Source organism: Neophocaena asiaeorientalis, unplaced genomic scaffold, assembly GCF_003031525.2.
Source record: "Neophocaena asiaeorientalis asiaeorientalis breed wild unplaced genomic scaffold, Neophocaena_asiaeorientalis_V1.1 scaffold62, whole genome shotgun sequence".
Lineage (NCBI taxonomy): Eukaryota > Metazoa > Chordata > Mammalia > Artiodactyla > Phocoenidae > Neophocaena > Neophocaena asiaeorientalis.
In genome coordinates this window covers 3976036-4048124 of record NW_020175191.1, presented here as the reverse complement: position 1 = coordinate 4048124, position 72089 = coordinate 3976036, and the positions used below count along the sequence as shown (strand labels likewise).

The 72089-nt window shown below is 42.3% G+C and overlaps 1 protein-coding gene across 1 annotated transcript; it reads left to right on the top strand.

The window, feature by feature from the left end:
• The first annotated feature begins 36419 nt into the window (after positions 1-36419).
• On the top strand, positions 36420-39506 carry NHLH2 (nescient helix-loop-helix 2). The gene is made up of 2 exons (XM_024764942.1): positions 36420-37270; positions 39036-39506. The coding sequence occupies exon 2, from the start codon at positions 39044-39046 to the stop codon at positions 39449-39451; it is 408 nt and encodes a 135-aa protein (XP_024620710.1). The 5' UTR covers positions 36420-37270; positions 39036-39043; the 3' UTR covers positions 39452-39506.
• Positions 39507-72089: the final 32583 nt, after the last annotated feature.

The following is a 72089-nucleotide window of genomic DNA, read 5'->3' as shown; positions in this document are numbered from 1 at the left end:
TAATTAATTTAAAAAAATTAAAGAAAAAACTGTATGGAGCCATGTGTTTACATATTACACTATGAATTACCTGAGGGCAAGTAAGTGTTTAAGTCATAACTCTCCTTTTTTTCGATCTTTAGCATTCTTTAAATAAATTAATTCTTATGTTTATCAAATTTCTGTTATGTTGCAAGTACTGCCATTATGGAAACAGTGAACTATAATTCCTGCCTTCAAGAAGCTAAGTTAGCCGGGGGAGAGTTCTGTTTCTGGTTAGCATGTGAAAGATTGTAGTAGAACTTCATTCCCACAGTAGCACCAAGAAAAATTTGGTTTAAGAATCATATGAAATTTATCCAGATTCTGGCCACACTAGAATTTAATTATAAACCAGAAGATCTCTAGAAAATATTAAAATCTTGGGAAATTAAGTAATACAGTTCTAAAGAGAAAATCTCGGGGAAAATTAGATAATGTTTTAAAATAAATGGCAATAAAAGCACACAATATTGGGGGTTCCCTGGTGGCTCAGTGGTTGGTTGAGAGTATGCCTGCTGATGCAGGGGAGGCGGGTTCGTGCCCCGGTCCGGGAGGATCCTACATGCCGTGGAGCGGCTGGGCCCGTGAGCCATGGCCGCTGAGCCTGCACTTCCGGAGCCTGTGCTCCGCAACGGGAAAGGCCACAACAATGAAAGGCCCGCGTACCGCAAAAAAGAAAAAAAAAAATAATAAAAGCACACAATATCTAAATTTCTGGGATGCAACTAAAATGATACTAAGAATAAAATTTAGAGTTTTAAATGCTTATATTAGAAAATGAGAAAGGGCTAAAATCAATGATCCTAGCTTCTACCTTAAGAAGCTAGTAAAAGAACAGTAAACAAAGTAAACAGAAAGAAGGAATAATAAAGAGTGGAAATAAATGAAATAGGAAACAAACAAACAATAGAGAAAATAAACACAGCCCCATAAATGATTTTTTGAAAAGACCAATAAAATTGATAAGCCCTTAGTTAGACTGAACAAGGAAAAAAATAAAGAGAAAATGCAAGTGATGAATATGAAGAATGAAAGAAAGGATATTCCCACAAATCCTACACACATTAAAGGAATAATAAGGGGATATTTTAAACAACTTTATGCCAAAAGGTTGGCAATGTAAACGAAATGGATAAATCCCTTGAAAAGCAGAATTTTTCAAAAATGACACCAGAAGAAATAAATGACCTGAGTATCTGTTAAAGAAATTTAATTCATAATTAAATGTTTTCCACAAAGAACACTTCTGGCCCAGATAGTGCTAATGGTGAATTCTGTCAAACACTTAACAAATCATACCAGTCTTAGTCCCTTACAGAAACAGAGGAGGAAGGGCCACGTCTCAACACTTTCTAGGAAGCCAATTTGTCCATAATACCAAAACCTGACAAAAACACCACAAGAAAAGAATATTGCAAACCAATATTCGTCATGAACAGAGATGCAAAAATCCTTAACAAAACATTAGCAAATCAAATCCATCAATATATGAAAAGAATAATGTATCATTACCAAGTGGGGTTTATCACAGATAAATACAAGCTTAGTTAAAATATAAGAAAAACAATAATGTAATCCACCTCATTAAAGGAATAAAGGAAAAAAAATCATATTAACATCAGAGTAAATCCAGGAAAATAACTGACAAACTACAGCATCATTCTGGGATAAAACCTGTAGCAAACCAGGAATAAAACAGAACTTTCTCCATCTGATAAAAGGCATCTATAGAAAACCCTACATGTGACATCATAATTAGTGATGGAACACTTTCCCTCAGGTCAGAAACAAGGTTAGGATGTCTACTCTCCTTGCTTCTATTCAACATTTTATGTGAGGTCTTTGCAGTAGACAGAAAAAGAAATAGAAATTGTAAACACTAGGAAAGAAGAAGTAAAGTTATTTTCATTTATAATGGCATGATTTTATATACAGAAAATTCAAAGGAATCTACTCTTCACATCCTACTAAATCTAAGAAGTATATTCAGCAAGGTTCAAAGATACAAGTTAATTATGGAAAACTTATATGTCTACACACTATCAACAAACAATTAGAAAAGGAAATTAAAAGTCAATACCATTTATAACAGAATCAATATTATAAAATACCTACAAATAATTTTTAAGAGATGTACAAGACCTCTACATTTAAAAATATAAAATCTTGCTGAGGGAAATTAAGAAAATCTAATAAGTGGAGAGAGATAGGCCATCTTTACAAAATTGTAAAGATGTTGATTCTCACGAAATGGATCTATAGATTCAATGCAAGTCCAATCAAATTTCCAGCCAGTTTTATGTAGAAATTGATGAGCTGGTAAAATAAAATTGTTGGAGAATTTACACAACTTGATTTTAAGTCTCCCTATAAAGTTTTTAGTAGTTTTTAAATGACTGTTTTAGTCTTTTACATTTCCATGTAAATGTTAGTATTAACTTGTCAATTTCTAAGACAGTATGGTATTGGTGTAAAGATAGACAAATAGATCAATAGAACAGAAAAAACAAACCCATGATTACAACCTAATGACCTTCCCCAAAGGTGCTAAGGCAAATCAATGGGGAAGGGACAGGCTTTTCAACAAATGGTGTCGGAATCCACTCAGCCACAAAAAGAAATGTACTACACATACTTGAGCCAACATGGAGGAATCTCTGAAATATTGTGTATTAGACTGAAAGGAGCCAGACACGCAGGAATACATGCTTAAAAATTCAATTCATATAGAACCCAAGAGCAGGCAAAACTAGTCTGTGGAGACAGAAATCAGAATAGTGGTTGCTTCAGGATGGAGGAGGGTGATAGCTAGGATGGGATACAGAGGAATTCTCTAGTAAAATGGCAATGTTTTATGTCTTGTTGGTGTGTTAAGTGGGTTTTTACATTTATCAAAACTCATTGAAAAGTCTATGTACTTTACTGGGTGTTATTTTACTTCCATAAGCAAATATCACACACACAAACTAGGAGTAGGATAAAGGGGAAGAAAAAGACACATGAAGATAAATTATAATAGGATGTTGTAAGTGTAATGGTAGAGACATGCGGAATTTAATGGGAGAACATGGAAGAAGGACAAACAGCTTGATTGTCCACAAGCATTCAGCCTAGATCTATGAGAGGTATATTTCTCTACCCATTCTGGGATCCCTTGTCAACTTACTTTCAGGAGCATCTCACTTTCCAGAGGTTGATGGAGGTCTTAACATCATGAACCAGTTCTGGTCTGCCCCTACTCCTGCTTACTAGAACCTAGGACAGTTCATTGTGGTAAAGGGAGATCCCTCACTTGTGGAGGAAGAGAAAAAGAGGGACGACCCAGAATCCACTCAGTTGCTGATAGATACTTATTTTATCTGACAATTTTCCCAGTGCTTACTGAAAAATCCATCAGGGTTCTGAACACCCCAGCTTTATGTATCCCTCCAGCACCAAATCCTCTCATTGCCCTTTTGTTTTGTTTTGCTTTGTTTCGTGTGTGTGTGTGTGTGTGTGTGTTTGGTCCTATTTAACATCAAGATTCAGTCCATCCAAATCTGTTGAAAAATCTGGCTATTTGCAAACAAGGAAGACAATGTATTGCCTCACAAACCATATATCCAAATAAATCCAGATGGACAAAAGAGAAAATTTTCAGTGAAACCAAATTTTGAGAATATCAAGATGAATATTTGTCAGTGCTCTGGGTGGAAAAGGATTTTCAGAGGCAGTCAGAAAAGAGCAATAGATTCCTCAATGAAGATATAAAACTGACATATGTTAAGAAGTCATTACAATATTTAAAACTTTACAACGATCTGACAGAAAGCATTTGCTACAAATATTTCTGAAAAAGAATTTATATCCTTAATAACTAAAACAGTAAAGAGGAACCCTATGACTACAACTTTTTTAAGTAAGCAAAGGACAATATAAATGACTAACAAAGTTGAAAAAAAAAGTCACCCTCAGAAGTATTCAAACAAATAACCTTGAGATGTCATTTTAAAACCTATCAAAATAACAGAGTTTGAAAAATGGCAACACTCAAAATCTGGTAAGGTCAGCTTTTTTTTTCCCCCAGTGTGGAAGGAGTAGAAAGTGTTGCAGTCTTTCTGGAAGGCAGTTAGGCAATTTTGTATCAAAAATCTTTAAAATGTTCTTAACCTTCTATTAAGAATTCCATGTGTGTGAGTCTATCCTGAAACATAGACTTTATGCCCAAAGATGTTTAACAAAAAAGGAAAACTACCTAAGTGACTAATTAATGATGTGTAATTTATTGAATAAATTGCTGTATATCAAAATGATGGAATATTTTGCATGCTTTAGAAGTTCGTTTTTGAAAAAGGTTTGAAGACCTCAAAGACACCCAAAACATGTTAATTAAAAAGGATACACACCTTTACACTCTATAATTTCATAATGTAATAAGACAAAATATACACGTATACCTAGAAAAATACTGGTAGAAAATACACATATTTACTGAATCTTGACTAAAGAGAAAGATGGATTTCCTGATTTAGGACTCTAGGCCGTCTGGGAAGCTGGTTCTATCCTGCCATGGGTTTATGTAGAAGGGAAGACAGTTTCTCACTGTGGAGTATGAAAGGTAGAAAAATGGGGGAAAGGGGAGTCCTCCACTCACATATCCAAAAAGCACTTAGGATCACTCAGGGACACCAAGTGCTCTTCCTGACTTCTCCCTAGGGACAGAGGGTCCTAAAGACATTCCTACATAAGACTCTCCTCTTTCAACATACAGTGAAAAGAGCTCTGCTATTGGAGAAGAGCCAGGTTTAATTCTGCCTCTTTAGAGCTGTTAAGTTCAAGTAATGCCTATTAAGTAAGAATCTGAATTTACATTGAGCAAAAAAAGGATTCTGATGGTTACAGGACTCTGATGTTTGGGGCTGTCTCACTTGCTCCCTGCTTCTCTGCTTTAGTAGGATATTAACCCTCTTTTAGAGCAGAAAAACTGAGAAGGGGTCACAAGGGAGTGTCTTTCCCTGGGGGCTTTGGAAAGCAGAACCCCAAGGGGAGGACTTGTGGAGAGGTGAAGAGAACACCAGACTGGAAACCAGTCCCCATAAGTCTAGTTGCAGCTTTTGTTTCTCTACACTGTGACCTGGGAGAATTACTTCCTCAGAGCCTCACCTTCCTCATGTACAAACTGGGCATAGTGACACCTACCCAGCTTACTTCTCGAGTTGGGGAAGATTAAATTAGCTGGATATGCACTGTGAAATTGTTTTGCAATGCAAATCTAAGAAATGATTATGTATCTAGTATACACTGCCTTGTTATGTAAGAATTTAGACCTTGTGTGTCCTTATATTTCCTCTGCTTTGGGGTATAGGGCATATCATTATCACAAATGAAAGCACTTCTTTGCTCATCACGAACCTGGCTGAATGGTGTGTGCCACGCTTAACACATGATCAGTAGAGCTACATAAAAATAAACAAAGGAGAACAACCCTCTCTCTCTGAGAAAAATCAGAATCTGAGAGTCACAGCCTTCTCCTTAACCTTTCTTGAACCATGGGATATTCATTATAACAGGGACAGATACAGTAGGTAGAGGGTGTAGCCAGTAAAGAATGTAATGACAGATCTATTAAACAGAAACTGGCAATCATACTCTTGCAGAATAAGTTTGTCACATCTTCTGTAGATGGTCAATATAAACAACATTAAGATACCATCTGTATATGGATATCCTAACTGGGAAAGCAGGAAATGCAGCAAAGTGATAGAGTGGTTGATATTTGTTTGTAATTGTTGTTGTTTCCCCTTAAAACTCAGGGGATGGCCATAACTGGTATAATAGTTAAAGAGTGTATGCTTTAGAGTCAGAATAATTTGAAATTGAACCCTAGTTACTCAATTGTCTTGCTGTGTGACTTTGAATAAGTACTTTAATCTCCCTACACCTTGGTTTTTGAATCTGTTAGAGTTATTTTCAAACTCATAGGTCTGCATTGAGAATAAAAGAGGAAAATGTATGTAAGCACTTAGCATCATGGCCAGCACAGAGTATGTGCTCAGCAAATGATAACAATTACCATTCAGTATTTTTAGCTATCGTGATCATTATTTTCAGGGTGTTTTTCCTAATACAGAAGTCAATTGCATTCTTACAATATGGTATGATTACTTAATACCTAAATACAGTAACAGTTAAAAACTAGAAAATGTAAGCTAAAAAAAGATACCATTTACAACAATAGCAACACACACGTACACACACACTTTATTTGACTAGCAATAAATTGAACAAAATATCTGCAATACCTCCCTGAGAAAAATTACAAAATGTTACTAAGATACAGAAGGAACACCTAAATAAATGAAGAGATATATCACCCTTGTAGGTTAGAAGCCTCAATAATGCGAAGATGTATTTTCTCACAAAATAAGTCTATTGATTCAAGACAATTCTAATTAAAGTCTCAACATATTTCATGGAATTTGAAAAGCTGATTTTAAAAGTTATGTGGAACTTCATTGAAAACACCACAGTGCATAAGAGAGCTATGATTTATGAAATGTCAACATATATGTCAGTCAGTGAAAATAAATTTACAATAAACTTACACTGACAACAAAAAAATTTTTTTAAATAAATGTTATGTGGAAGAAGAAAGGGATCAAGATTAGCCAAGATGTTTCAAAGAATAAAGAAGAGAAACTTCACTACCAAATATCAGGACTTACAAGTAGCTGTATTAAGATGCTATGTTTCCAGGGTAGACAAACTGTCCAGTGAAATGGAATAGAGATTCCAGAAATAGACTCTTGAATAGATTGAATTTTATATCTGAGAGAGAGGCATGGAAGGTCAGTAGGGGAAAAAAGGCTATTTAATAAATTAACCTGGTCAGGGGGTATACCGATATGGGAGGAAAAAAAGTGAAATTATTTCTTAAAATAACTCAAAGGCTTAAATGACAAAAGAAAACGTCTATTTTTTTTAGGATAAAATATAGGTGAATATCTATACTACAAAACTACAGTAATCAAAACAGTATGGTACTGGAACAAAAACAAACACATAAGTCAAAGGAACAGGATAGAAAGCCCAGAAATAAATCCATGCACTTCTAGTCAGTTAATCTACAACAAAGGAGGCAAGAATATACAAGGGAGAAAAGATAGTCTCTTCAATAAGTGGTGCTGGGAAAACTGGACAGCTACGTGTAAAAGAATGAAATTAGAACATTCTCTAACACCATATACAAAAATAAACTCAAAATGGATTAAAGATCTAAACGTAAGACCATGCACCATAAAACTCCTAGAGGAAAACATAGGCAGAACACTCTGACATAAATCACAACAATATTATTTTGGATCCGTCTCCTAAAGTAAAGGAAATAAAAGCAAAAATAAACAAATGGGACCTAATTAAACTTAAAAGCTTTTGCACAGCAAAGGAAACTATTGACGAAATGAAAAGACAACCTACTGAATGGGATAACATATTTGCAAATGATATGATGGATAGGGGTTAATATCCAACATATATACAAATCAACATCAAAAAAACAAACGACTGTATTGAAAAAAGGGCATAAGAATGGAATAGACATTTTTCCAAAGAGGAAATGCCGATGGCCAATAAGCACATGAATAGATGCTCAACATTGCTAATCATCAGGGGAATGTAAATCAAAACCACAATGAGATATCACCTCATACCTATCAGAATGGATATCATCAAAAAGAACACAAATAACATATGTTGGTGAGGATGTGGAGAAAAGGGAACTCTTGTACACTATTGGTAGGAATGTAAATTGGTGTGGCCACTGTGGAAAACATTATGGAGATTTCTCAAAAAACTAAAAATAGAGCTACCATATGATCCAGCAATTCCACTTTTTGGTATATATCTGAAAAAACAAAAACACTAATTCAAAAATATACATTCACCCCAATGTTCATAGCAGCATTATTTACAATAGCCAAGATATGGAAGCAACACAAGCATCCATCAACAGATGAATGGATAAAGAAGATGTGGTATATATATGCAATAGGATACTACACAGCCATAAAAAGAAAGAGATTTTGCCATTTGCAGCAAAATGGATAGACTTGGAGGACATTATGCTAAGTGAAGTAAGTCAGACAGAGAAAGACAAATACTGTGTGATATCACTTGTATATGGAATCTAAAAAATACAATAAATTAGTGAATACAACAAAAAAGAACAGACCCACAGATGTAGAGAACAGACTAGGGGTTACCAGTGGGGAGGGGCAGAGGGGCAGTATAAGAGTGGGAGAGTGGGAGGTACAAACTATTGGTTGTAAAATAGGCTCAAGGATGTATTGTATAACAAGGGGAATATAGCTAATATCTTGTAATAACTGTTAATGGAAAATAACCTTTAAAAATACATAAACATTTTTACAAATTAAAAAAAAATAAGAGGATACTGGCTGGAAGGGAAATTTTTGCTCATGTGGTCTTAGAACACAGAGACAGCTATTCAATTGTTTATAATTTCAGGTTTTTATATTATCTTTGAAAATTAAAAATACTTCCATATAAATAGTGGCAGGTCTGTGTGAGTATGTTTGTAAGGTGGAGGTGGTAACTTAGCATTTCAAGTATTATTGTAATCAGGCGTTCACATTGTAGAAAAAAATATAGGTGAATATCTTTCTAATCTTGGGGTAGGGAGAAATTTTTAAACAAAAATGTTAACCATGCAATTTTAAATTAATACATTTTTATATTAAAATTAAGAACTTCTGTTCATCAACAGACACCTTAAAGAATGTGAAAGACAACTTACAAATGGATTGGGAAGAGAAAATTTCAATACATGTAACTGACTGTGGATTAACATCAGGAGCATATAAAGAACTTCTATAATTGAGTCAGAAAAGAACAAACATTCTCCCCTCTTGCCCCCTGCAAAAAATGACAAAGACATAAATAGGCAGTTCACAGAAGAGGAAATAAATATAAAAAGATGTTCAGCCTGAGGAAATTGCCAATAAAGTTCACAATGAGATATGTTTTATAGCCATTTAACTGGCAAAAATTAAGAATCCCAACTGTACTAAGTATTGGAAGATATGAATCCACAAGATCTTCTATACTTTGCAGGTAGGAATGTAAATGTATGCAAATTCTTTACAAAGCAATTCGACATTATCTTAAATGTTAGTCATGCACCTATCCTATGAGCCAGCAATTTCATTTCTAGATAAATATCCAAGACAAATTACTGAACATATACAGGGATGTTAATAGCAGCATTCTTGATAATGGTAAAATCTGGAAACAATGGGAATATGCAGTCATGAATATACCACAATGTATTTATTCACTATTCACTTATCATTGGACATCATACTCATATAATTGAACTCACATAATTGAATAGTCAAAACAATGACTTTTCAGTTATATACCACAGTGTGAATATTTTGTCTGACCAGGTCCTCTGAGTAGAAGATGCCAAGGTCGGATTCAATGTGGGAAGGTTTTCTTAGGAGAAATGCTTATGAAAGAAAATGTAAAGGAAGCCTGGGAAGGCTGGGAGAGCCATCAGACCGTGATACAAGTCCCACCGAGTAAAGAAAGAAGAAGAAAGGATGGTTGGATTGACGTGAACTAGACGGCTGATAGGTCTAAGGGAGATTTGGCAAGGTCACCTAGGGATCCTCCAGCCAAGTCAGCTGTCAGGGGAGCCCTGTGTCTCTCAGGAATGAGGCTGCCATGGTGTCCCTGCCACATGCAGTCACTGGCTGGGAGCAGCGTCCCAGGGAGCAGCAGAAAGTGTGGCCTTGGTGCAACTCAGCAATGGGTGACAAGCACAGGAGCTGGGCCCTTGGTCAAGTATACTCGCATTCTCATGACTACCACAGATGCTTTAGCAATATAATATGGATTGGGGGAGAAATAATAAGACTGCATTCAGGATAATACCCTTTCTATAAAATTAAAAATAGCTAAAACAAAAATTTAAAAATGAAAACATCAAACGTCTTTTAGGAATATATATAATAAAAGTACATGTTAAAAAAGCAAGGAAATGATATACACAGGAATCAGGAGAGTGGGTGGGAGTGGCAAAATGACAGGGTACAAGAGGAGTATGTAAGTGGATGGAAGATATTGTCAATATTTTAGTTCTCATATTGGTAAAGGACTCCTGTTTTAATTATGTTATTCAAGAAAAATGGGTCAATAAATATGCACAAGCATACATTTATATAAATAAAGAAGGCTACGCATTGACCAAAAGTGAGAATATTTCATGAAAAAAGAATTATGATTGATCTAAGTCTATGACCGTAAGACCAAAAATATTGTCCCATTTTCTCTACCATTCTGCACAATAGTACAATAGTGATTGATCTATTAATGGATGAAAAAATGTCTACATATCACAGATTAAATTATAGGTGTCTTAGGGTCTGCCCCAGTCTCTTTGTGCCTCGGTTTCCACATCTGTAGGATGGGGATAATATTTTCTCTCTAGTGTGGTTATAAAAATTAAATAAGCTTATGTTCACACAAAAATCTGTACACAAATGTTTATAACAGCATTATTCATAATTTCCAAAAACTAGAAACAACCAAATTAACTTCAATGGTTGAATGGATAAACAAACTGTGATCCATCCACACAATGGAATACTGCTCAGCAATAAAAATGAGTGACATAGGTGAATTCAAATGCGCTATGTTAAGAGAAAGATTTCAGTATCAAAAGATAACATACTATATGATTCCATTTTTATGACATTCTGGAAAAGGCAAACATGTTGGAAGAGAGTACAGATCAGAGGTTTCCGGGGGTTATGAGAGGAGAGAGGATCTAACTAAAAAGAGGTAGCAGGAGGGAATTCTTTAGGAAATTCATATTGTGCTATATTCTGGTTGTAATACTGGTTATAAGAGCTGACACACATGTAAAAATGTATAGACTTGTACACCAAAATGTGTATTTTACTCTACATAATTTTTAGAATTAAAGTTTGCAGAATTTCTACTGTGTACTATATTCTGTAACAGTAGGAGGATGATTTAACCTTTTTAAAGGGAAATTAAACTGCATAACATGAAAATGTAACTTCTGAGATTTCCATGAGTCTAGTTTTTGTTCCCAAATCACCTTGCATTCTAATCAATTTCATGTATTCTGGACTTTCTATATCTGCTGGCCTATAGTGGGCAAGGGGAAAGAAGGCTGCCACTGGTGATGGTAATGGAATTAAGAAAAGGTCTTTGATTAGAACATTTAAAAATTTCTCTTTTCAATCATGGTTGGTGTAGACAAGTAACTCGAAACCACTGAGCAGATGCTGTGACTGGGAACAGCCAGGGTCCAAGCACTGTCTTGCCCAGAGCAATAGGGGCAGAGTTTCAGCTAATCCTGTGGTTGCTTAACCCTCCCTGTGTGTAGTTCCAGCTGGCCTTTTATTTGGGGGGTGGGAGACGGAGGGGGGATGGTGGGAATAAAAATTTATATTCAAATATGTCAAGTAAAAACAATATAGGTTCTTAGTGTCTAAAATGACCAAAGGGGGAAAATGGGTGGTATTGACCAGCTGTAAGACAATAAGACAATGGATGTAAAAGAACTGAGTAATAACCTCATTATTGAATTTAATACCCTAGTATATGTATCTGTCTCTCAAATGTGCTCAAAGTCCAGGTTAGAGTTCCTTGAAGCATGGGGTTTACTGCATAGAAATCCAGGTGGGTATAGGCTGTAAACAGAATAAGTTTTGCTTTCACTTGCAATGATACCGACTCATTCACCAAGAAAAATTAGCTTGAAAAGTACAGGTGTGCTGGGTCTTTTAAGACTGGGCATATACCTTGAGAAAACCATAATTCAAAAAGAGTCATGGGGCTTCCCTGATGGCGCAGTGGTTGAGAATCTGCCTGCCAATGCAGGGGACACGGGTTCAAGCCCTGGTCTGGGAAGATCCCACATGCCGCGGAGCAACTAGGCCCGTGAGCCACAACTACTGAGCCTGCGCATCTGGAGCCTGTGCTCCGCAACAAGAGAGGCCGCGATAGTGAGAGGCCCGCGCACCGCGATGAAGAGTGGCCCCCGCTTGCCACAACTAGAGAAAGCCCTCGCACAGAAACGAAGACCCAACACAGCCAAAAGTAAATAAAATTAAAAAGTGACTGTACCATTTCAAAAAAAAGGAATCTTTAAAAAAAAAAAAAAAAGAGTCATGTACCAAAATGTTCATTGCAGCTCTATTTACAATAGCCCGGAGATGGAAACAACCTAAGTGTCCATCATTGGATGAATGGATAAAGAAGATGTGGCATATATATACAACAGAATATTACTCAGCCATAAAAAGAAACGAAATTGAGCTATTTGCAATGAGGTGGATAGACCTAGAGTCTGTCATACAGAGTGAAGTAAGTCAGAAAGAGAAAGACAAATACCGTATGCTAACACATATATATGGAATTTAAGAAAAAAAAATGTCATGAAGAACCTAGGGGTAAGACAGGAATAAAGACACAGACCTACTAGAGAATGGACTTGAGGATATGGGGAGGGGGAAGGGTAAGCTGTGACAAAGCGAGAGAGAGGCATGGACATATATACACTACCAAACATAAAATAGATAGCTAATGGGAAGCAGCCGCATAGCACAGGGAGATCAGCTTTGTGCTTTGTGACTGCCTGGAGGGGTGGGATAGGGAGGGTGGGAGGGAAGGAGTTGCAAGAAGGAAGAGATATGGAACATATGTATATGTATAACTGATTCACTTTGTTATAAAGCAGAAACTAACACACCATTGTAAGGCAATTATACTCCAATAAGGATGTAAAAAAAAAAAAAAGTACAGGTGTGCTTCCCCAAACAACGTTCAAACAGCCCCCTCCCTCCCACAGTTAGAGGAAGCAAAATCCCACACAACCAAAGAGATTAACACTGCTGCGATTATTTTCATTTCAAAAAGGGTCCACTTAAAATATTTACTCTGGTAGTTCCTTCAAGTATGGACCGCCTTTGGGGCATTTAGATTTCTTTCATAAATCATTAACCACCGAGCTGAGGTCACGCAGTGAGGGAGAGTTCAGACTCCTTGCCAATTGAAGATCAATACAGGTGCATCATCTCTGAAATGAGGCTGCGAGTCAATGGGAGAGATGTGATTATGATTTACACCAATGAAAATGGAAATATGTCTATGGGATGAAGGGAGTGGTCTCCATAATGTGGAGGTGGGAAACTGCTCTTCCCAAAGTTGGCTGCAGGGTGCCACAAGAGAAACAGCCCTGTCCTGTCACCTCTGCCATTTGTCCTCTCTCCGCTCAAAGGCCCATGAATGCAAGTGACAGGTATTGGTGAAGCTCAATCCATTCTGCCTCTGGGCCTCACTTGCTCATTATAGAAGGCTGCAATTTCATTTCAGATTGGCAGTGTAAAACCTGTTGTCATATTTTATGTGATGATGTTAACTCTGCTATGAGAGAATACCCCAGAGCCAGCTCAGTACATAGAAATAGCCATTTATCAGATGCAACCCGTAATCGTCCCGCTGCCGTGACCCATTCTGTAATTTTCCCTTAGATGACAAGCTACAAATGAAGAGTGTACTTAGATTTCGGTTATGAGGTTTAAAATATGGATATGGATATAAAAAGCTAAGCCCTTCAAGAAGAAACCGGGGAATTTTCCCATTAAATTCTAAGGGCTTTTGTCTATCTGCTCTATAATAGTACAAGACTCTTGTGATCCCTTCACTGACCTCACACACAATTTCTTACCCACTGACTCTATTTCACCTCTGTCACCTCCCTCCCTCAGCCATCACCCATTTATGTGCCCATTCTCCCTCCCACCCACCAGCAAATGCTGCACTTTTCTCATACAAGCTTATAGAATGTCTCTAAGATGAGAACCTCATCATGTGTGGACATACTGATGGCAACTTTAACCACTGAGTTATTTTCTTTTTCCATAAAACCAACATTTCATGAAGTATTACTGGGTGACAAACACTATATACTAGACGCCTTATACCTATGGTCTCCTTTTATATAGAAGAAACTGAGTTCAGAACAAATTATGTCTGAGACTACACAGAATTAATAGTTGAAGCCAGAAACCAAGACCAACAGACGCTGTATTTGTTTCCTGGGGCTGCAGTAACAAGTTATCACAACCTTGGTGGCTTAAATAATAAATATTTGTTCTCTTACAGTTCTGGAGGCCGGAAGTTTGAGGTCGAGGTGTCAGCGGGCTGCACTCTTTCTGGAGTCTCTAGGGGAGAGTCCGTTCCTTGCTTTTCAGCTTCTAGGGGCTGTCAGTGTTCCTCGGCTTGTGGCCGCATCTCTCCCTGCTTCATCTTCATATCATCTTCTCTGTGTGTCTCTTAAAGCTCCCTCTGGGGGCTTCCTTCCCTGGTGGCACAGTGGTTAAGAATCCGCCTGCCAATGCAGGGGACGTGGGTTTGAGCCCTGGTCTGGGAAGATCCCACATGCCGCGGAGCAACTGAGCCTGTGCACCGCAACTACTGAGCCTGCGCTCTAGAGCCCGCGAGTCACAACTACTGAGCCCACACGCCACAACTACTGAAGCCCATGCACCACAACTACTGAAACCCGTGTGCCTAGATCCCCTGCTCCGCAACAAAAGAAGCCACTGCAATGAGAAGCCTGCGCACCAAAACGAAGAGTAGCCCCCCCTCACTGCAACTAGAGAAAGCCCATGCGCAGCAACGAAGAGCCAACACAGCCAAAAATAAATAAATAAATAAAATAAAAATTTTAAAAAATGCTCCCTCTGTCTTGCTCTTAAAAGGATACATGGGATTGCATTTAAGCCCTATCTGGGTATACCAGGATGAGCCCCTTAACTTAATCAAAATGCTTAATCACATCTTTTGCCATTTAAAGTAACATTCACATGTTCCAGGGATTGGATGTGGATATCTCTTGCGGGGTAGGGGTGGGGCTATTTTTCAGCCTACTACAGACCCCAAAGCCATCAAAGTCCTACGGACTGAGGTTCCATCACTAATCATACATAGGAAATCCTTGAGCTGGAGGGAACTGGAGGGAGGAGCTGCCCAGCCCATGAAGTGCAAGTCTCTCCTTGGTCAGCCTCCACTGACTTGAATTTCCAAGGACCTGAAATTGACAAACTCCTTTAGATTCAAACATGAAACACAATACCTGGGAAGAGTCATGAGGCATTACCAGCCACAATCACCTTAACATAGATCAGTTTATCAGATTAACCCTAGTCACTCACAGCCCTGCAGAAATGGAACACAAACCAGGTCAGGTCTGATAGCTAAGATGGGATGTTGGTGCTTTCTTCAGGTACAACACTGTGTTGACATGAACAATGGCTTTGAAATGCCCCTTGAGTCATTTTTCTTTGAGTCCTCATCTGCTGGACACCAGAATATCTAGATGAAAAATAATTGCAGTATTTAATTAATTATGTGTAAGATTTATCTACATAACTTTTATATGCTTGATTATTCACAGAAATTAGCTATCTGGCCATCTCCTTATTGGTTTGTTTGTCAAATTGGCATTTTTTGATCCATTTATTTGTTGTTCCCATGCCCCTAGGCTGGAAACTCTCCACAGTATTGTTTTTGCTCCTGGAAAAGACTTTTTTTGTAACCTTGTAAGAAATGCTTATTTTTCAAAGAATTTTATATCAACATTAAAGAACGTTTTTGAAAGGATTTTAAAAAATCACCCATAATCCCAACAACCTAGCAAACAAGAGTCTTCATGAGAGAGGAGGACATGCAAACATTACTGACCATCACTGTACTGCTCCAGCAAGAACTTGAAACTGGATGCAAAAGAGAAACAGGAAAATATTTGCCTCTCAGTTGTGAGACATAAACCTATTTTAAGAATCAATTAAGGCACTTAGGAACCCCGGCAACATTCTTATGAGAAAATAGGTCCTTATCATGCCCTGGCACCTGAAAATGCTTACAGATTGGATAAAATAAGTGGGCAAGAGCCTGGTAAGTCCCAGATGCTATACATTTTCAGCGTGATTCGTTGGAGGGTCAGTGATCAAACTTTTGTCATAAGAAATCCGAGTCCTTGTGGAGATTGGGATTTTCCAGTGCAAAATGCTCTGTTGGTGTCTCACCAACATTCAAGCTGCCTCTTTCCACTCTCTGTTGAGTTCAAGGAAGGTACTCTTACCTTCAGGATACCAGGAAATACTAGAGGAACAGTCCTTTTTTTTTTTTTTTCCTGAGGGAAAATGCTAACATGTAGATTATAGCTTAAATCCAATGGATTGTCATGGAATATGATGAAGATAATTATGAGTTAACTGCAGGGGAAAATCATCAGGTTGGTGAGATGGGCTTTGCTGACCCTGCTGTTTCACCCTTTCTGCTCCCTGAAATGCAGCCCCCAACCACTCGTGCTGCTCTCTTGGCACACCTGCTGTCACAAAGAAGAGGTGACTTATGGCCCCTCATTCAATCTAAGTTATGAAGGTTTCAACGTGGAACCCCTCCTAGGAGTCTGTGGATAGCATCTATAGAGCCAGCTGTTCATTTCTCCTCTCCTCCTGTCTCTTCCAAAATCACAAACCTGGACTGGAAGAAGAAATGGGAAAACCTGATTTACCTTGTGAGATCTGGGTGGGTTTTTCCATCAGCTTCAGGAAGGAGTGACCATCTTCTAGTCCTTTGCCTGATGTTCAAATCAGGATTTCTCAACACTTCAGGTCTGGGAGTTCTCTTGATTATTTTTAAGGGCACAAGATGCTGCTTTTCCATCAGATCTCTATTCATCCTGAGCAGGAAGGTCTTCAGAGCTCGGGGAAGAGAGCTCCAGGGATGGAAAGTTTCTGTTCTTTCTTTCTCCTTCAAACTTTACGCTTGCCAGAATTCCCCTCTGTCTTCTCAGAAATGTCCGCCCATTTTTAATGCATTCTGTATTATTTCTTCCACCCAGTCTAAGAACACTTTGTCCTCTATGGTAAGACTTTTCTCACAGCTTTTCACCTTCTCAAGGGAGACTAGAGGCATTTATAGTGAGAGAGAGAGAGACTGTGGGGGGCGGGCGGTGAGAGAGAGAGACAGACAGAGAGAGACAGAGAGAGAGAGGGACCAAGTAAGCAGACTGAAATAGTTCATTTGATGTTCCTACCACCTAAGAGTCAAGTTGAAAAACAACCTCCTATAAATTTCTGCTCCCGTTTGCTTCCGAGTTCCTGGTCTCTTGGGGATTCTTGGTAACAGTGCCATTAAGTTGACATGGCTGTTTTCCTCCCCCTCTCACCTAACCTCTGATAATCTGCAAGCTATTGGTAATTAGCAGTAAATTGCACTAGCTATGAATCAAGCCCAGTTCCTCTCAGTAAACACGGTGAGGCAGAGATACTGCCCTCCATCCACACGGACCCACGATGGAGATACTTCACGCCGATCTTCCTACCTCTTGCCATGTACACTGTTTTGCTGCTGGACTCCACATTGTAACTGTAGATCATATTATGGCTATGTTAAGACTTCCCTTCTCAATCTAATAGTAAGCTTAACTATTGGATTTTTATTTTTCATTAAGGTAGCCGAGCACTTTAAAACAGTGTTTACAATAATTAGACTTAAGAACTACACACATATACAAATACAAATAATACATTTGAAGAAAATGATCATAACAATCTTTAATGTATGTGACATTTTTCATTTTTCAAAGTACTTTCAACACTTTAAAAATGTTCATAGCATTTTTGTGACAGCTGTAAGGCATGTATTAGTTTTCCTATTATAGATGAGACAACCCAGGAAAGACATCTGATTTATTCTCACGGTTTGAATTCATCAGTCTTACATTTATTGACTGATGAGATTAAATCAACATTTTTAAGTTCCACTGTCAATTATCAACATTAATCTCCTGATTTTGAAAACTATAGTATAATTATGTCCTGTTCTTACAAAATATACACCAAAGTATTGAGGAATAAAGGAACACAATCTGTTACTCATTCTCAAATGTTTTAAAAAAGAAATATTACGTGAGTGTGTATATATATATGTATATACCTATATACACCTACATATCATCTATATATCTATATCTATCTATCATTTATGTAGAGAGAGGGTGCAAACAAAGTTCTATTGGTCACCTTTACAGGTAGATAGGACACTACCCTATTAGCAACCCTATCTGAAAATTGGGAAATAAAAAATTTAAACATTTCTACTAGTCTTATATTAGTGATGCAAAGGTCATTTGTTGAATGTTTTCTTTAGAAGGTACCCTCCAGGTATTTGCTCACACATCACAATCAGTAAAAAATCGATTTTTTTTCTTCTAGTTTTATTGAGATGTAATTGAAACCAGCACTATATAAGTTTAAGGTGTACAGCATGATTAGATTTGACTTACATACCTCATGAAATGATTACCATAATAAGTTTAGCAAACATCCGTCATCTCATTTAGATACAAAATAAAAGAAAAAGAAAAAAATGTGTTTCCTTGTGATGAGAGCTCTTAGGATTTACTCTCTTAACTTTCACATATAACATAGAGCAGTGTTAATTATATTAATTGTTGTAATTTACATCCCTAATACTTATTTTTCTTATAACTGGAAGCTTATACCTTTTGACCACCACTAGCCATTTACCATCCCACCTCTGGTAACTGCAAATCTGATCTCTCTTTCTATGAGTTTATTTGTTTTTAAGGTATAATTGACCTACAACACTGTTAATTCCTGGTGCACGACGTAGTGATTTGACATTTCTATACATTACAAAATGATCACCTTGATGAATCTAGTTACCATCTGTCACCATACAAAGATATTACATTATTATTGACTGCATTCCTCACTCTGTACATTTCACCCCTGTGACTCATTTATTTTGTAACTGGAATTTTGTACTTGTTAATCTCCATCTATTTCACTCAGCCCCCTAACACCTTCTTCTCTGGCAACCACCTGTTTGTTCTCTGCATCTATGACTCTATTTCTGTTCTGTTCTATTTGTTCGTTTGTTTTGTTTCTTAGATTCCACATATAAGTGAAATAATACAGTATTTGTCTTTGTCTGTCTGTCTTATTTCACTCAGCAAAATGCCCTCTAGGTCCATCCGTGTTGCTGCAAATTGCAAAATTTCATTACTTTTTTATGACTGAGTAGTGTTCCATTGTATATTTATACCAGTTTGCCTTTAACCATTCATCTGTTGATAGACACTTAGGTTGTTTCCATATCTTGGCTATTGTAAATAATACTGCAATGAACATAGGGGTTCATAGTAAAAAATTGTTTAAACACACTCCCCTACGTGTGTTTGTTGGTTTATTTACAAATAACATACAGTACTAATGTACTGATAGGGAACGCATGAATCGTAAATAAATCATATTTTTAAATAATACACATTTTGTTTATTGAGAAGAGAAAAGCCCTTTTTTCTTTTTTAAAATTAATTGATGGGGCTTCCCTGGTGGCGCAGTGGTTGATAAAAAAAAAAAAAAAAAAAAAAAAAAAATTAAAAAAAAAATTAATTGATTAGTTAAGTAATTAATTTATTATTATTGAAGTATAGTTGCTCTACAGTATTATTTATATAAGTTACAGGTGTACAATATAGTGATTCACAAGTTTTAAAGGTTATACTCCATTTATAGTTATTATAAAATATTGGCTATACTCCCTGTGTTGTACAATATATCCTTGTAGTTTATTTTATACCTGATAGTTTGTACCTTTTACTCCCCTACCCCTTAACTGCCCCTCCCCCCACTGATAACCTCTAGTTTGTCCTCTTTATTCATGTCTCTGCTTCTTTTTTGTTATATTCAATAGTTTGTGGTATTTTTTAGATTCCACATATAAGTGACATCATACAGTGTTTGTCTTCCTCTCTCTGACTTATTTCACTTAGCATAATGTCCTCCAAGTCCAACCATGTTGCTGCAAATGGCAAAATTTCTTTCTTTTTTATGGCTGAGAAGTATTCCACTATATATATACCTATACCAAACCTTCTTTATCCATCATCTATTGATGATTGCTTCCATATCTTGGCTACTGTAAATAACATTGCTATGAACATTGGGGTGCATGTATCTTTTCAAATTAGCGTTTTCATTTTTTTCAGTTACATACCAAGGAGTGGAATTGCTGGATCATGTGGTAGTTCTAGTTTTTTGAGAAACCTTCATACTGTTTTCCATAGTGGCTGCACCAATTTACACTCCCACCAACAGTGCACAAGGGTTCCCTTTTCTCCACATCTCCGCCAACATTTGTTATTTGTGGTCTTTTTGATGATAGCCATTCTGACAGGACTTTTTAATCCCACTGAAATTAACAAATGATAAATGGAGAGAGCAATGTTATTGAAGATGTTTATTTACTTTTTAAATCTTGGCTTCACACATTGTGATTCGGCAATTCAAAGTGCTGTTTCCAAGCTTAGTCTACCCTGATTCTTCATTTTGAAGACGACCACAGTGAAAAAGATATCTCACAACATGTGTAGCTCCAAATAGGAGAGGTGTATCATTGCCTGCGCATACTGGCTTTCACTGAAATTTGGCTATAGTGAAATTCCATTCATCTCTGCTATAAACCACTTCTTCTTGCACACCAGTCAGAAGGCATTGAATTTTATTATTTACAACTTCTGGATTTAAAACCCATTGAAAGCCCTTGTTTTGGAAAAAATTTTAAGAGAAATAGTTTCTAAATTATTTTTTAAAGTACAGATATGAGTTTTTTAATAGGTGACACACATTTTTTTCTGGTGACAAAATCAAATGTTCATCCTTCAAAATAACTACTCAAAAGCACCTGTTGCTTTTGAAACATTGTTACTTTCTCACTTTTTGTTACTTTGAATGAGCAGATTGTCTGTTTATTTTTTTGAAAATATATGCTTGGATATAAACTACTTCCTGTCATAAATTGTCATAGAAAGTCAGTAAATTTGAAGCACTTCTCTTTTGGTAAAAGAAAAATGTTAAATTCCATCTCTAAGTTCACAACTCTTCAAAGTAATTTTTCATGAGTTCACCAGTACATTTCTATGAGGTATAAACAATTTTCCTGGTCACTCCTCATCTCATAAAACGTACTGTAGGACTTCCCTGGTGGTCCAGTGGTTAGGACTCTGCACTTCCACTGCAGGGGGTACGGGTTCCATTCTTGGTCAGGGAACTAAGATCCTGCATGCCACACTGTGCAGGAAAAAAAAAAAATGTCCTGTAAAGGTTCTTCAATGTTTTACTGTTCTTGCTTTAATGAAACCAGCCACACCAGTGATGTCTTATAGCACCTGGAGTACAACGCATTGCAGTTCACTGAGAGCAAAATATCAAGTGAGGTTTCCACTGCTAGCCCCTCCTTGCACAGAGTATACAAGTGGCTTGTGGCCACCAGACACCCATATAGTGAGGTCATCACTGTTGGTCTGTGTGTTAAGAAATAGTAAGACTTATTTATTTCAATTTAGTTAAAACTTAAATATATGGTTCTAATATTTTATTCATGTACCCCAAAGGATTAACTTGCACTTCCCCTGGGGTACACATAACTCCTCTTTAGGGACCACTGACTTAAAGAATATATTCCAATTCATCTTTTCTTCCTTTCAGTGCTGTATCCACCATACTGTTGCATCATTTCCCCATAGTGTTGCTTTTCCATCATTAAGTTCGAACTGCACACAGCTGTCCATTCCCTAATGTCTTCCATGTATTTCAGTGCTTTCCCTCTCTGGACCTCAAGACTTACAGATCTACCCAGAAAAGTATGAAATGGAACATCATTTTATTTTCCAAAATTGATGCTAATTAAGATATAAGCATAAATATTGACTATAATTGTAACATATTGGAAACAACCTAAATGGCCATATGTAGGAGAGTACAGGACGTTACACAATACAGTACCATGCGATTATGAAAGAGAATGCAGAAGATCTCTATGAATGGAACTAGAGTGACTTCCAGGATATGATGGCAGAGACTCTGTTTTCTTGTTTGTCCCCAGTTCCTAGCTCAGAGCCAGGCAGGTAGTAAGTAGTCAATAAATATTTTTTAAATCAATAAATAAAATCAGGCAATATCAAGCAGCCAGAATACAGTCCCAATTCTGGAAGAAGACACAAAGGTCTCTGAGCAGCAAATAGCAGTCACAAAGTCTAAGTGGGCGATGTCTTTAGGGAGGCAGAGTGGCCTTCATGGCTTCACCTAAACAGTGATGTGAAGAATGAAGCATCTGATTAGAAGATGCAGGACATGCCAGGCCCAGAGAAGTAATAGGTGGAGTAAAGGCAAGAGAGAGAACCATCAGTGACAACAACGACAAAGCGGACCTAGAGGCATCAAGTGGGTCTGTTAGAGACTCCCTGGTAATGCAGCATGGACGCTGACATAGGTCTATTCCAGGAATCCCTTGAGCATCAGCTGTAGTACAATGTGATGCATAACTGTGTCTGTAGTGATCACCCTCGTCATCACATTCACTTCTTTATTGTCTATATGCCCCCTCCTTTGACAACAGACATGAGGCCTCTTAGTCATTAAGAAAAATTAAATCATACTTCATATGGTTCATTAAGCAAACAAATTTCCATCAAAAACTTTTAGCAAAATTGGTAAAATCAAAAACTTGGCCAATCTCTATTATGAAATTTTAAAATATAAAATTGCCTCTGGAAGGGCAAAGCTTCTGTCATTCTGGAAAATGAACAGAAACTCTTTTTTCCCGTGGTACTACCAGTGTTACAAGCTGCCATGGCTCCTGGTCAGGGGAGATGCAAGGAGAGGGGAAGGGTGCTGGGGGAGGGAGGCATCTAGGGAAAGCAGAGTAAAAGGAAAGCTGGTGTGGCAAGGTGGAGGCTGAGAACATAGGAGCTAGGACAGCTCTTCTGGCCCACCTCGGCCCTGGAAAATGTCTGTGAGGGCCCTGAGGGCCCTGGGGCCCCTGGGGCACAGACCCACCCCAGCCCACAGGCTCCACTTCCTAGGTTGATTGGGCCTCCAGCCTCCACCCAGGTGCCTCAGATGCCTTCTCACCAGGCAGCTCTTTGTGCAGCTGAGGCCCCTGGGCCTCCAGCCCTGTCATCCTTGCCCTCTGCTCTAGCTCCAAGCCTGCTTTGTGTTCAAGCCTCCCCTACTCTCAGCCCGAACTTCTCTGTGCTTCCTCTTCTCTAATTTGACCTCCCATTGCTCCCCCCACACACACACAGCTCCCAGACATTTTCAGTGAGTCTTCAGAAACCCCTGCTCTGGGTTAGGCCTATGCAAGCCACATTTCCCACCTGTCTTGGCCTTAAGCGAAACCTAAGGACATTGCTTCCCCTGGGGCTCTCTCTCAGGAAGGTGGCTGATTCTCCACACCTTCCAGACCTTCAAGTCATCCTCATTTGCCAAGGCTGCCTCTGCACCACTCTCTTCTACCCTCAGGTAAATATCCCTACTCCGCTGAGTCTGACATCACTGTGCTTTACCATCTTCTGCCCCTCTCATCTCTATCGCTTAGCAACCTTTTGCCGTTTCCCCAAATGCACTGAAACTGATCAGACTCACAATCTCCCTGTTCATCCCCTGGTGACTTCAGTTTCCATGTGCACAGCCGGGCCAGCTCCCAGCCTAACTCTTCATTGACCTCCTCAAGGTCACCACCAGTCTTCTCTGGCCACTTCTCCCATGGAACCCAGAGTCTTTCCTGGAGTTCTGCTCTCTGGCCACAGTGCACTCCTTCCCGTTTTCCTGCTAAACCTTCTCTTCAATCCCAGAGCAACTTCCATTCTGAGGTTCCTCTGGTTTCTCTCAGTCTGTTGGGACCTACTTCCCTTTCTTCCTTTCATCCTGGACCCAGGAGAATCTGGGTCCAGCTTTCACCACTGAAACTGCTGTAGTGAAGATGGCCAGTGCCCTTGACATTGCCAGATCCGAGGGACAATGTTCATTCTTTCTTTTCCGGAATTCTCTGCTACACATGACACCAGAGTCACTCCCTCCTTCTTGAAATACTTAATCCTTTGGCTTTGGAATCTCACCCTCTCCTGCTTGTTTTTGTACCTCTTGGAACAATTCTTTGCTGTTCTCTATGGACTTCTCTTTCCTGCCCCTGTTGTAAATGTTGCTGATGCTTCAGGGACTGCCCTTGGTTCTTGACAGGAGCAGTGGGCTGTTCACAGGAGCAGGGTTTGTTTACTTAGGTGTCCAATTCCCTGATTGCACGCTCATCGTGTGTGAAGCACAGTGACTGCTCCTTTCCATACCAGCTGCACAAATGCTGATATTCCACAGGGCCCTGTACTTGCCCCCTACTCTTTAACCATGCACACTTCTCTGGGTCATGTCATTCACATCTCATGGTTTCAGCTATCACACATGAACTGAAGATTATTTCCAGCCCAAGCTGCTCTCTAAAATCCAGGTCTTGTGACCCAACTGCCCTACAGAAATTTTCACCTGGATTTTCCATTGGTCCCTCAAACTCATTATGCTCAAAATGAAACTCGTCACTGAAGATACACGCACCCCAATGTCCAGAGCAGCATTATTCACCATAGCAAAGACACGGAAGCAACCTAAATGTCCACTGACAGATGAATGGATAAAGAGGATGCGGTGCAGATATACAATGGAACATTTCTCAGCCATAAAAAAGAATGAAATAATGCCATTTGCAGCAACATGGATGGACCTAGAGATTATCATACTAAGTGAGGTAAGTCAGAGAAAGACAAATACCATATGGTATCACTTATATGTGGAATCTAAAAAAAAAAAAAGACACAAATGAACTTATTTCAAAACCAGAAAGAGACTCACAGACATAAAAAACAAACTTATGGTTACCAAAGGGGAAAGCGGGGGTGGGTGGGAGGGATAAATTAAGAGGTTGGGATTAACATATACACACCACTATACATAAACTAGATAACAAGGACCAACTGTATAACATAGGGAACTCTACTCAGTATTTTGTAACAACCTATAAGTTATAGGAAGAGAATCTGAAGAAATTATCTATCTGAATCATGTGTTGCATGCCTGAAACTAACATATTAAAAATCAACTATACTTCAATTAAAAAAATAAAACAAAATACAAACACCCCCTCCCCGCCCCAAACTCGTTATCTGCCTGTAAATCTTTTCTCCTTTTGATTGTCTCCAACCCGTTTCAAGGTAGAGATTTGAGCTCCATCCATGGTCTTACATCCAATTAGTCAAGTCCTGCTATCACCATGGACATATTCTTTGTAGCCATCCCCTCTTCTCTACCCTAACTCAAGCCTCTGTCATCTCTCAGCTAGATCAGTCCAGCAATTTCCCAGCAGGTCTTCTTCCTCCAGCCTGCTTTTGTGCTGCCGACACAAAGGTAATATAATTCAGATCTTGTCTCCTGTTTAATCTCTTCTAAGTTATGTAACATGTCTACTTAACTCTCTAGGTTAATCTCCCTCTACCACCTGCCTTATACTTTTCAAATGAGTAGCATTTGTTTTTCCTCTGCTTAGAATAGCTCCCTTATTCCCTCATTGCCTAAGTAACTCCTACTCAACCTTTAAGACTCAGATTTTTTGTTCGTTTCTCTAAGAAGCTGTCTCTGCTGTGTACCATTCCTCTTCGTTCCTTTTCCCCTTCCCCCAGAGCTGGATTAGTTCTCTCTCTTCTGATCTCCCATAATGTATTGTGCAAACTCTCTCTTGGCACTTGGTGCATGATATGTAAATATTCCTTTTACGCGTCTGTCTCTCTCATAGGACTAAGTTCCTTAAAGGCAGGAATTATATCTTATTCGTCTTTAACTCTGATGCCTTGTATAGTATTTGCCTCACTTTATCACTAAATAAATATTTGTTTTTGAACCTAAATAAGCTAAACAAGGATAAATTTATGCATTAGAGGGGTGATGTGGAGGGAGAAGAGGCCATGGTGATACACATCCTGCTGTGGCTTCTGTGGTCCTGTGGCTGCCCCAATGCATTGGCTTCTGCTGAATCAGCTGCAAGGCACTGGAGAGCAGAAATGACCACCACAGTTCGTGCCAGTGAGTGTATGTCTGCCTGAAAAAGTTCCTCAGCCCTCCCCTGACTCTCAGGCCGCTGGTCATTATCCCTTATGACCACCTACCCACCCAGACCCTGCCCCTGCTCCACTTTGCTTGTGCTGTTTCCTTTGATGCAAAAGGCCACTTTTGTCTCTGATGACTGCAATGCTCCCCAGTGCCAAGGCTCAGCCCAAGTGGAATGTCTCCATGTACCTCTTTCCAAGACTCCCTCAATTTGTATTTAACTCCCTTTCTCTACAATCAAGTGGATGTTATCATCAACATGATACAATTTAGTTAATCTATAGTATCTTGGATAGAATTCTATTTTTTTTCACATGGCTGTCATAACTGACCCAGTTCCTTCGGTGAAAGATAAGGCTTCTTGAAAGTAGGGGACCATGTGTTCATGGTACTTATTCAACAATTACAAAATTTGCCTAAGTACAAGACATCAGGCCTATACCAGGAGTTGGGAGGAATAGCAACTGAGATACAAGTTCCATCCTCAGTGGACTCAGAGTCTAGTGCAGTGTCTTTTAAGTAAGGGTGTGTGCAAGCCGGGGAGAAGAACAAGAAGACCTGCTAAAATCTAGGGAGAAAATATTATAATTTCTAACAGTTCTAATTTCTCTTTCTAATGTTCTAACAAACTTTTTATCTAAAAAAAGAAATTAAGGGCTTCCCTGGTGGCGCAGTCGTTGAGAGTCCGCCTGCCGATGCAGGGGACACGGGTTCGTGCCCCGGTCTCGGAAGATCCCACATGACGCGGAGTGGCTGGGCCCGTGAGCCATGGCCGCTGAGCCTGCGCGTCCGGAGCCTGTGCTCCGCAACGAGAGAGGCCACAACAGTGAGAGGCCCGCGAACTGCAAAAAAAGAAATTAAGCTTTACTAATATGTAATATGAGGATTGATCCTGGTTCCCTCAATTGATATTTATGTCTTATAATCATATGTCATTCATGGTATACGAGGATCCTCAGGGAAGAGTGGGAGGTCTCAAACTTACAGGGATTGACAGTGGAGACCTCTGTCATTTAATCACTTTCAGTGTACTGTGATGTACTGTAGTTTGATATGCTTGGTTAAGAGGATTTGCAATTATATTATCTAGCTTTAAGAAAATTAACCCTCACAAAGAGGCAAGCGGCTTAAAAATAATTCATTTAAAGACGTCATAAAGTAAACATAATACTAATAATGCAGGCACGAACAAACAAGAAAATGGCAGCTGTCACTCTGTCCACTGCTAAAATGAACCCTTCATCAGCCACATTTCAATAAAAAACAATGTTGGTCTAAACAGATCCAATAAGAACATGTCCCCAAATTCTAAATTATCAAGAATGTTAATTAATTCACAATGAAATTCAACCTATGTGTATCTTTTACCTTGAGATATAGCTAACGATAGTTCAATGCTATCATAATAACCAAGATTTTAAAATATTGAGCCTGAAGTTTCACTTCTGCTTAAGATGTAAAAAGTTGCAGAGAATGTCGTTCCCATCCTGACAATGAGAAAAATCCAGATAAAAAACAAAATCTTAAGTTTTATTGAGGGCTTCCCTGGTGGTGCAGTGGTTGAGAATCTGCCTGCCGAGGCAAGGGACACAGGTTCGATCCCTGGTCTGGGAAGATACCACATGCCGCGGAGCAGCTAAGCCCATGCACCTCAGCTACTGAGCCTGTTCTCTAGAGCCCGCGAGCCACAACTACTGAGCCTGAGTGCTGCAACCACTGAAGGCTGTGTGCCTAGAGCCCATGCTCCTCAACAAGAGAAGCCACCATAATGAGAAGCCTGCGCACCGCAACAAAGAGTAGCCCCCGCTCGCCGCAACTACAGAAACCCCACGTTCAGCAACGAAGACCCAACACAGCCAAAAAAAAAAAAAAAAGTTTTATTGAACCTATCAGAAAGCTGAGGTCACAAGACAATAGAACAACTTGAGTTCCAAAGAGAGACAAACCCTTCTAAGGAGAGACAGGAGACACAAACTCTCTCACCTATGGCAGAGCACATGAGAATAAGGTACAGTCTATGACACAAGTAGGGAAGAAGAAATAGCTACAATTCTAGGGAACTGCCAAAGACCAAGTGTGGGCTAGTGTGTCAGTCCAGAATAGTGAGAGCCCCAATGCAAGGGAGTTCATACTGTTCACAGACTCTTATTTTTGGACCTCTATTGAGTGCTCATAAAAAGACTAGAGATAGAACATGTATACAGAAGGTAACTGACAGGTGTGAGGGTCAGGCACAAAACACCATGCACTTCCCCAGTCTCTTCTTGCATGTGAAGCAAAAGCTGTAAGCTTCTGGGGGAGAAGCAGCAAAGATTGTTGCCCGAGGCACAGAAAAAGATGCGTTGTGGGAGGAAGGAAGGGCATAAGAAAAGAGTATCTCTAGGGGAGAAGCACAAAGCCATGTTGAGCCCCAAATCCTAAACTAATATCACATAGAGGTTTCCTACCGCTGGGAGAGGGGAAGCAAACTCCTGCCCAACATCGACCGTAAATACGAGGAAGAACTTGGTTGCCATAGGCAGGAGGAGCAGGAACGCAGAGAGGGGACCTTGCACCTGAGGCTCAAGTACATAGGCTCCCCCCTTAGACTGGAGTAGAACAACAGGGAAATTCTTTTATCCCCAATGGAAGTAACAAAGCACCATCTGTCTAAAGCTGGGGATGGGGCAAGCACATGGTGAGAGATCTTCTCTGTGATGCAGGCATGCAGGAAAGGCATGGTGGAGCAAAAATCCTGAGAAAAGCCGCTGGCGTAACAGTTCCCACCCTAAGCACAAGGCAAAGACAGCCCACCACTAGGAGAATTTGAAGTCTGTGGGGTACTGATGGGAAGCATAGCATCAATAAAACTCAAACCCAGCTCAACTGTTGGCTAGATTGACTTTCCTGACTCAACCCTCCACATGCCTAAGAGAAGAAGAGTAATGCTCATTTCCTGGCATAAATAGTATTTATTTTACTCTCTCCTGTGCTACATGTAATGTCTGGTATTTACTCAAAAATATCACACACACAAACACACGCACATACACCCTGCTGTCAAGAGACAATGCAATCAACAGGAGAAAACTCAGGTAACACCCAAATGTTGGACCTACCAGACAGTGACTTTACAGCAACTATGATTCATATCTAAAAAGATATAGTGGAAAAGGTAAACAACATGCATAAATAGATGGGGAATTTCAGGGAAGATGGAACTGCTTGAAATGAAAAACCCAATACTGGAGATGAAGAATGTCTTCAACATGTTCATCAGTAGACTGAACCAGCTGAGAGAATCAGTTAACTTGAAGATCTGTCAATAGAAATTATCCAAACGACAATCCAAAGAGAAAGAAGAATAAAACAATGACAGTAACAGCAAGAGAACAGAGCATCCAAGAGAGCTAGAACAGTATTAAACATTATAACATACTTGAAATTGGAGTTCCCAGGAGGATAAGAGAAAGACAATGTGGCAGAAAAGTTATTTGAAAAACTAATGGCCAAAAATTTTCCAAAAATAATGAATGACAGTAAATCACTGATCCAAGGAGCCCAGACAACCTCACAGAGGATATATGCCAAACAAACAAACAGAAACACCTTACACACACCTAGATACATCATAATCAACGTGCTGAAAACCTAAAATCAAGAGAAAATTTCAGCAGCTGGGGGATAAGAGGGAGGAACACATTATATACAGAAAAACAAAGATAAGAATTAAGACTTCTTATCAAAAACTATGCAACCAGAAAGAAATGAAGTACATCTTTAAGGTACTGAAAGAAAAAATTAAAAAACAACTACCAGCTTAGAATTTTATATCTAAAGCAAATATTTCAAAAACAAAAGGAACATAAAGACATTTTCAGAAAAATAATAGGTGAGAAAATTCAGTGCCAACTGACCTGCTCTGTAATCAACAGTAAAGAGTGTTCTCCAGGCAGAAGAAACATGTTACCAGATAGAAACTTGTATCTACACAATTATGTAAAGAGTTCTGGAAACAGTAAAATGAGTAATTTGTTTTTTGCCTGCACTGTGGGGCTTACAGGTTCTTAGTTCCCAGATGGGATCAAACCCTTGCCCCCTACAGTGGAAGCAGGGAGTTACAATAATAAATACTAGCGAGGATGCAGGACACCTGCAGTGTTGCTGATGAAAATGCAGATGATACAACTACTTTGTAAAACAGTTTGTCAGTTGCTTATAAAGTTAAGCAAATACCATACATGCCAACAATCTTACCTCTAGTTATTTACCCAGGAGAACTGTATACTTATGCCCTCATATATACCTGTATGTGCATAGTTATACCAGATTTATTAGCTATATTCTTAGTATCTAACTGGAAACAACTCAGATGTCTATTAACTTGTGAACGGATAAACAAACTGTATTATATCCATACCGTGGACTACTACACAGTATGAAAGAAGAAGGAACAACTGATACAACAATATGGATGAATCTCAAAAATATTATGCTAAGCAAAAGGTGTCAGGCTCAAAAGTTTACATGCTGTATAATTCCGTTTTTATGACCTTCTGGAAAAGGCAAAACTACAGGAACAGAAATCAGATTAGCGGTTGTCTGAGGCTAGGTGTGGAAAAAGGGATTGGCTACTAAGGGGTACAGGGAACTTTTGGGGGTGATGGAAATGCCCTATATTTTTATTGTGATGTTATATGAATGTATACATTTGTCAAATTCATAGAAGTGAACATCTAGGAAGGGTGAAGTTTACTCTATAAAAACTATACTTAAATGAACTGATTTTAAAAATCAAGCATCCAAAAGCTGAATGCAAATCTCTTGAGTTTTCCAGCGATGTTTAAAAGCACGCCATACTTTGCGGGCTCAGCGGCCATGGCTCACGGGCCCAGCTGCTCTGCGGCATGTGGGATCTTCCCGGACTGGGGCACGAACCCATGTGCCCTGAATTGGCAGGTGGACTCTCAACTGCTGCGCCACCAGGGAAGCCCAAGGTCTAGTACTTTTGAATATTTCACTAAATATAATGAAAAATGTTTAGAAGCCTCTTTTGAGGTTTCTTACTTTATAGCAAAAGCCAAACACTCTGCTGGAAATGGCAAAACCAATAAGGTGACAAACTAAAGTGCATTCCCCTGTCAGCAAATCCCACTGACAGATGCTTGAGAAACATTGCTGAAGATGTGAAGAAACAAGTATTAGACCAATTTATATGGTGTTGGAAGTTTGCTATTTAGTTGGATGAAAGAACAGCAGCTATTTCTAACATGCTTCAGCTCATGGTACTTTACAGATTCTGTTTCAATAATGAAATACATGAAAAACTTCTCTTTTTAAGAGGGCATTAAAGGTAAAGTGTATGGGAGAAGATACACTTACAACCGAAATGATCTTTAATAAAAAACTGATTCATGGAAAAACTGTGGAGGTGTAACCACTGAGAAAATGACTGCTTTAATTCAAATAAATATAGGGTCTGGGGCCAAAGATTCTATCACAAACAAAATTGATTCACTAAATAATTCCACTGCAAGAATTTTCCATAAGGAGGTTGGAACAGAAGGGTACAGGATGTAGCCATGTAGTTAGTTTTAGAAATATGAGTCCTTTAAAGTATGGGTGAATCTTTGCAATATAGAAAATTGGAAGAGAGCATATATTCTACTGCCCCACAAGGTGGTATGCTGGCTAGCACCAGCTAGAGACCTGCACGCCGCAACTACAGAGCCGTGTGCTCTGGAGCCAGCGCATGGCAACTAGAGAGAAGCCCATGCCCGGCAACGAAAGATCCCGCATGCTGTAACTAAGACACAGGCAGCCAATCAATCAATATTAAAAAGAAAGATTAACGTTCCAAATTTATTTTTCTTTGATGATAAAGGGCTGTAATGGCATGCTACCAGCAGATTAAAAATAAACTCACGCTCAATGTGTCTCTTTAAGTCAAATATATATTTTTAAAGGAGTTAAATGATAGCTTAAAAAAAAAGAAGTTTGTGCTGTGGAGAATGCATTTTGAAAAGAAATATTTGGACATTTTTCTATCGTTACGTCATTTTTTGCCACTGAAATAATGGAAATATGCCACATATTAAAATCTCTTGTATCTGAACACTTAAAACACTTGGAAATAGAAATTTCCAAACTGTTAAAGACTTTTTCCAAATAAAGAGTGTCAGGGCTTTGAACCCATTTGTTAAAAAGAATAATTCACATTAGAAAGAAAATTGCTAACCAAATTTCAAAAATATTTGGCATATTTGATAGATAAGATAGAAAAATGAGAATCATAATTTAGTACAATCAATGATGATCTTCTATTTGGATCTTTTTTTTTTTTTTTGCGGTACGCGGGCCTCTCACCTCCCATTGCGGAGCACAGGCTCCGGACGCGCAGGCTCAGCGGCCATGGCTCACGGGCCCAGCCGCTCCGCGGCATGTGGGATCTTCCCGGACCGGGGCACGAACCCGTGTCCCCTGCACTGGCAGGCGGACTCTCAACCACTGTGCCACCAGGGAAACCCTGGATCTTTGAATCTTTGTATTACATCTTTTTCTGCCATATTAACCATTAATAAATAAATTGAGCTTAAAACCAGACCATCAAATCATGTTATCTCAAAGGATTAACCAATAACTGTAGTAAAGTAAAGCTTATTGCTCTTTACAAAAACTATATATTACCAATAATATCTTGTGCTGCTAAGAGGTTTTTGTATGATAATAAATAAAATTATTTTATAAATACTGCTAATTTTATGTTCATCGCCCTTTTAAAATGTCTTTTTGCATATGCTTTATAATTACAGAATATGCTACTACAATAGTACATGTATAAAGTTTGTTAATAATGAACGTACATACACTGGATATGTATGCTGAACATTTTTACTGATGGAGTGCAAAATTTAAGAAAATAGATTAGAAATAGCTGTCTAGTTGAATTAACAAATGATTATAAAGCCTCTGTAGTCCGACAGTGTCTGGCACAGTACGAGACTCACAGGAAGTATTCAAAACTTACTGTGACTCTCTGACCCCCTCTGAATGAAAAATGTGGTAATTTATATATGTTTTGTGTATATATATACTTCTCCCTCAAAATACGCATTTCATTTGGTGAGTAATTCTTCTGCCTGAGTATATTTGCGTAGAAAACCATGACCATAGAAGCAGTAGTGCATAGTGGTTGCAGTTTCTGAATTTCGACCACCTGAGTCTAAACCTTGGCCTTATAATTTATTAACTATGTGACCTTGAATAGACTACTTCTCTGTGTCCCAGTTTCCTTGTATGCAACAGGGCCTACCTCATGGCTTTATGGTGAAGATAAATGAGTTAATATGTGTGAAGTCCCTTGACCTATGTTTGACATATGGAAAGTACTCACTCTAGGCTACTTGCCAGATATATACATATCTATCTATCTATTTATATACATACACACACAGTTACACACACACACACACACACACACACACACTGGATATGTGTATATTTTGTGTAATTTCATTTACATTTCCTGTTCTCAGTATGTATTTATTTATATATATTTATATTGAATAATAAGAATGTTATTAACAATATTAATAGCCCACACTTATCTGGCATGACTAAATATTATATATTTAAATATATTATACATAAATATATATATATAAACTAAAGACTAAATAAACTAGGCATTTGTTTAAGCACTTTAAATGGATTATCTTGCTCATCTTTGGAAAAATATATAACATAACATACTTTTGTTATTCCCATTTTACAGATAGAAAACTGAGGTCCAGAAAAGTTAAGTAACTCACTTAAGTTCACACAGCTGGCATATGATAGAGTCAGGAAGTCTGGCTTTTTCTACTTCCCCACTGATTTAATAATATTATTTACTATTAGGAGTAATAGTTCATAATCTTTTTATTTGCCTGGTGCTTAGTATTTTATAAAATACTTTCATATACATTGAGATTCATAACCAGCCTGTGAAGTGAGTTGGGCAGGATTATTATCCTCACTACTACAGGAGAGAAAACTGGTACAACTGAAACCATGGGTGTCTTTTGGAGGAAGTGTTTCTGTGTTACAAACATCCTGGGTGCCTCTGTACCCAGGGAGTCATTTACCATAAATGTACTGAGTCCTTATAACATGTCAAACTCGGACAGGGGTGCTAGCGATATGAGCCACAGTCCTCCCCAGAAGCATCACAGCCTAGTGGGAGACCAAGGTATGGAAACCAAGAATCACAGCACACAATGTAGTCTCTAAGGGAGATATGAAAAGAGTGCTTATGGAGCACGGAAGAAGGGACCATCTGAGCTGGGGAGGTCTTAGAAAAGGCAAGGGTGGGGCCTTTCCTGGAAGAAAGAATGCGTGTGTGTGAGTGTGAACCCATGTTTGTGACCATGACCGTGTGTCTAGGTGGATCTGAGTGTGGACCTGTTTACATGGTCTTACTCATAGGTTAATTTATGCACATGCAGGCTGTTAAGTGTGAAAGCAGAAAGCCTGAACGTAAAAGAAAGTGTGCTTGGATTCACATATGCCATAGCGGAATCTGCCCTGCCCTGGATGGTCTCCCCATTTCTCCTTCCTCCCCCTAACACCGGGGTAACCAGTTGCTTGCCACTCTACCAGTTGCCTCGTGAGCTACGGTGATTAGACCCACCAGGTTTTCAATCTGTCAGTCTGAATGTGTAGTGGTCTAATAGAGCCCACCAGCTTGTGTAATTGGGGGTGAAGAGTACAAGTATCTGTGGGTGTATATCTGTTTGTATACTTCTGGCTCTGTGTGAATGCTTAGCGTTGACTGCTCCTAGCCAGACTGGGAGAACCTCCCCTCTCCCTTCATCTTCACTATCTCGGGAGTTCATACACTCACCTGTTTCCATTGCCATCCAAATGTGGCTGGCTTCTGCCTTCACTTAAATGTCCTGGGATATGTAAATATACTTCTGTGCCAGGACTGGACAGAGGCAAGGCTGGAAAATGCTGGTGCCCATTATCTGTGGAGGCACTCCGTGCTCTCCCCCGTTCTGGTCCAGGACTCTCCCACAGGATGACAAATGTGTGCAAAGGCAAAGAGGAACGGTGACAGCCATGAGGAAACCAGAGTGTCACTCCTAGGGGTGAGCTGGTCAACCCCCTCCCCTGATGGTAAAACCCATTTTTAAGGCAAAATTGATCAAGGAGGGAAAGCGAGGACTTTTCTCTCCGCAAGTGCTACCTCAGGGACTGGGGAAGTTGCGGGGTAAGGCTGCAATACTCTTTATTTCTTTTAAACTTGCACAATCAAAAAAGCTAAAATGATTACAAATAATATGCAATTGATGGTGACTAACAGTATCTCTATAAAGTGGCCAAATAGTTGAACTAGATTTTCCCTTTTGGCATAAGGCATATAAATTCAGGGCTGTGGGGTCATGTAAGGCAAAGGTATTATGTGCGGGAATGCACCGATGATTTGTGAGTGTTTATGTCCTGGCCCAATGCACTGCCACACAGCTAAATATTCTCATGTTAAGATAAGCAAGAATGAACTGTGATAATCAACACAAGTAGCATGCCATATTTTAAGTTTAATGAATGAGTGGGTGAAGAGAAAAACAAACATATTCAGAAAAGTAGAATGGTCTCATATATTGATCCTTGAAATTACAATACCTGGATTCTGTTCTCAATTTCAGCAATGACTTAATCTATTGAAAGGTTCTTATCATATATGGGAAAATTAGTCCAGTGGCAGGATATCTCTCAAAAATATGAATATGCTTAATCAAGCCTTGTTGAAGTGTCTTTTTAAATGTAAATGATTACAAATAAACGTTAGCTGTTGCATATCTGAATATATTTATTGTAGCACCATATATAGTATATATTTCCATGTTCTGGACACAAGCATTATCCTAAACTTTAAGGGAAGATATTGGTTTTATAATGTGCCAGGATAATTTTTCCATAGTCAATATGTTGTTTATTTGCACTTAAATATTGCATCAATAATCTGAAAAAGAGAAATAACCTGATTATGGCTAGAGATTCTGATTAGAGGCTAAGGTTTCTATCATGGACTGCTTTCAACTGTTATATTTTATGGCACAGATTCAGTGGGAATCTGATCTGCTAAAATATTTGGGCTGTGAAAACTCCCACACTGTGACAGATGTCAAGTCCAATTAAGTGACTCATGTCCAGGTTTCTGTCCAATAGGATTTCCCATTAAATATCAATTTAGGGAAAAAAATTCCATCCCCCTTCTTAAGCCTTTATCTCTTCCACCATCTCCAGGCTGAATCAATTGGTACCAGGAGAGCCAAGAAGCCACACACTCATCTCTGCCTCTTTGCTCTGGCTCTCCCACCCTCTCGCGTCTTTCTCCGCTTCCCTGTCACTGTTACTCCGGGAGACGTTCACTTTTCACCAACCTTTCTCCAAACATCTCCAAGCCACTGACTATATATATTTTGCTACAAGGTAAAGAAAGGAGGGGGTGGGGGTGGGAGATGTAACCAAGCCTTGAAAGACTTTGAAACTGGAAATATGTGTCTGTTTATACAACATACAAGTAAATGAGGGAAGAGGAAGAGGCAAGCTAAGCCCCGAGTTACAGTATTGTGTTCCTGGGAACTGGGGAGACATCAGCTGAACAAAGCCTTATCTCAAAAAAAAAAAAGAGAGAATTACTTCTGAGCAAGATTGCATCTCTGCCTTGCACTTCCCAGTTTCTGCTCAGTCGTATTAAGGGAAGGAAAGGCGTTCTACAGGAGTGGAATCTTATCTTAACCATCTTTCTTATTGATTCTTCCGCTATTAGAAAGTGGAGGAATCAGCCCTTTGATGTGATTGTGTTTATCTCTGCATCTCTTTTGTTATTTATAGAGACCTAGAAGAGGAAAAGAGGCACGAGACTTTTCAACACATCGTTTAAAAAAAAACAACAACGAATTTCCCGAAACGTTTCAGAACAATTAAAAGGAAAAGCCGTTTTTGATCTATCAACTAAGTGGACAATCATTCATATCGTCCACATCCTGAGATATTATCGTCCCTCGCTGTGGACACCAGCGAGATGACAGCTGCTTTTTCATTTTTGAATGTAATAAATATTTGCTGCTTCTAATATATTTCGGAATTTCTCCCTGCTATTCCCTGGGATTTTAATTCTAAAAGATTGGAGAAAAGATTATCGAAAAGGCTTTTACAAGGTAAGCCTCCTTTAAATGATTTTTTTTCCAGCTTGGAACTAAGTTAGATGATTCATATCGCATTTATAGATGTGTTTCAGTGAATGGCTGAAAAAAACAAAATGCATACACGACATGCTATTTACGAATATTTTTAAAAGATATCTGGAGAAGAATTTAACCTGCTTCGAGGGCAAGCCGGGAACTTTTTATGCGAACTACAACTATGTTGTGATTTATTGTGATTTTCCATTGCTCGCCTATTCATTTATACCCTTTCAAGGCGAAGGTGTAGCTGCAAGTTGTTCTCCTTATAAACGTATCCGTGAAAAGCCCACAGGGAGTCACATGTATTTCACTTGGAGCATTTGTTTTTATTTTGCCTTAGAGGACTTGTTTTCCTCACAGGGAAATGAAAGCTGCCTTGGAGCCAAATTCGCTCCTAAGCAAGTGCGGTGCTGGGAGCGGAGAGCACAGCCCCCGCTTTTGTCTGGGAGCAAACGCTGCCGCACGTCGCCGACTCGATCTCTCTTCCAGCGAGCATCCCTCCAGCGGCACACTAGGGCCCGGGGTTCGCAGCCTGGTCCTCCCTCCCGGTGCCCGCGATCGGTGCGCTTAGCCCCCGCAGGTGCCTCCCCGCCTGCCGGACCCTTTCTCGAAGCCCGAATTTCCTCGAAGCCCCACGGCTGGGAGCGGCCCCCTCCCCGGAGGGGCGCGATCGGGGCTGGTCCTCCAGGCGTCCGGGAGGAGCCGGGCAAGGAGGCCTTTCTAGGATCGCATCCTTAGAGAAAGGCTGAGGATGGGCTAGCTCGGCTCCCGACTCCGGGCCCCAGAGCACCAAACTTTGCGGGCGGGGATGCAGCTCGGGCCGGGGCAGCAGGCGCGGCGACCGTCTTTCCCCGGCCCTTCCCTTCCCTCCCCAGCCTCTCCTTCCGCAGCCACCCGGCCGCCGACCTATTCCCGGGAGGTGGTCGGCAGACTGCGGGCGCATTGTCTTATCCCACGTCGCCGTGTCCCTAGGTCCCCGATGTGTGTGGCTGTCTGCGTGACAGATGGTGCTTCGGGAGCCTGCGAGGGCATGAGAGTCCATTTGCTGTTGAAAGGAGCCTCCACGTTTGTTTAGTCATCTATTATTTCGGAGAAGCGCGAGGGGTACGGGGAAGCCTTCCCGCTCCGGGACGCCTGCTCTCCGTCCGCGCTCGGGGCTGGGTTCCTCTGGAGTCCCGGCCGCCCCGCGCCCCAGACCCGCGCGCAGCCCGCGGGCGCCCAGTTCTCCGGCTGCTTCGCCCCAGGCCCTCGGGGCGGGAAGCGCGCTCCGCGTCTCCCCGCCCCCCCGCAAACCCCAGATGGATTCGTCGTTCGGATTCATTCGTTTGTCAGGGTCGGAGAAGAAGTAAGGGAGGCGGAATGGCCGAGTTGTATTTAGCCGAAGGAGGCACAAAACCCAGGAGCGGCCTCGCAGGCCTGCGGTCGTTCCCCGGAGCAGGCCCGCAGGCCGGTGTGGGTCTCCTGCAGGCCTCGGTGTCAGGTCCAGGATGCGGCCTGGGCCAAGGAGAGGCCTCGCTGGCTCCTGAGCCGGGCGGTGGCGCAGGGCTCGGCTCTCGGGCCTGCCTGCCTCGGCGCGCTCCCTCCCCGCGGGGTCCGCTCCTCGGAGCTCGCCGTCCTGCCGTGGGGAGGCGGCCCGGGCCGCGCGGAGGCCCGGCAGGCTAGGCCCTCGCCCGCTCTCGCTCCTATCCAAAGAAGACCCCCATTCCTTTTATTGATCGCTTTTCTGACTCCCCCTCAGCCTCCAAAATGATGCTGAGTCCAGACCAAGCCGCCGACTCGGACCACCCCAGTTCGGCGCCCTCGGACCCGGAGTCGCTGGGTGGCGCGGACGCCAAGGTGCTGGGCAGCGTGTCGGACCTGGAGCCGGTGGAGGAGGCCGAAGGCGACGGCAAGGGCGGCAGCCGGGCCGCGCTCTACCCGCACCCGCAGCAGCTGAGCCGCGAGGAGAAGCGCCGCCGCCGGCGAGCCACGGCCAAGTACCGCTCGGCCCACGCCACCCGCGAGCGCATCCGCGTGGAGGCCTTCAACCTGGCCTTCGCCGAGCTCCGCAAACTGCTGCCCACGCTGCCCCCGGACAAGAAGCTGTCCAAGATCGAGATCCTGCGCCTGGCCATCTGCTACATCTCCTATCTCAACCACGTCCTGGATGTGTAGGGCCGGGGTCGCGGCGCGGGGCCGCCTGGCCGGGAGTGGGTGAAACGCGGCCAACCCGGGCGGCCGCCGCGGCGATGGAGGAGGAAGCGGTGGCGCAGCGGGACGGCCGCCGCCACGGCCTTGGACCGGGTAGGAGGCTCGCACCGTGTTCTCTCCTGTCGGCAGGGCGACTCTGGAAGGTTTCCGACTCCAGAAGGGTGGGGTTGTCTGACGAGCCCTGGGGCTTGTAGGGAGCATTTTCCAGGCAAGGCGAACCTCCTGGAGGCACCGAGATGAGTGGCCTCCAGGCCTCCCCTCCACGTGTTAGGATCCCTTTAGGGGTTGTTGCTTTAGCTCACTGGAGACTGAGTTCTCCTACATTCATCTCCCACAGATCTTCATGTTTTGAAAGAATGAGGGCAGAAGCTCAGAGTCTGGGCTTCTAACTTTAGACTATCTGGATTTTTTCTAACTGACAAATCACCAAACATCATGAGGGGAGGGGAGGGAATCTCCTCCAGGGCAGAGATTCAAGACACAGAAAGGTGGAACCGGAAACTTTCTGATCCGTTGTGAAAAGAAAGATTATATTAGAATCCAAGTAAAACAGACAAGCCTAGAACATATGGTAAGGTTAAAAAGATACATTGAGAACAAACAGATATTGTGGGAAGATTTGAGTTTGGTGAGATTTTTAACCCCAAGGTCTGACGCTAATGTAGACAGGAATATCCATATTTAAATGGAAAATTTAATATCTGATTGCTTTTTCAGGCGAAGTGCCCCTTTATATATCCAAAAGCATCTATTTGTGACCTTAAACATGTGGACCTATAGGTGCAGTTAGAAAAGACAACCTATTTTTATTTATGTTAGAACGAGTAGAGTATTTTTTTCAAGACACTTATTTTTCAGAGTGGTGATAATTTTACTTTGGACACTCTGTGCCAATTTATTTATAGTCAAGTGTTTACACTTTCTCCTGTGGAATAATTATGTCTAACTTTTTACGTGTTTGTTGAGATTATACTGTGGTCTTTCTTTTTGCTCTAATTATATCGCACTTGTATAACAAATTTCCCACATCTCCCTGTTTCTAAGCATATTTTATATATTAAGATGTTTGTTCCCGAAAGGTTCTTTTGTTGTGAGATCAGCAACACTAGCACTTCACTGTTATAGTTTTTTAAAAAAAGTAAGCGTTGTTATCCTTATCTGTAGTTATGTCTGAAAAGTACTTTGCAAACCGTTTATAAGGAGAGTAGCTTCTTTGTGTGTGTGTGTGTGTGTGGTTTGTGTGTGGGATGATTTTAGGAAATTAAGTTATTTTCCTAAAAAAAAAAAAAAAATTCAGAACTACTTTCCTCTGTGACAACCAAAAAGAAAAGTCTATAACCTGAAAATGTTTCATGTTCTCAGCTGTGAAACTCTTAAAACAAGGAGTGTATTTTAGAGACAAGGGAAAAAAAAAAAACAACCACATCTGCTATCCAAAGAATTTAGTCTTTTTCAGGGTTTTTTTGTGTCTCTGTTGCTTTATATAATGCAATATTTTGTAGTGAAAATAGATATAATCTGGTTTCTATCTGACGAGTTTTTCATATCTCATGAATGGTGCGCTGTTTTGCATATAAATAAAGGTATCAAATAAAGTCATCTCCTTTATTTTAAGCATACTGTCTAAAAATAATGAACATACTGGCTGAGCAAGAAATATCTTAATGGACTCAATTCCTCAGAAAGGAGGTAAAATTAGAAAACAACAACAACAAAACCAAATCTTGACATGTACTGAGATATTTGATGCTCTTCCTAAAGTTGGACGCTGATCAGTCTATAAATGGATGCCCCACATATGATGGTGACAGAAATCATGTTTCTCTCAATGAAGAAAAAAGATTATCAGTGTTTATATAAAAACATTGCTTGAAGCATAGATTCTTTTGCTTTAAAAGCAAATTCAGTAACTAACCCAATCTCTTCAAATTAGAGTTGGGAAACTGGGGTCCAAAGAGTTTATATGCCCTGCACTAAGTCCCATGGCTACCTAATGAAAATGAGAAGACCCCAAGACGATGATTCTAAGTCCTCATGGCGCTTATCAAGAACAAGGTGCATTTCACTATTGTACTATAGCACTCAGACATCTAATCAGGACATAGATTTAGGACATGACATCTGCAAGCAGGAAAAGACAACTAAACCCTGGACCAACCTGGAGATATGAAGAATGTTATCTACAAAAGCCTCTACTTAATATAAAAATGTGGAATACTCTGTCTATAAGCAGAAGACACGAATAACTTAAAGACTATATATATGTGTATATGTACACACACATACAGAGAATATTATCAACTGTGAGTCCATATCACACCAAATCTCTGGTTGCAAAGTAAAAAACGCAACTATGTGAATGCTCGGTTTTATAGCTATAAAATATCTGGGATTCTGAACATCTTTCACCTTTTCTTGTAGTCAGGTTCACAGATACCTGATCAGGGAGACTTCATTCTCTTCTTCAGCTGAGGAGAGCACTTCCTAGGACATGAAAAATAATGGTGGCTTCTTTGGCCTTGTATCCGGACCAAGTTGTGGTCCCTGCAGCAGTGGTTAGTTCCTCGGCCTGCACACACACTACCTTTGGACTGAGTGTTTGCAGGTCTCCCTTCCCGCCTCAAGGAGTGTGGTGAGGTAGCTACTCCGCGTCCTAACAGCACTTCTCTGTTGTAGGGCAGAGAAATCGGCCCTGCTCCTTTGCCAAGGAAACGAAGTCAACATCTAGCCTCCCTTTTCTGGTTTATGAGCCCAACTTCCAACTGACCAACACAGTTCTCCCTCTGACACCTAGGAGGAGCCTATTAACTCCCCTCTCTAGACTAGGTCCCTTGCCCTTGGAGTTGGACGTAGGGCAGACGTGGACAAAGGGCAACATCCCTTCCCAGGTACACAGCCCACAGGATCTCAGGAGAGGATCTTTGCAAAGTCACTTCAAATCCGAGGCTTGTGAGCAGCCCCCAGAAAGAAGGGCAACGCTGTGGCCCTCTGCTGGACCAGAGGGTGACTGGCTGCTCCCTAGCACGCGGCAGGGACTCTGAGTACTCAGCCATACGTAAGGGAGTAGAGTCTTCTCTGAATAATGATGATGGCGATCACTCAGTCTGACATTCAGCAAATATTTATTGAGGACCTACTGTGTACCAGGCATTGTTCTAGGTGCTAAAAATAGAGCAACAGATGAGACAAAGTCTACTGGAGAAGAGCAGTACACTGAGGACAATAAATAGTAGTTAACTTCAGGTATTGCTCAAGGCTATGAAGAAAAAAGCAAGGTAAGGCAATAGAGAATGTCAGCTGAGGGTGCTGGTGGAGGGTATTATTTTAGACAGAGCTGTCAGGAAAGGCCTCTCTGAGGAGGAAAACCTCTGAGTAGCCACCTAGCTCTGCCTAACCGGCAGCCTCCACAATTGCTGCTCCTCGTGCCCTTTCTTCTAGCATCCTGTTAACCTGACCTGTGCTCAGGCCACCAACACAGCTCTTGGGGATCACTCACCATTCCCCACTGGCAGCAGCCTCACCCTTCACTCCCAGCTTGCTCCCTCTGTAGGCAGACCTGGGACCACAGTTCCTCCAACTGCTCCTCACCCCTTTTGCTCTCTGTCCCCACTGCCCAGCAACTCACCAGGGCATTGCTGCTCCCCCAGAAAACTCAGCCCCACCTGGCCCAGCTGATAAGGACACCTGGGCTGCATATTTCTATGCCCAAATGTCCCCTCACATCTGCCACTGTTCGGAGACATCCAGAGAAAAGGGGCAAAGGCTCTGGGCAAGGGCTTTCCTGGTGGCGCAGTGGTTGAGAGTCCGCCTGCCGATCCAGGGGACGCGGGTTCGTTCGTGTCCCGGTCCGTGAAGATCCCACATGCCGCGGAGCGGCTGGGCCCATGAGCCATGGCCACTGAGCCTGCGTGTCTGGAGCCTGTGCTCCGCAACGGGAGAGGCCACAACAGTGAGAGGCCCGCGTGCCGCAAAAAAAAAAAAAAGCTGTGGGCAAAAAAACCCCAAACAAAAAACCCACAAAAAAACCCTTCCCTTGCATGGGGAAGAGAACGGGAGGAGCAGCGGCAGAGGGCGTGGGTGGTGGGATGCAACGGGAAGGGAAGAGCAGCCTGAGGTCAGGGGAAATGGGTGCAGAAAGAAATGAGGCTGAGTGGAGGTGGAGGGCTGGGGCCGGGAATGCCTGCTTCCCACATGAACCCTGTTCCTGGGGCTTCCTCCAGTGGCCCTGCCCCTTGAACAAGCATTGCCTGATGCTATGATGAGGTTAGTAGACAGAGCCGACCTCTGTAACACTGGGATTTATCCAGTTCCCATCGCTGCTGTCTGTTTCTGGATGCCTGTCTTCCTCCCATGGAGGTTCAGGGCAGCAGGAGTTAGGGGAGTGGGGACAGCTAATGTGAACGTGTGCACAGCTGATACACTTTTTCTGGGCTTAGAAGGGCTATCTCATTCAGTACTGGTAGTGGTAGAAATATTAATAGCTAACATGTATTGAGTGTATACTATGTGCTTACCGAGTTAAGTGCTTTGCAGGCATGATCTCATTTAACTCACAACAACCCAGTGCAGTAGGTACTTTTGTCTCCATTTAACATATGAGGAACTTGAGGCTTAGAGAAATAAAATAACTTGCCCAGGGTCACAAAGTCATGTTTGTCAGTTCATCAAAACCCCTGCTCTTACCCATCATACTCCATGGCTTTCCTTTGCCAGAGGGACGGCGGGGCCATGCACATACCCCCACCCTTAGCTCCTGCACCCCATCTCTCCACCCATGTGATCAGGGGAAGCTTCAGATCAGACATACCAAAGGAGTGCAGGATCTGCAGTGCACGCACCAGCTACCAAACCAAGGGGCCACGTGGAGGCTAAGGCTGAGCCTCTGTTCCGCTTGCCGGGTCAAGCATGTGCCCTGACTTGGGGCTGAACTCTTGGGAAGATACTGCGGGCTAGTGGCAGTCCTGAATCAGCCCCTCCTGCAGGAGTCTGGCGCTGACACTGTCCATGGTACTACTCTTCACCACCACACGGGTGAGCCTGACTCCTCAGCTTCCCCCATCCACACGCCTCTGCACATCAAGGCCCATCCTCACACTGCACATCATCCCTTGCCTGGACATTTTTCTTGACTCTTCAATGCCTATAAAAAAATAAAACTCCAATTCTTTCTCTGGGCACAGAAATCTTTCGCAACCTTGTTTCAGATCCTCTCTAGCAACACCTTCAGCCACTTTCCCTGAAGTTGTGTTCCTGCCAAATTCGGATTTCCTCACTTCCCTGGAGATGCCTGTCCTTTGTAACCTCCACTTGTTTTCTCTCTGCCTAGAATGCTCTCCTCCAACTTCATTTTTGCCCAGAAAATTCCAATGATGCCATTGTCACCCAACTCAAGTGTAACCACTTTACAAAACTTTCCTCAATTTCTTTGGGCAGCGTGAGCTGCTCTGCTCTCTGAATCCCAGGTACAATCGTCATTATGCCAGAATTTATCTTTCTCCCATCCCTGTGTTTGAGACCTAAAACTCTGGGGCCAGGTTCAGACCCTGGCTCCAACTTACTCTAAATGTATGATGTTGGGCTTCTCTGGTGGCGCAGTGGTTGAGAGTCCGCCTGCCGATGCAGAGGACACGGGGTCGTGCCCCGGTCCGGGAGGATCCCACATGCCGCGGAGCGGCTGGGCCCGTGAGCCATGGCCGCTGAGCCTGCGCGTCCGGAGCCTGTGCTCCGCAACGGGAGAGGCCACAACGGTGAGAGGCCCGCGTACCGCCAAAAAAAAAAAAAAAAAAAGTGTGATGTTGAACATGTGACTGTATTTCCTTCCTTTTCAAATGTGTGGGATGGGACAATGCATGCACCTTTCTCAAATGCTGCTGTGAGGCTTCCATGGGATAAGGCAGAGTGTTTCCAGAGTAGGAAGAACATAGTAAGTGCTCGATAAATGTGAACAATTATTATTAACTTTGTATTTATAGTATGCATAGGAAGCTGTATGAGAGAAGCTAAAAATAATAATACATTAATAATTCATTTATGTATTCATGATTTGTGGTCTCTACCAACTGTATTCTTCTGCATATGACACATTATTAACTCTACAGAAAGTCAGACAGTAATAATCCCTGTCCTATAAAACAGAAAACATCATAGGTAAGTAAATAGTAATCCACGGAATAAACCATAAACATACACATCTAAAGTTATGTACAGGTCTGAGAATCCCACTCCACTCCATGTGGGAGGCCTGGCCAATGCCTTTTCTTTTATCATCTTGGTTTTTCCCATCGCACTTAATGCTGTGAACTCCGGATCTCCTACTAACTAGCTGTGGCCTTGAAAAATTACTTAATTCTGTGCCTCAGTTTTTTCACCTGTAAAATGGGGGGGGGGTGATAGTAGTACCTACCCTGTAGCTTTATTAGGAGGATTAATTAAGTTAATTCCCATAAATCACTTAGAACATATCCAGTGCACCTTCAGATCTCAATAGCATTTTCTGTATTAGCTCTTATGGCAGATAACTTTTTCAAAAGTTAAATAGTTAAATTATTTTTGAGGTAATGAAGAGAGAAATTGTTGAAATTTCCTAATGAATTTTGCTAAGTATTTCTGGGTCAGGAGGGAGGTTCCTCATCTCCTTGCTAATCATTCCAGAAATATACCAAGAAAAGGGAAGAGTTCATAATGCCATTTGTATCATCGTGGATGGACCTAGAGATTATAATACTAAGTGAAGTCAGACAGAGAAAGACAAATACCATATGACATCACTTATATGTGGAATCTGAAGAAATGATACAAATGAACTTATTTACACAACAGAAATAGACTCAGACAGAAAACAAACTTGTGGTTACCAAAGGGGAAAGGGGGTCAGGGAGGGAGGGATAAATTAGAAGTTTGGGATTAGCAGATATACACTACTATATATAAAATAAACAACAAGGACCTACTGTATAGCACAGAGAACTATATTCAATATCTTATAATAACCTAAAATGGAAAAGAATATGAAAATATATATATATATATAAATCTGAATCATTTTGCTGTACCCCTGGAACTAACACAACATTGTAAATCAACTATACTTCAATTAAAAAAAAAAGAAAGAAAAAGTATGGAAGATTTCATGAGCTTCTTGAATCACAGGAAAAGTGGTAAGATTTGGTGGATGGAGGAGAAGGGGCAGACTCCCTAGGATCACCTGGAATCAGGATGGGAGAAGTAGGAGGAAAAGGACATTGGGGTCTGCCTGCCTGAGAGGGTCAGACTGATGGAAGGGCAAGAGAGGAAAGAAAATCCTCGAGAGGCGATTCTGTGGAGCAGTATGAGGGCTGGGGCTTATCCCCTGAGCAGCGGGAGGTGAGCTGCACTGGAGGGGGAGGTGAGGATGAGGGGGGAGGTTACCTTAGTCCAGGTGCGAGTCAAGTGGGGCCTGGTGAGTAAAAATCAATCTGCATGAACTTTCTGAGCAACTACATTAAAAACAAAACCCAAATAAACAAATAAACAAAAAACACTCTTATGGATGATTTAAGAACATCTACCAAAGCTAAGGGGATAGTACACTGGTTTCTAATGTAACTGACATTTCTTTGTACACTTACCCATGCTTCCTCATTACCACTTTGGGCGATTTGAAGCAAATCCTAAATATCACACAATTTCATTCATAAATACACCAGTAAGTATCTCTAAAAGTTAAGGGACTTTTTTTCTTTTATTATTTTAACAAAACTGAAATGCCATTATTACAGTGAAAAAAATTAATAGTATTTCCTGCATACTGTCAGTGAGCACCTACATTTTTGAGGGGAATTTTACAGCTGGTCTAACCCATGTTTCCTGATTATCTTTTTCCACCAGCCAGTTGGATTGTCTCTCCGGTAGTCTTCCTTCTATTTTAAAAATCCATCCCCTGTCTCCCTTAACTTTGGCATGTTCTCTTACTCACATCTCGGACAAGAGTGCCCCTCTGGCCACCGTCCCCCTGCCCCATCATGGATGGACGTAACTGGCCACTTCGGCACAGAAAGCCATTCCACACTCACGGCTGCTGTGTGGGCCGTGCTGGGGTAGCTGGTGGCTGGTGGCTGGCTAGCTACAGCTCAGGGTGATGGAGAAGGGATCGCTAGAACACGACAGAGTGGACACATGGCCAGAGCACAACTTAGGCTGATTTTAAAGATGTAAAAACAAAAAGTCAGATGGATTCTTTTAGCTGTGGATGAAGAACTGGGGTGAAGGGGTGACGTGGCATAGAAAGCATTCTGGGGACTCGGGAGTGAGGACCTGCCAGCCCCCCTGGACAGCAGCACCTATGAAGGCCTGAGGACCACTAACAAGCTCCCCTAGCACGTCCTTTCAGGTCACAAATCTGTCACACATGCTATCTCTGTGAGTCCCTCAGGCCTGGCACCGGGGTACGACCAACACTCTGAGGGGTTAAGTGACTCACCCAGTCTCACACCCTCTCAGCGCCAGAACCACCTAGCAGCCTTTGACACCAATCCTGTGCTCGTTCTCCACACCGACCTCACGCTGTCTGCCCTGGCGTGTAGTTAGTAGCCCGGTGACTCATAATAATATCATCAAAAACAACTGCAAACACTTAGCACTCACCCTACACCAGGCACTTCCCATTAACTCACTTAACCCTCCGACAGCTCAGTGAGACAGAGGCTCTTATTATTCCTAAGTTACAGACAAGACCCCAGGACACAGAGAAGTCGAGTAACATGGCCAAGGTCACGCTGCCTGTAAGGACTTGCATGGGAAAATAAGGCTGAAGGGCAGTAAAATTCAAAAGCTTATATTTTGAAAAGAAGGAAAAAATACAAAAGTTTCTCTTTTGTGAAAATCATAAAATAAAAAACTACAGCAATTGAAAGAGCAAGTTTTCTCTTTGAAGCAGCCTTGGCCCTGGACTAGACATTGGCCTGGGCCCCTGGACTTGTCCTCTCCTGTTGAGAGACCTCAGTGTCGCAAAGAAGAGGATCCGGTGACAAGGCGCAAAGGCAGGCCGCGTTCTGAGTGTGGCTGTAGAGGATTGGGGACCGACAGCGCCGCATCTTATTGGTCTGCATCAAGCCTCAGGACAAGCCAGAACGAGTCACTCTAGCGGGACCATCCTGACAACACTTTAGACTTCGGAAAATGTTCAGAAAACCTAGTGGTTAGTGTCCTGGTCCAATCCTAAATAAATGGAAAAAAGAAATGAGTGTTCTTACTAGGGAGGCTGTGTGTGGGCACTGAACACTTACACAAAGAAAATGAGCCCATCCAGGAATGGAACATCTACTGTGTCGTGGGTGTGACAGACCGCCAGCGGGTCTAGGGCTGTCACATCTACATATCTCAATTCCCCTGTCCCTCTATTTCGGAACTTAGCTATCAGGACCTCCAGTGGCAGCCACTTTGTTTTAGTGTCTTGTGGTGTGAGCGGGAGGAGATATCACTTACTACAATCGCTAATGATTACTTTTTTTAAAACTAGTGATTTTTAGTGGTTGGAACCTCAAGCGGGCTTTGATGTTCTTGGTCTGTGGGCAGACTGCGGCGAGTGGCTGAGCTGCAGGCCGCGCTGCTGCCCCTCTGCTGTCGTATTTGCATGTGGACCCAGATTTGTCTTTGGCTGCTTGCATGGTTTGGGATGAGACCCTTGCATCCCAGGGGAGGGGGGCAGGTGTTGCTCCAGTCGAGCGAATGGAACCAAATTACAGGCCCGTCTGTCACCTCCTCTGGGAGAAGATGGAGGGAGGGAGAGGACGGGTGATGGGAGGGAGGGAGGGAGGAAGGGGGAGGCGGGGGAGGGGAGAGGACACTCTGCTTGCCTCCTGAGGAGCCTGGCCAGCGCCGGGGATGTGGAGCAGGGAGACACTGCCACCCTGGGGACGTGGCGTGGGCCTGCGACCCCAGGCTCTTCACTGATCTGCCGCGCTCTGCGGCCACTTTGGCCGCGTCTACATGGCTCCGGCCAACACTCAGGCTGGAACTGGTTTTCACTAAATTGACTGATATATTTTCTGACTGCACTGATTTGGGGGCTGAGTCTCTATTCCACGAAATCTCCTGAAAAGAGACACACACACTCTCTCTCTTATTAAGCCACACCAATTTGCACGTGTAGACACAGATGCACCTCTGTGATTGTAGCCCTGGGTGGGCACAGCTACTGCACCTCTGCAGGGATTTGTCCTTCAGTGAGAGAGCGAGAGGGGGCAGTGGTAGAGAGAGATAACGCTGACTCTACCCTGCTGATGTCCTGAAGCTTCATTAACATTTGGAAGTTACTTTGAGGCCGCCAGAGATAAGCAGAGATAATGTGAACAATTTGCTGTCTGGGGCAGCCTCTAGAGACTCTAGGGCCTTCTCCTGAAAGCCCCAGTGTGGGAGAGCAATGTTTTTCTAAGTTGCCTGAGAAAAATGCAAACAGATAATGTGGGCCTTTCATGAAACACCATGGACAGGAATAATAAAGTGTCATCATTTTGCTTTCTCTCATAGAGTGGGACCAAGAATATAAGAGAGAATGGGGGGTGGGGGAAACCTCAAACCAGATAGAGTGGTTCTAATAAGAAACAGGTTCTTGTCAAATTCTCCAGACTTGTGTGGAGAAAACCATGCTTCACATGTCTTACCCCTTCTTCTTCCTGCCTCTGGGGTGGGAAAGGTCAAAGCAATTGTCAGCTCCCACTCGCTCTTTCAATAAGAAAAGAACTGAGACATAGAGTGATGATGTACTGCAGGCCCAAGAAGAGACACGTTTCTTCCCCTTTTCTTCAACAATGAAATGATTGACAGAGATAATTCCCTGAGAGGAGAAAAGAATTGCTTGCAGATAATGGGCTGTGCTCAGGTTGCGGCTGCTAAGACCCTGTCCATCCGATGTCAGGTGATGACTGAAAAGTAAGAAATTAATTCCAGTATCCAGCTGTTGTTGCTGCGGGGTGCCAAACTGCCCAGATGTTTGGAAACATCTGCGTATTTGACAGCATGTTTGCACCGTACATCCAGATGCTTGCTATTGTGTAGACAAAGGCCGAACCTAGACGTGGAGAAGGAAAATAACTAACTGGGAAGAGGGAGGTCAAGAGATGGGGGAAGAAAAGGAGAAATTAAAGGGAAAAAAATGTGAAAAGAGGTAAAAAGGAAAACAAGTAAATATTCAAAAAGAGAACAACTTTTCTGTTTCCTGATAGCCCGCCTCCTGGCCTCACTCTTACCTGGCTTCCTGAGAAGCATTTCTGCTTGTCCACATCTGGGTGAGGGAAAAGGGGACAAAAGGATGACCTGGAAGACACCCAGGAGGAGACTAGAGGAGGCTGTGCCCAGACATTAGGCTCTCCCTGGGTGGGCGGCTGTGTGTCTGAAAAGAGGTGCAACTACCAAGTGAAAAAGTGATGAATGTATGGGGAGGAGGTGTTCTCACACACAGGAATGAAAAGGCAAAATTCCTGTCAAGGATGCCCGCATCAAGCAAAGCATTGAAATGTCCCGATTAGTCAGCTCTGTTTCCAGTTATCAATCAGGATGATGAGCTTGGTATAGACAGAACCAGTGATGGCGCAACGGAAGGAAAAGGGTAATTGACTGGGGGAAGGTGGCACCGTTGGGTGACAGATTTAGAGGAGGGGACGTGATGTGATTGAGGTGATGGTGGGAGTGTTAGGCTTTCAGAACAGCTCACAAAGCCTCCTGTAATTCCCAAGCTGTCTGTTATCTATGAAATGCAAATCAGGAGGGGAGTGACATCATGTCGGATTCTGGCCACAGGGAGTAATTATTTAGACATTAAAAGCTACTGAAGGGAGTGGTTGACAATATTAATGATGTCCAGATGGACAGAGTGTGATGCTAAAATTATTTTCTAGTACAAAGGACAGGGGAATTTTTATCAGGTTTTCTCTTCTATTGGACGATCTGTATCTCTTGGAGGTGTGCCCCTCAAAGAGGTGGTGACACTATAGGAGATGGCCTCTGGAAGCAAAGCACAATGGGTTTTGCAGAAGGGGCCAGTCTCCAGCTCCTTGGAGGAAAGGCACAGTTAACACGTGAAAACATTCACATAATAATTATGATTTTAAAAGGAGGAAATAATCTCAAGGTGGCGTATGTAACAGGCTGCTGTTTGGAAACCCTTCTCTTCCACCACTTGCCCCACCCCACCCAGGCTTTCTTACCCAAACGCAGCAGTGCGTAGCAACTTAGTGTCTTCGTGACCCTCTCCCCTCCCCTCCCCCTGCAATACAAACACTAGTCCAGAAGCCTTGCCCATTAGTACCGGTATCGACTGTATAAGCACAGGTGATGATATTCTCAGCTGTTGATAAACATGAAGAGAAGTGCAGCCTGGCCAAGCCCACAGTGTGAACAAAAAAAAGGAGGAAGCTACATCCTGGGATCCAAATCAGGAAAGATTAAAGAAAGGTTAAAGAGAATCAGTTTCAAGAAGATTAAGGGGCAAAGTATGCCGATCTGAACTGTAGATCTAACAATGCTGTCTGGAGTTCTACTCTCTTCCCAGAGCAGGAGGTGAGATTTAAGTGGGGATCCACCAGGCTTCCAAACCCGCTGCTCATCTTTCTGACCCATACCAGAGTGAACGGTGCAGCCAGGAGAAACCAAAATGTATCTCCAATATATGTGGCGTTCCTGCATAAAATTAAAGGGATCGGGGCACAGGTGATGCTTTAGCCTTTTACATTTGAAAGTCATTAAATGGGTAAAGAGGAGGATTCAGAAAGTGAATAGATAATTGCAAAGATGGTTTCAAAGATTCCCCTCTGGTAATTCTTTTTGTCTCAGGTTATATACCACTAGAGATACCTAGTCATATTTATTGTATTTTAAAATTACTTGAAATAGTTTCTCTCTGGATGGTAACACCACCAACTGGATTTATAGTTGGGAATCATTTATTTCATTTTGCTTTCAATTTTCCAGAATTGCTTCTTTAAATTTAATTTTGTTTTAGAATTATGCAGACTATTTACATGTTTCAAAAACCATATCTATAGAATTAGGTGTATATATATATAAATATAAATATATATATATATATATATAATTTTTTTTGCGGTACGTGGGCCTCTCACTGTTGAGGTCTCTCCCGTTGCAGAGCACAGGCTCCGAACGCGCAGGCTCAGCGGCCATGGCTCACGGGCCCAGCTGCTCTGCGGTATGTGGGATCTTCCCGGACCGGGGCGCGAACCCATGTCCCCTGCATCGGCAGGCAGACTCTCAACCACTGTGCCACCAGGGAAGCCCAGAATTAGGTATATTTAAAGAATCAACTTTATATTCCCATCATTGCCTCCACCATATTTCCTCCCTCTCCCTACAGAAAACCTGTTTTTATGGTTTATCCTTCTCCTTTTTATATAAGAAAAAAATATATATATAAGCAAAATATGGATAGAGAGATATCATATCTTTCAATTTCTTAAACAGTGGCATGTTATATGTACTTCTTTTCATATTGTGTTTTCATTTAATATATCCTGGAAATCTCTCTATAAGAACATGTAGACATAGTCACATGTCTTTAAAAAATATTTTAAGGGTGTAATGGAAAGATAATAAACTACAAATGTTTAAAGTGTAAAATTTTATCCATTTTGACATGTGTGTACACCACAACCAAGACAACAAGAAACACATCTACTACTCCCAGAAGTTTCCTTGTGCCTCTTTATCATTCATCCCTCCATCCACCCTTGTCCCCAGCCAATTTCCAATTTTTCTGTCACTATAGATTCAAGTTCACCTTCTAGAATTTTACATAAATGTAATCATATCATCTGTATTCCTTTTTCACCGGCTTCCTTCACTCTGCACAATTTTAAGATTCATCCATGTTGTCGCATGTGTCAGTAGTCTGTTCCTTTTTATCGCTGGGTAGTGTTCCGTTAAATGGATAAACCACAATATTTACTCATTCACCTACTTGTGGATATCTGGGTTATCTTCAGGTTGGAGCTCTTCCACATAAAGCTGCTATGAACATTCGTGTGCCAGTATTTGTGTGAACATATTTTGTGGATTTCTTCAAAAGTGCAACATACACTTATATTACAACCTAATCATTCCACTCCTAGGTATTTCCTTTTTTTGTAGCCACACTATACCCTGTTGTGTAGAGGAACCAGTTCCCTATTGATGAACACTAGGGTTGTTTTTAGTCTTTTACTATTATAAATAACACTGCAATATATAATCTTGAGCATCTGTCCTTGATGTTTTTGCCAGTGTATGTGAAGGGCAGATGCCTGGAAGTGGGATTTGTACCCAAGTTTTTCCAGTGGAGGAGGGGCTAGTAAGCAGAGATATCATTTAGTTATATGCATTCTCATAGTGATTGGATTCTGGAAACTTATCAGAGTAGAATCCAAACGTGAACCAAAAGTATCTGAAATTGCAGTCTATTCCAACATTCTCCTAGGGCAAATAATGACAAGATCAAAGAGAGATTCACTTTAAATTCAAAGTTCCAACAGTTTAAAAGCACAAGGATGGAAAAAGGGATACTATGCAAATAGTAATAATAAGAAATCTGATGTGGCTATATTAATAACAGACAAAGTAGAATTTAAGACAAGAAGTATTACCAGAGGTAAAGAGGGTACTTCATACGATAAGGTCAATTTACCAAGAAGACACAATCCTAACTGTGCGTCCTCCTAATGGCAGACTTTCTCCTTAATCCTATACTAACTTTCCATATGCCGTTGAATATTTCTGGATTTTATAAGATCTTTTTCCATTGTTTTGTCTATTCATGGACAAATACCATCTTGTTTTCATTATGGTTTACAAAGCTTTGTAAGGTTCTTTTAATACCTGGTAGATCTCGGCCCTCAACCCAGCCCTGCTGCTCTTCTTCTCAGAGTTTTTCTAGCTACTCTTGCTTGTGTTTTGTTTTCCGAATGGACTTTATAATCAACTTATCTAGCCCAGAAAAAAAAGGTCTGATAGTATTTTTATTGTATTACATTAAAATTGTAAACTAATTTAGGAAGAGAAGACCTTTTTCACGTTGAATCTTCCTATTCAGGAAAGGGTATTTTAGAATTACCATATGACCCAACAGTCTCACTACCGGGCATATACTCAGAGAAAACCATGATTCAAAAAGACACACGCACCCCAATGTGCATCGCAGAACTATTTAGAACAGCCAGGTTATGGAAGCAACCTAGATGCCCATCGACAGATGAATGGATAAAGAAGATGTGGTACATATATACAATGGAATATTACTTAGCCATAAAAAGGAATGAAATTGGGTCATTTGTAGAGACATGGGTGGATCTAGAGACTGTTATACAGAGTGAAGTAAGTCAGAAAGAGAAAACCAAATATCGTATGTTAACGCATGTATGTGGAACCTAGAAAAATGGTACAGATGAACAGGTTCGCAGGGCAGAAATAGAGACACAGATGTAGAGAACAAACGTATGGACACCAAGGGGGGAAGGGGGCTGGGGGTGGTGGTGGGATGAATTGGGAGATTGGGACTGACATATATACACTAAAGTGTATAAAATAGATAACTAATAAGAACCTGCTGTATATAAAAATAAAATAAAATTCAAAAAAAAAATAACAGACCACAAGTATGAGCCACATATGTAATTTAAAATTCTCTAGTAGCCATATTAAAAAATATATAAATAAACAGATGGAATTTTAAAAAAAAGAAAGTGTATTTTTTCATTGATTCAAATCTCTTTTGTTTATTGATCTTTAAATTATAGAATAAAACTATAGACAAATTATGGCAGGCTTAATAATGCTTACAAAATACATGTTATCAACCTTGGAAATGCAAAAGAAAAAGCACAGCTGATCGTACTTGCAGGAGAGAAGGGGAGGTGGAAAGAAGTGTAGGGCTTTTACTATCCTTAACTTACAGATTAAGAAATCAGAGTTGATAAAACAAGAAAGAGGGGTTTACATATTTTTGCTGAAGTTAGAGAAATTAAAAAATAGTTATTTTACTATGTTGTGGGAATGAAGAAGGGCGGAGAAAGGTGTATAAAGTATTGGCCACCTTAAATGGAGTTAACAGGGAATGTCTAACTGATAATCTGATGATTTAGAGGTATGGAAGGAACCACCATAAGAATTAAAAACAATTACCATTAAAAGTGATTGCCTCGGGCTTCCCTGGTGGCGCAGTGGTTGAGAGTCCGCCTGCCGATGCAGAGGACGCGGGTTCATGCCCTGGTCCGGGAAGATCCCACATGCCGCAGAGCGGCTGGGCCCGTGAGCCATGGCCGCTGAGCCTGTGCGTCCGGAGCCTGTGCTCCACAATGGGAGAGGCCACAACAGTGAGAGGCCCGTGTACCGCAAAAAAAACCACAAAGTGGTTGCCTGTGGAAAACAGACTTGGGCAGAGCGGCAAAGGCTTGTGGCATTTCATTTTTGGACCATTTACTTTCGTAACTATTTGCTTAGGTAAATTTTTAAAACTAATTTTCATGTGACACAAATTAAAAGATAGCTTTATACTGATCGACTGTAAATAAAATATTGTGATTTATGAACATTTCCCTAAGTAGGAGAAAGTAGTTGAGTCAATAGTAATTAGACTTCTGCCCGGATATTAGCAGATAATAGCCAATTAAAGATCAGCTTCACACTTCTGATATAATGGCCTTGGGGGAGTCAGACCATGCGAATATGGTTATGTAATGGGCGGTTTCGGAAAGTAGGACACCCTTAAAGATTTGGGCCCTGTTCTCAAACTTGGGTTGGTAACACTTAGGTTGCCTTCTTTTCATCAGTTGGATCTATAGGTGTCCAACTATAGATCCAACCTTATTTTGGAGGTTTTCCTCCTGACCAGCAGAGATGGGAAATTGCTCACCAGTTCATGTGAGATAATCCCCAACCTTAGGGGGAGCACGCCAGGACCAGGGGTTGGGAAATAAGAACTAGATGATAGCTATCTTTCTGTCTTTCCCATCTGATCCCTGTGCCCCAAGAGGGACTTCTTTTCTTTTTATTAAGTTCCAGGAGTTGATTTGATTCCTCAGGCATACTAGGGAAAAGTAAGTAGGCTGTAAATTACTGAAGTGAGTTTGCTGAGTTCAGTCTACAATCACAGGCAGTAATTTGGGAAAGTAAATGATGGAGTAAAAGGACAAGGCTCCCTCAGTCAGGGCTTTGAAAAGCCCCAGGCTCAACCACACAACCAGCCCCCACGTCCTTCCATGACTCTGCAGCCAAGCTTCTCCCCTCTCCCAGCTGCTCCCCTCTGGTACTTTTACCTTTTAGTGCTGTCCATTTATTCATTTATTAGATAAAAACACGTGGGCTGGTGGGGAGAGAGTGGGAGCCAGGGAACACAAGACAGAGTATGTAGTGCTGTCTCCAGTCTTATATCATTTCCCCCCTTCTTTCCCAGGTCACATCCCAAGTGTTAACTTTACCATGAGAAGTATGATTATTAGCAGACTGTATTCTCAAGGCTGCTGCCCACCACATCGTCTTTCTGTGGTGAGCCTACAAGGCCAAGGGAATTATGGTCCGAAAGAGTCCTTGGTGATCATGGAATAAAAGCAATGAAAGCTGGAGAGGGCTGCAGGACAACCCTCTACCAAGAGCAGAGAAAAACTTGGCAATGACAAGCCCCCTCGTAGTCTCCAACCTCTTACCTCTGGGCCTCACGGAGCACCTTAGGTGTTAGCTTTCCAGGAAAGTTGTCCACCAAAGCCTAATTAAATAAAACAGAATGATAATTTCCTATGGAGTTTGTTCAAAGCCAAAGTTATATGATGGTACATTTTGCATGTCCAGCCCAACCATGGTGGGAGAGTATAGACAGGGTCAGCACAAGGACAGTCAATTCCCAAATTCTTCATTCCCAAATCCTGTGTGATGGAAAACGCCCCATCTTACGTGACTTTCCTGATACTTTTCATTGGGAATTATCACATACTTACGCTAGGAAAATAAAGTGTTTGTAAACATTAGCCTGAAACAAGGAAGCTGATGGTCTGGGCATTGACACAGTTACTAAGGACAAGGTGACCCAAGGTGACTCCGATATGGGCAGGGATGAAGAAGAGAAAAAGAACTGACAAGAGAAAGGGAGGGAAGAGCCCAGCAGGAATGAAGGAAAAGTAGGGCAGTTTTGTGTCTGGGAAGGAGTTGTGACAGAATATGAGTTGGGGAATATGTTTTCCTTTGCCCCAAGGCCCACCCTCTCTTGTCCATCACAGGCTCAAAGGACTGGGCTCCCCTCAAAGCCACGTGCAGGAGGGATCACATTCCCTCTCACACTGGGTGCATAGTTAGGGGTCTCCTCTCTCTAACCCTCTCCTTCGCCTGACTTGGGACAATGCATAGAGTTGGAGCCTGTGCTCATCTCATTACTGGTGAGGGATGGAACTGCAGTTATAAACTACCTCCATTTTCTGGTGTCTCTCAGGCAGCTTGGCCCCTGAGGCTGTGGAGACAGTTAATCTTCAATCAGTCCCCACTCAGATAATGTCCACGTCCTCTCTGAAGAGCAGACATCTTCCCTGGACCACTGATACCAGATCTCTCTGGTACCTGGAAGCCCAGCTTGGCTGCCCTGACACGGATAAGCTTCCCTTGGCCTACTGTCCTCGCACGCCTTCTCCATCAAATTCAACTCCAACAGCCTTTCCTGCAGTTCTGTTTTGCAGGCTGGGTCTGCCTCACCCACATAGTTTCTATCACTGGTTGCCAACATCCCCCGTATTCAACAACTCAAACATGTTTTTGGACTTCAGGTTCATTCTCTAGTTGAAAGAAGTCTGATAACAGAATTTACTAACACAAACATAGGGCAAAAGTGGGTAGGGTGGAAATATAAATTAAACCCTATGGGAGCCCAAGAGAAAAGGTGATTAATTACAACTAAGTGGATCAGGAAATGCTTCATGGACATCGTATATGCACTGGGCCTCAGTGGGCAGGTTGCGACAGGCAGAATGGAAAAATGCATTCCAAGGGGGAGGAATGCCATAGGACAAGGACGAAGTGAAAACGTTCAGGGTCCGTGGAGCTCTGACCATTGAGGGTCTTGAATGCTGTGCTCCGAAATGTGAACTTCATTCTGTAAACCGCGGGGAACCAAGTGAAAGTTTCTAAGTAGAGGAATGACATTATCAAATCTGACAGTATGGACCATTTATGGAGTGAGTCCTCACTGTGATCCAGGCATTGTGCTAAGCACTTCACGGGCATTCACTCACTTAGCCTTCATAATGACCCCTGAGCATGGTGAACTCACACAGTAGTTTGAGGATGGACCAGAGGCAGATGGTTAGTGGAGAGAGAGTAGGAGAGGACGTAACTTCAGTGGCTTAGGGTCCAGGGATAAGGGCCTGGACGCTAGAGTCTGCTAGCAGTAACATGACAACTGGAGTTAGAATTCTGAGATGGTAGAATCAGAGGGTCTGGTGGTCAATTTGCTCCTGGAATCAAGGAGGGCAAGTGCCTAGGAGATGGAGAAGGAAAGACTCCAAGTAAACAGCAGACCCCTGGCTTGGCATTTAGGTCCCCTCCCTCCCAGCCGAATGCCAATCTCGGGAGGATGGGGCATTCTGCCATCCGCTGACTGTAAGAATTGGAGATTCAGGGGAGTTACAGCCATGAGGGTTTTTCCAGTTGTCTGGCTGGAAGACCAGGTAGGATGCAGAGGCAAATAGATCAGTAGTAATGAAAGCACTTCCCTACACGAAGCGTTATGTGGCAGGCCCTGTGCCGGGCACTTCCCAGATCTCATGTCATTTTATGTTAATATCAACCCTGTGATGGTCCCTGATTTAGTATAAGGAACCTGAGATTCAGAGACATCAGGTAGCTGGTCTGAGCTCACACAGCTACTAAGGGGAGGAACTCAGACACACAGAGTCTGTGCTTTGGACTGGCGCATGAAACTGCAGAGGGGAAGATAGACTTCTCAAAAAGAAAGCAAGACAAGTCTGGCTCAAGCTGGGCTCATTCTCACATCTATTCATACATGGATTAATCTGCTCATTAACAAATGAATTCATTAATTCATTAACTTATTCAAACACTAAGCAATTACTGAGCACCTACAATATAATATGGTTGGCACTGCGCTAGGTATTTAAGATAAAAAACTAATAAGAGATCATCTCTGCCCTTAATGAGAACAGTCTAGACATGGAGACAGGAGGGAAGGGGGCAAAGGACAACCTTTGAAAGAATGACATGGCCATTGAGGATATGACATAAACTAGTTAGAACTGATTAGACCCGACGTAGTGGAAGATTCAACTTCCAGTAGACCTTGAGCGTCATTATAACACTCATTGCAATAAATTAGCACATGCTACATGACACATTCACAGGTGCCATGACAGTTTCGAGGGGACCATAAAAGGCCAAAAGGTGGGCGGTGGCCCGATTCCTGGAAATCCCCTCCCTTTCCCCAAAATAGTTGCAATAATCCTCCCACTCATTAGCCTATGGGCAGCACTTGCCTTCTGAGGTGGGTTGCATTCTGTCCATGGAATGTGTATCTCTACTTTCACTTTCCTATGGCTCACCCTTGTATTCTCTCCTGCATGAAGCCAGGGACCCTCACTTGGCAGCCCGTCCCAGGGACTCATCCGAGACCTGGGACATGACTGTCCTCTGGCGCCCCATTTTCCTGCAACCTCTTACAAAGATTATTAATAACTCTGTTTCTTACCTATCATTTTGCCTCTTGCTTAATTCCTTCTGCACTGAGATATAAAGAACCGGAGCTTCATTAAGTCCTGAGATGAGTTGTGCTGTTTCAGTTGGAAGATTGTGGGTTCGAGTCCCATCTGAGGTACAGTTTCAGCGTGGAGGCAGACAAGTGAACAGCTAATTATAACACACAGAGGAGAGCAGGCAGCTAACCTGGCTTGCGGGGTGAAGAGGAAACTGGAGAAGACTTTTCGAGGTGATACCCGGGCTCAATCCAGAAGGAGGAGAGGGCGGTTACACTGAGGTGGGGAAGTGAGAAGAGATCCGTGAACCAGAAAGCAGTGCTGGTGCAAATGCACAGACCAGATGAGAAACAACAACGAGCTCTGTGCCGAGAACCAAAGGCAAGGATGAAAGGCAGAGGAGGCTGGAGGCTGGACGAGGGGCAAGAGGATGTTCCATTCAGAGTCCCTGAGCCTGAATTTCACCCTGCAGGCCATGCGGAGCTACTGAAGGGCCAACTTACTTTCAATAAAGCTCACTCGGGCTACAGTGGGGAAGAGACAGGAGGCCAGGAGGTGAGGGAGAAAGCTGCTGCGATGGTCCAGGTGAGGGAGGACAGAGATGCAGAGGATAGGGGAGATCCGAGAAATGTGTAAGGGTAAAGTGGGCGGGTCCTGGGTGGAAACAAAGGGCCGAGCCTCCCTGAGGATGACTCATGGCCTCAGCTCCATCTTTCAGCAGGCTTCCCACACTCCCCAGCTCTGCACGGGTCGTTTGCATGCTCATCCATCCTTATGCCCAGTGCAGGCGGCCTGATTGGACGCCCGTGGTTACCAAGCTCAGCTACTGGGGGCGCTGAGACTCCATGGAGCAAGGCTTCAGTCCTGCAGCCACTGACCAAGAAGGGTGTGCCCTCCCCATGCAGGAAAGGGGTAGCTCAGAAGGTCTGGGTTTCTCAAACCCTGCACATTTCCAAGAAGAAAACCTGACTTCAGGAATGGCCCTTGGCCAGCCCCTGGGTGATGAGCTCTGAGGGCCTGGAATAGTCTGCCTAAATAAAAGTGTTTTTGTAGGGCTGAGGCCTTGGGCCAGGTGTTACCAGTTTGATCAGATAGTTTATGCAAACAGTGTAATTCGTGGTGAACACCTGTTTTGCTCTGGGGGCTGGAGGCCGGGTGGCTGAGGTCAGCCACACAGCACAGCATGACTAGGTGACAGACCCCTCAATAAAAACCCTGGACACCAAGCCTTGGGTGAGCTTCCTCGGTTGGCAATACGTTGTATGTGTTCTCACACACTGCTACCAGGAGAATTCAGCATGTCCCCATCACTCTGCTGGGAGGGGACAGCTGGAAGCTTGCATCTGGTTTCTCCTGGACTTTGCCCCATGTGCTTTTTCCCTTTGCTGATTTTAATCTGTATCCTTTTGCTGTCATAAACTCTAACCATGGGTATAAAAGCTTTCCTGAGTCCCCTGAGTTCCTCTAATGAATCATCCAGCCTGAGGGTGGTCTTGGTGGACCTCTGACACACTCCATCCTGGGGGGACGGCAGCTGGGACAGCTGGGAAAGCACTCAGCCCAAACGTGGAATTTCAGCCCAGTCAAGTCCTGTGCAAACGACCTAAGTGGAACACTGTGTGTGCTGCACAGAACAGGTGGGCAGGAGTGCCCAGAACACCAGAGGCTAGTTGCCAGTTTATCCCAAATCCAAGGTCACTCTGCTGTTCTCCCAGTGGCCTCTTGGTCCTGGCCTCTTGATTCTGACCTCTATTATCCAACAGAGCACGTTACCTTTTCATTTTCAGCTTTTTCAAAAAGCCTAATGTCCTCCCTCCACCCTTCCAGTTTGTTTCTTTCGTCAGATAGTTGTAGCAAAATTGGACCCATAACTGTAGGCGATTTCCAGATCCTGTAAAACATTATTTACCCTGAACAACAGATGTGAGCATCTACAGTATGCCCTAGAAACTCAATACATCGCTGGGCTGTAAATGTATAGGTTATTCGAACAACGTGATGTAACACAACAGGGAAATTAAACTTCTCAGCAATGGGTATATGAGCTACAACCAGGAAATGTGGGGTGTGATTTTGTGTGAATACAAGCTTTGTATGCACAACTTTTACCACTTCGTCAGTTTATTTATAGAACACGAGAGGGAATTAATGAACAGTACCCACCTCCTCTTCACATTTATCTGGAAAAGGACTTTTAGATTAACAGGTATTTCTGCTTAATTTGCAGTTCGAGCTCATCCTTGTCTTCAACTCCAAGCCTAGGAACTAGAAACTTTTTGTAATATTTCAGTTAAACTAATGAGCTTCAAGAACATATTCTAGTACATCTTTGTAAAGCAGCCCTGAGGTCTCCCCAGGCCCTGACACACCCTGGCTTAGTTTCCTGTTTATTATTTCCCACTCTCTGTTACACTGGGGCCCTCACTTCTGTGCTTAGGTCAGTGGAAAGCAAGACAGAGGTTCTTCATCTGTTTATGACTTTGTATGAGGCAGGGTTCAAAGCAGGAAACAGAAATCTGGTGTTTTAAGCAGAAACGAACTTAATACAGGAAATGCGGTAGGGCAAAGTTATTGGAGGAGCCAGGGGGGTGGATTCTAGGCTGGGCTCCAGAAAGTCAGCCCTGGAACCGTTGAGCTCAAGTCCACACTGCCGTGCCTGCTAACCAAGCATCCGTGGCCTCTGCCACCTCCACCACAACTGCCTCTAGGCACCAGGAAGCTAGAAACTGACGCTGCTGCAGGACACGCCTACGTCCTTGACCTTGCTCTGCAGCAGCAACAGCCAGTGGAGCAAGAAGACAGCCCCTGCCTCACTTCCATGATTTGAACCCTGCTTATGCATGTAAGTGGCAGAACCTAAATTGCATGCAAGACCCTAGTTGCAAGGAAAGCTTGGGAAATGAAATGCTGAACTTTCCAGCACCTGCAGGAAGCATCCTAGGAGGTGAGGATGGAAGCTGAGTCAGGCAATTTGCTGCATCTACCGCAGGCCGTTAAAGTCCCTTCAAGTCTAACATTCCACATATGACCAGGATCCCTGAGCAGGGCAGGGATCTATATCTCTAGAGAAGAGTATAGAAGGGGAAACTATGCCTTCTGCTACCATCTCCTCTCCCACTGCCATTTCCTTGGGAAGAAGTGATTTCCAGGTCACGTGCTGAAGCAAGAAGAAACCCAGAGACATTTGAACCTGAATTCTGACTGAAGCTTTGCCCTAATCATTTGGGGACCTTCATGGGAAGGGTACATAGCTTTTAAAACTATGATTCAAAAGTTGCAAGAGGTTTCTGTCTTGTAAGGGGTAGAGGTACTATTCTTTTAATCTGGGAAAACTCTTGGAATAGAAATTTAAGTATGTAAGTAAAAAGCAGGGCCCATAGTTGTGAAGTGGGATGCTTGAGACACCATAGCTGGGAGAAAACAACTGTAAGTTATTGGACAAAAGTTATCTCGGTTTTAGGCAAAGTTGCCTCTCTGCAGACCCTACTTATTTTGGAAAAAAAAGATTTCTAAACAGAGATTTCAGCTCTTCTGTTGCTAACGTGAGCCTGTGTGTGTGCACGTGTGTGCGCATGTGTGTTCTTGGCCAATTAGTAGCCTCTGAAGCAGAGGCTGTTTTCCTGAATGTCTTTTATTGAGTTCTGGGCAAAGCTTTGAGGGGCAGCTGCACAGATCCACACAGAGATGAGGAAAAGACTTTCCCCCCCCACTTTTCCATAAAATTCAGCACAGCTCTGCCACTTTAAGGACTGGTGGTGACTGGGAGCATCCTGGAATGGATCCTGCCTGTCTAAAAAAGGGAGGACATCATCTGAAGTGTCAATATTGCCATTCCTTGAAGCTTCACGATTCTTCAAGAGGAAGAAGATGACAGGTACCATGTAGTGGTTTGTGAACTCATGAGTGGTACCTCTTCTGGGACTATCGAAAATATGGGGGTAGGGGAGAGAAGGAATTGAAGAGGAGAGGCAGGTGGGTGTTAGTGGGGACAAAAATAAAAGCTTCTACTGGTTGTTAGTAATTTTTTTTTGCGGTACGCGGGCCTCTCACTGTTGTGGCCTCTCCCGTTGCGGAGCACAGGCTCCGGACGCGCAGGCTCAGTGGCCATGGCTCACGGGCCCAGCCTCTCCGTGGCATGTGGGATCTTCCCGGACCGGGGCACAAACCCGTGTCCCCTGCATCGGCAGGTGGACTCTCAACCACTGCGCCACCAGGGAAGCCCAGTAATGTAATTTTACTTTCATCCACAGATTGAGAAAGCTGGCAATCTAGACCGCTTACAGTTCTAAGAGGGGACAGGGAAGAGATACAAAAGGTTGAGAACTCACCACGTGGCATTTACTAATACGGACCTCATCAGACGGTGAGGCTGAGCTTGTCAGTCTTCGGTGAGTGATGGCTGGTCTGTCTCGTTGGGCACTCAAGAACTTGCGACCAGGTTTTGCTCCTTCAGAAGTCCTCTCTCCATTTTACTCTCATCCCAAACTCCCTTCCTCAGATACAAATATGTATACATCCTTCCTTCCTTGAGAAAATCGCTTATATTCTATGGACTTTAGAAAATTATTTTGAGGATTGTGGATTAGCAGGTGAAGCATTAGCACTTGGCTTATGGTGATGGTGAGGATTCATAATACTCCCAGGAAAAGGTATGAGGGGATGAGACAGCTTCACTGAAACATCTTCCTCTTTGCAGCCCAGCTTGCCTTGCCTACTTAGCTTCTAGCTCCTCTGACTAGTTCCAGAAAGACTTTCAATCTAGCCCCTTGTTCCTAAGAGTGGGCACTGACTCTAAGTCTGCAGCTGGAAGGGGTCCTGGAGACAACCCTTTATTTTACAGGAAAAGAGCTAGGACTTGAGAGTTTCTGTAACTCTCCAACTCTCTCATTTGGGTTTTCTACCACCTTCATCAAAATATTTAAGGAAACTCACTGATGGCAGAGATGCCATAGCTTTCCATTTTCAAACTCAGCCAAGGTTAAAACCTCCTAGCCTTTTCTGTCAAGCATCAATCTCTTAATTTTGATTGCAGTGTGCCCCCAAAAGTGCCCTGGTTAATTGGACCTTGATGGGGGGGGACCTTCCTTAACTCCGAAATAGGGAGTGTAGGGAGTATTCAGGAAAAATAAATATTTTAACCAGAGATGTTTTCGTTTGTTTCATTGGTTGTTCTATATATTTCTGTATTATCTTTCCTAAAACAATATGAGGTATGAAAAGCAAAGCTTAAAAAACAACCCACGCATAAATGGAATAGGGCACTTGAATGGGGAAATGGTAGAGATTTGGTTAATAAAAGAGAAATGCATTTGGGACCTCTGATTTTGAAGAGTATTACAGAACTGTTCCTTGAATAAATCTGAAGGGAGAATCCAAGGAACGTGAGAGTGGATTTTAGGAATTCAGGTGGAAGACATTAAACTGAAGTGTCTCAGAGTTTGTGCAGTTGAATGTGACTATATAACTGGTGAAGGAACAAAAGATTGTTTGAAGGTAGGGTTTTTTAACCTCAGCCCAATTGACATTTTCGGCCAGACAATTCTTTGATGTGGGGACTGTCCTGTGCATTGTAGAATGGTTAGTGGCATCTCTAGCCTGGAGTCGTTAGATACAAGTAGCAGTTCCACAGTCTTGATCACCAAAAATATCTCCAGACATTGATAAATGTCTCCTGGGGCACAAAATCATCCCCAGTTGAACCAGTGTTTTAACGAACACTGCGTGTCCGTGTGTAAACTCACATTAGCAGAGGGAGTAGGGGAGAGAATGAGGTTGTTAGCATTTGGAACCTGGAAAGTTAGCAGTTCCCTTTTAATTTTACATATTTCTTTTAAGGGGTGTCTTCAGAACCTCAGCAAGTACCTCCGTTTAGCCTTTCCTCCTTATTCCAAAATACCATCGGCATCTTCATTGGTAAGGGCTCCCCCTACTGGACATGTTGTTATTAATCCTTCAGCCTCCCAAAACTAAGATCTTGCCCCTTGAGCTAGGATGTTGAAGCAACCCACCACATTTTATTTCCTGTCACAAATACACTGAAGAAGCTCAAAGGTCATCTACCATCCCACAGGTGGAGCAGTTTGGAAGCACTGTTCCACACGAGGGCTGTTAAATTCAAAGACATCCTGGAAGAAGGGGAACAAAGTTCAGTGCAAACGTCAGTGATCCCTCCACTCAGAAATAGGTTATTGGGGTTCAAAGGAGGCAAAGAGGCATATAGGAAATTGTTGCCTGGAGTATTCCTTGCTTCCCTCCAAAGCAGGAACTTCTGTCCCCTCAGTAATTCTCTGCCTGTGACCATGTATATGACCCCGAGAGATCCGTTCCTTGACTCAGAGACTGAGTCTCTCCTTACCTCCTCTGTGGCACCATGGGGCCTGGGAACCCCAGTCGTGTCTTAAATACCTGTCTCTGAGGTGGCGCCAAGCCTAACAGTGGTTGAATTTCTAGAAGGAATTCCTTCTATATTGCCAGGCCATTAAAAGTCCTGGACACCTCCACGAAGAATGTGACCGAAGAACCAATGCCTGGCGGGCATCCACTCATCTCAGGAGATGTTAGCAGAGAATTCACTCATTCAATAACTATTTACTGGGTATTAACTCTATGCGGGGTACTGGCTTAGGTGCTAAAGAGAGGCGTGATCCTGCCTTGAGGAAATTCACCATAACGTAGGGAAAACTGACGAACAAAGTGGTGGGACAGGGAAGTGCAGAGTGCTGCAGGAACACTTTCAAGAGTGCCAACAGGGATTATCAATGATGGCCAAAACTGGAAGCCAAAGGATGATGAAGGGCTTTGTAATAGGTGGCTCAGGTTAACATCATCTGAACACAAGGATGAATCCTAACATCTCTAAAAGTGAAACAGCCAGTCCTATGTTCCTCCCAATGTGAGAGACTAGGAAGTACATAGCACCACTTAAGGATTATTACTTAACAAACAAAAAAAAAGGGTACTGAATCTAGTCAAGTCTCTGGATTTAACTACCTATTTTACAGGAAATATAGAGGTTACAGGAACATGGTAAATGACACGAAGAGGATGCAATCAGACAAATTCAGAATGAGGGAAATTCTACAGAACAAATAACCTAGTTTCTTAAACAAATAATTGGAATGAAATAGCAAAAAACAAAACAAAACGAAACCAAAAAAACAAACAAAAAAAGAGGAGCTGTTAGAGATTAAAAGAGATTTAACACGTTAAGACACAAACCAACCAAATGTAATTTGTAGACCTGACTTAGATCTAGATCTTTTTTCTTTTTTTCTTGCGGTACGTGGGCCTCTCACTGTTGTGGCCTCTCCCCTTGCGGAGCACAGGCTCCGGACGCGCAGGCTCAGCGGCCATGGCTCACGGGCCCAGCCGCTCCGCGGCATGTGGGATCTTCCCAGACCAGGGCACTAACCCGTTTCCCCTGCATCGGCAGGCGGACTCTCAACCACTGCGCCACCAGGGAAGCCCCTGACTTAGATCTTGATTCAAACAAACCAACTATGAAAAGACACCTTGGGGATAATTATCTGAAATTGAACATGAACTAGATATTATATGATATTAAAGAATTATTAAAGTTTTTGAGAATAATAATGGTATTGTGGTTATGTTAATCTTAAGAGTCCTTATGTTAGAGATAGACAAGGAAGAGCTCACAGATGAAATGATACGATATTTAAGTTGTCCAAAATAGAATTACTTGCACAATTAAAAGGTAAGTGAAAAGAAAAAGAAAAAAGAAAGTTTAGAGACAGGTCTTTCTTGTTCACTATTAACATACAAGAGAAACCTCATTTAATTAAGGTGTTGAGTAGAAGGCCTGACTATAGGAACCAGATTCCAACGATGCAGAAAATTGCAGGGAAGTCTTCTGGAGGGGAAGCAGAGAATTCAGGTAGGATATGTTCTGAGACCTTGCTATTGAAAGAGTGGTGCATTACCCACCGGCATTAGCATCTTCTGGGTTATTGTAAATGCAAAATCTCGGGCCCACTTCCGACCCACTGAATCAGAAAGAGCCTTTTAACAAGATCCCCAGGTGACTCAAATGAATGTTCAAGTTTGAGACCCACTGCTCTAAGTGCACGCTCACGTTTTAACGAAGTTGCTTCATTATCCACTCCGAAGGCTCCGAGTGACCAAATCTAAGATTTCATGCAGGATCCCCTGAGAGCAAAGATTTGTGTATTAATCTGTTGCAACACCTACACTGGTTCCTTTACTAATGGCTGATCCACCATCTATTCCTGGCCCCCAGCCACACAACATCCTCCCTGCCATGCTTTCTAATTGGTAATGTGCCACCCATGACCTTGACCAGATGGTGTACTGCCTTGAGACCCCTGGCCTCATCAGCTGACTCCACACTCGGGCAGAGTCACATTATAGAAGGACGCTAGTGCCTGGAGCAGCCATAGAGGTGGATGGGCCCCCAAAGATTGTGGCATGCAATTAAAGGGAAAGAAGTCTATTAAGTATTTTTATGAGAGGCCAAGGCCCTTTACAGATAAGGGTCACCAGTCCAGCTATTAATCTAGTCTTGCTGTGTCCTTCAAATAGAAAATACTTTACATAGGAAGAGATATGAGCAGGGCACAGGGGCAGCTGTGGAGTGCTTCAAATCCATTCAGATAAGTGGGACTCTCTTCTACCCTCTCTTTTCCCAAGATAGGAAGAAAGGTTTATCTCCATTAGTGTTATCTATCCTTTTGGACAGAGTCAACTTGGGAGCAGCATCTACGTCTTCTTTGTGATAAACTTTTGTTCATGCACATGGCTGTTTAATGAATATTGATTCTAGAGATTGCTTTGGTTAATAGGGTCTGAGGAATTTCACACTTAATACCCAAGTTGAGACGAGGCACGTGGCATCCTTTCAGTTCTCCAGGAACTGGCAACCATATCACAGCCTCTTTTATGAAGTGTCCTAAAAGAAATCCTTTCCATATTTCTGAATGTTTGCCATCAGGTTCGCCCAGCATCTTCAAGTCTGACTCTTTTAGTGTTGCTTCAGCTGCCCTGGGGTCAGAGAGGCAGAGCTGGACAGTGGGACTGCATGGAGGTAGCGGTTTAGGATGTGGGTTCTGAAGCCACATTGCTTGGGTTTAAATCCCAATTTTGCTATTTACCAGCTGTGTAATGTTGAAATTACTTAGCCTCTCCATGCCTCAGTTTCCTGCATATAAAGTGGGGATGATAATGACTTCTACCTCACAGTTTTGTTGTGAGGATTAGACGAGCTCTCAGAACAGTGCCTGGAACAGAGCAAGGGTTCATTAATGTTATTTACTAACTACGCAAGTACTTACTATGTTCCAACACCAATTCTCTGACACCAACTAGGTGTCCTATAGTTCAATTCAATTCTGATACTAACTACCCAGAGTAAGCACAGACCCCACAAGTTAAGGACCCTGAAGTTAGCGTCAGATCCCACAAGATAAGGGGCAAGGTTCCCAAGACTGCCCTTACTTCAGAAGCCAGTTGCAAGTGGTTTTCTCTGCACTTCTGTCTGACTTGGCTACAAATTAGGATACCTGCACTTCTGTCTGACTTGGCTACAAATTAGGGGGCTTCCATGACCCTCCTTCAGGTTTGATAATTCACTAGAGTGACTAAAGGCTACAACTCAGGAACTGCCTAATAGAAGAGACACGTAGGGCAAACTCTTGGGGAGAAAGGCACAGAGATTCCTTGCCTTCTCTGGTGTGTCACCCTCCCGGCACATCAATCTCTTCACCAACCAGGAAGCTCTCCTGATTGCTGGGTTTCCTTATATGGGCATGACTGATTAAATCATTGGCCATGTGGATAAAGAAGATGTGGTACATACAATATATATACAATGGGATATTACTCAGCCATTAAAAAGAATGAAATAGTGCCATTTGCAGCAACATGGATGGAATTAGAAATTATCATACCAAGCCAAGTAAGTCAGGAAGAGAAAGACAAATACCATATGATATCACTTATGTGTGGAATCTAAAATATGACACAACTGAACATATTTACAAAACAAAAACAGGCTCACAGACATAGAGAACAGACTTTGCGTTGCCAAGGGAGGGGTTGGGGGAGGGAAGGACTGGTAGTTGGGGATTAGCAGATGCAAACTATTATGTATAGGATAAACAACAAGGTCCTACTGTATAGCACAGGGAACTGTATTCAGTATCCTGTAATAAACCATAATGGAAAAGTCACATATATATATATGACTGAGTCACTTTGCTGTACACAACATGGTAAATCAACTATACTTCAATAAAATTTTAAAAGAATCATTGGCCACATGACTGAACTCAATCTACAGCCCCCCTCCCCTTCCCAGAGATCAGGGGTGGGGTTGAAAGTTCTGACCCTCTCATTATAATCACATGGTTGGCTTTTCTTACGTGACCAGTCTCTGCCTTTAAACTATTTAAGGTCCTGTCAAAAGTCACCTCATTAGCATAAATTCAGGTACGGTCAAAAGGGGCTCTTATGCTAATAAAATACATTACTATCACTCAGGAAATTCCAAGAAGTTTTGCAACTCTGTACCGGGAACCAAAAATAAAGGCCAGCTGTATTCTTTATTTTATTGTACTCAACAAATGTTCTGAGCACTTATGCTGGGCCAGTCGCTATGCTAGGCATTGGGGAATAATCTATGTATTCCATGGTTTTCATTAAAACACAAGCCCGGAAGACAGTGCCATATCCAGACCATTAATCAGAACCACTGCCTTTGCTTCTTCATCATGACCACCCACACAGAACCATATCTCAGGGGTTTTGAGAATCACCACCTTTCTGAGCTGCAGGGCACCTAAGACCTTACTGGAACAACTCTACCCCTTTTAGATGAGGAAACCAAGAGTTAGCTGGCCAAAGGTTATATTCACCAGTGACTGACCACATCATGACTGCCAGTCTGGAGCTATTTCCATTCACCATGAGACATGGGATCAGACACATTGGTACCTGTGTCAAAGGTGGGAGGTAGATATTTACAGTCCTTTGGATTAAGGGCCTAGTCACCTTCCTCACTTACTGTTATGGCCCTCCCAGTTGGCTTGGAAGATGAACAGAGCATGCTAGGGAGAGCTGTTGGTGTGAGGGATAGTACGTTCTTTCTCCCTTCCCCTCCTCCTCAGTCAGCTCTCCTACCACCACCTTCTACCCCTGGAGGAAAGGTCCTAATACTTTGGCAAGTCCATTCCATTCGATATTTGGGGAAGGGGGTACCCACTAGGTACAAAGCATCCTGCTAGCTGCTGAGTATACAGAGCTGAGTAGGTCTTATATGACATCTACGTACATAACTTGAATGCGAAAAAAATGTGGGAAATGTGGTACCAAAGGCATAATATACTATGAAAATATAGAGGAACAAGGTGAATTAAGGTGAGGAGTCCTAGTGTAACACTGCTTTTACAAGGTATTTACCCATCTGCTAATCTGCAGGCTAATGAGGAAGGATCAAGAAACTAAAATATGTTGAGTGCCTGCCATGATATGCAAGCACAGGTTGTTTTATTTACCTTCAATCTCCTAAATTAGAGGTTTTCAAACAATTTTGATTATGTAGGTTCTACAACCAAAGACAAAGAAGAAACCACAAAGAGAGGGTAGGAGGGGTGCACTCACAATATGATCAAATCCCATACCCTCTGGGGTGGGTGACCCACGAACCGGAGAATATTTATATCACAGAAGTTCTCCCACAGGAGAGTTCTGAGGCCCACAGCAGACTACCCATCCTGGCAGTCTGGCATCGGGAGAAGGATCTCCCAGAGCATTTGGCTTTGGAGGCCAGTGGGGCCAGGAGCCCCACAGGACTGGAGAAAATAGAGACTCCATTCTTGGAGGGCACACACAGGTTGTCCTGCACACCAAGATCCAGGACAAAA

Coding starts and splice junctions, on each gene's coding strand:
- NHLH2 (XM_024764942.1), top strand. CDS start 39,044: ATGATGCTGAGTCCAGACCAAGCCGCCGACTCGGACCACCCCAGTTCG.